General features: G+C 23.5%; 5 protein-coding genes across 5 annotated transcripts in view; 1 reads left to right on the forward strand and 4 right to left on the reverse strand.

Annotated features, from left to right (window-relative positions):
• The window catches only part of LOC145838133 (FAST kinase domain-containing protein 2, mitochondrial-like), a 19903-nt gene extending 7968 nt beyond the window's left edge, over positions 1-11935 (reverse strand). Inside the window, exons 1-10 of the mRNA XM_082945679.1 lie at positions 11818-11935; positions 10279-10361; positions 10071-10158; positions 9891-9965; positions 5957-6265; positions 5413-5514; positions 5252-5314; positions 2695-2885; positions 2430-2622; positions 1802-1955 (exon numbers count right to left, since the gene is read on the reverse strand). Of these exons, the coding sequence (XP_082801805.1) occupies positions 1802-1955; positions 2430-2622; positions 2695-2885; positions 5252-5314; positions 5413-5514; positions 5957-6265; positions 9891-9965; positions 10071-10158; positions 10279-10350 (1247 nt within the window). The 5' untranslated portion in view covers positions 10351-10361; positions 11818-11935. The remainder of the gene's footprint in view (positions 1-1801; positions 1956-2429; positions 2623-2694; positions 2886-5251; positions 5315-5412; positions 5515-5956; positions 6266-9890; positions 9966-10070; positions 10159-10278; positions 10362-11817) is intronic.
• Positions 11936-22527: 10592 nt separating this feature from the next.
• On the forward strand, positions 22528-31412 carry LOC145838465 (uncharacterized). The gene is made up of 5 exons (XM_082946063.1): positions 22528-22651; positions 25273-25445; positions 26404-26499; positions 29161-29379; positions 29911-31412. The coding sequence occupies exons 1-5, from the start codon at positions 22594-22596 to the stop codon at positions 30064-30066; spliced, it is 702 nt and encodes a 233-aa protein (XP_082802189.1). The 5' UTR covers positions 22528-22593; the 3' UTR covers positions 30067-31412.
• Positions 31413-34957: 3545 nt separating this feature from the next.
• On the reverse strand, positions 34958-47545 carry LOC145839583 (elongin-B-like). The gene is made up of 4 exons (XM_082947194.1): positions 47492-47545; positions 42604-42753; positions 42286-42385; positions 34958-35477 (listed from the first exon to the last, which is right to left on the reverse strand). The coding sequence occupies exons 1-4, from the start codon at positions 47504-47506 to the stop codon at positions 35380-35382; spliced, it is 363 nt and encodes a 120-aa protein (XP_082803320.1). The 5' UTR covers positions 47507-47545; the 3' UTR covers positions 34958-35379.
• A 193-nt stretch (positions 47546-47738) lies between these two features.
• Positions 47739-49719, reverse strand: LOC145839582 (choline/ethanolaminephosphotransferase 1-like). Its single transcript, XM_082947193.1, has one exon. The coding sequence runs from the start codon at positions 49693-49695 to the stop codon at positions 48571-48573; it is 1125 nt and encodes a 374-aa protein (XP_082803319.1). The 5' UTR covers positions 49696-49719; the 3' UTR covers positions 47739-48570.
• Positions 49720-64493: 14774 nt separating this feature from the next.
• On the reverse strand, positions 64494-71141 carry LOC145838493 (uncharacterized). Its single transcript, XM_082946095.1, has 5 exons — positions 70990-71141; positions 69974-70044; positions 67576-67820; positions 65789-65901; positions 64494-65245 (listed from the first exon to the last, which is right to left on the reverse strand). The coding sequence occupies exons 1-5, from the start codon at positions 71127-71129 to the stop codon at positions 65068-65070; spliced, it is 747 nt and encodes a 248-aa protein (XP_082802221.1). The 5' UTR covers positions 71130-71141; the 3' UTR covers positions 64494-65067.
• Between the last annotated feature and the right edge of the window lie 948 nt (positions 71142-72089).

Raw genomic sequence — 72089 nt, forward strand, 5'->3', positions numbered from 1 at the left:
TTGTCAATTCAACATTTAAAACCACCTCTAGAGCATCCTCTATATCATTTAAACTATTATACTTTAGTTAACACTTATAAATGCTGCCTTAAATACTATCAGACAAACTGAGATAACTCTTATAAAATGAATTTACTTTGCATTTTAACAGTCTAATGAATTTATAAGGAAATTTGGTGATTTAAATCTCAATTTTACATTGAAAACCTTATAATTTTTAAGTATTATTTTTTTAATGCTTAATATTTTAGAGTTGATCTTTTCCTTTATGTTTTAGGCTATCAAAGACAAGCGCTTTTAAGTAAATAAGTTTTTAATACTTTTTTAGACTATAAAGTTCAAAGTTAAAAATTTTAGTTGGTTTAGTATTTCAGAGAGCAAACAAAAAAAAAAGTAACTTAAAAAAAATATCACCTTCTTCTATAAACAGTATGACCTTATATTGCGTTCTAACTATTCTAATGTATTTTTAAAGGTTTATTGTTAAATTTAAAAGTTTAATTTTTTATTCAAACACATAAAATTTTTCAAAACTTTCAGTCAGTAGTTTAAAAGTAGGAGTTATGTTGTAAACAAACTTGTAAACTTTTAAAAAACTTGCAGCAAAAAATATATTTCTTATACAGAAAACTTTTAAGTAACTTACACATTGTGTAAGTACTCACTTAGCAATGTTAGCTTTTGTAAAATGAAAAAGTTCTTCGATCCTGTTTTCAAAAATAATAGTTGTGGAGACTACTTTGATTTTTTTTTCTTGCTAATACAAAAATCATTCCTTGTTTTTACGTAATATACAGCCTTAACTTTCATCTATTGATATAAAACAGTATAAAGGTTGTTTAAAATGTTTAAGACACTTTTATAGCTAAGCAAGCTGTATGAAAACCTAGTAAAAATCTAACTTTGATGAATTAGGTTTTTTTTTAATTTTCAAGGAGTGTATGGTGAGACACAAATATCAACAGTTTTATTGCATTTGTCCGTTTTTAAAACATAAATTGTAATACATTATATTTGTTTTCATTTTAACTGTTTAGCCTAGGGGTTGGAAATGTACCGAAAATAACATGTGCGAATCAAATAAAATAGAGCTTTTTTATAATAACTTTCTTGAAAACTTTTCTTAAACTATTTTTTAGTACTTAGAAGTGTGTAATTAAATAAATAGTTCTAAATAATATTGCTATTAAAGAATTTTTAAATTGTTATACTACTATTTTTAAGATTACGGGGACAGCTAAAACAATTTTTGACAAGTCTCAACCGTGAAAGACTTTATGTGGGAAAAATGGCCTGTTGACGGAAAAAATTTCTGACCACTAGCTTAGTCTGTTTTGAAGTACAATTTGCAAAATATTGTTTTTGTATTTAAAAGAAAAATAAAACACAATGAAACTGATGGTTCAGTTAATTTTTTATCTGAGATTAAGAAAGAACAATTTTCAAGTTATCTGGTATTGCAAGCTAGTACAAGATAGTATATTTATAACTGCATTTTGCAATTTAGTCAGGAAAGTTTTAAGATAGTGCATCATCAACAGAACAAAAATTGCTTAAAATAACTAACATTATTAGTAGTGACTTATCTGTCTTAAAAACTATAATTTAGTATTTTTAAAATGGTTATATACTTTTTTAGTATTATTTATAACTAACATAACATAAATTACTGATACTCTGTTTTATCTTAAAAATAAATAAATTCAAACTTTTGTTAATGTGTATAAACTATACTGGTTTCAGCTGACTTTTTCAAAGATCAAGGTTCTAAAATGGTAAATAATGAAAGAAGTTAATTAACCTTCCAAAACATTTCATTATGTTCAAAAGTGTGTACAAGTCTTCTATTTGATCAATATACTTGCAAGCTACAGATGCAGATATGTTGTACATGTACTCACAGTTTATCATGGGTATATTAGGAGTGTGCAAACAACTTGCTAACAATCTTAACTCTATAAAAACACAATAGATATTAATCAAATTATTTTTAAAATAAAATTATAACTAAGCAGCAATTAAAAACACTAGTCTACAAAAATATACGTTAATGTTGACTATGAACCAAAAAATCATTATTAATAACTTGTTTCGAGACTAAAACGTATAGACTTAAACGGTATTTATAGGTAACTTATACTAAGTTAATTAAGTTCTTTGTAGAAAACCTATATTTGTCTATAACCTTTTTTAATATTAAGTAAAATTGGATTATGCTAATAAGTAGAGTTTTAGTATTTTTAAAACATTTAAAATTAAAAAAAAACTTCTTGAAAAAAAAAGATATTACTTTTAAATTCGAAATAACTAACTGGATTTTTAGAAAAACTAAATAATAAAAATATGTTGATTTTAAATCAGTTGATTGGTCATAGAAAGATAAGAAAATTATTTTTTAGTCTATACATTACAATAAAAAATTTAAAAACCATCTAAATCCATGGCTTCGTACTCAACAAAGCTAAGTAAAGTCGGGATAGTCGATTGTTTCAAAGTCAACCGTAAGTACAGAAGATCACTAGCAGCTGTAAGTAGTGCAAAATTTCCTAGCTTGCTTGCATTTTCTTGTATCAAATTAACCATACTTCTAAATCTCTGGTGTGTCAAAACTTCCCCACATAGCTGTAGAAATATTTTTTTTTCAATTTAGATTATGCAAAGGTTGCAAGCAGACTGTTGGAATTTTTGCCATACCTTGTTGTAAGCTGGAGAGTTTCTTGTATGCATGTTGAGTGCATTAAGGTAAATTTGATGAATGCAAGTGATAGCAAGGAAAGGTGTTACTGGCCCAATGTACCTGTCGAGGTTAGCTAAAATTTCGCCTGGTTGCTTGCAAGTATTAATTACACTCAATAGCTGTTCTTCCGTAGATATTTGCATGAAAGCTGTAAGTTAAATATAATGATTTTTAATAGTATAAAATTTTTGATAGTTTTTATTAATTTTAAATTGCTAAAAGTAATCTAAACAAAAAATAAACTTAAAGCACTATACATACAACTTATTTTATTTTACAAATTATAACTGTATGTGGAAGAGGTTAAAGTATAATGCTAAAAGAAGTTTTGCTCTTGTTCAGTTGCTTAAAAACTTTACCTTATAAAAAACCATTATTTATTTTTAAAACATAACACTACGATAAATTATATAAAAACAAAACTTGGAAAGCTTATATGTTTAAAGTTTATAACTAAAAACGCTAACATGTTCTATTATATTCAAAAACAAAAGTGTACATAAATAAGTTCTTCTTAGTGACACATTAGGTTTAGATAAAATTTTACTCTTTTTTATTACTCATAACATAGAAATAAAACAATACGAATTTAACTTATTCAAATGTTATGAGTTATTTTTGTAGTAATCTATATTTAAAGGAAAACATATACTTAAGTTAATATAAGCTTAAATAATTAACTATTTAGTTGAAACTACTAAAATGTTTAACTTACTATAACTTATTACGATATTTCAAAAACTATCTAGAAGTTATAGTCATACTCAACATAAAATATTGTTTTTTTTTATAAAGAGAGTGTTTTTAGTGAATTTTATCAAAACTATGAATCTATACTTAAACTTCATAAGCTACTTTCAAAGATTAATTTTTAAATTGAAGTCAAAGTCTTCTAAAACAAAAACAAACTCTAAATTTTCGTTAGTATTAAGCCTATGTTAGCTATAATTAAGTATATATTAGCCATTTTAGAACTATAAACAGAACAAATAGTCTGTTAGCTCAATTTAAAATATTAAAAACTAAGACTTAAAATACTATAGTTTAAATAATCAAATAAAATTTATGTTTTAATAGATATATCTAATTAACTTTAGCTATATTTCCTTTTAACAGAATTTTAATACAGTTTTTTAAATTCTAAGGTTACAAAACAAATACTAATATTAAAATATATTTATTGTAACCAACTATAAACTTATTTTACTTAATAAATCAAAATTTATATTAATATGATATGTATTAGTTAACTTGTCACTTATTGAAATATATATACAAATTACTTCTTTAGTAAAAAAGAAATTAGCTATAAAAAAAATATTAGTAAGTCAATAAACAGGGTTGCCACTGACTTTAGAAAAAAAAATTCCAGGTTTTGAAAGTAAAAGTTTATGGGCCTATTTTTTATCTAAGTTAAATTTAAGGCTAAAAACTGTGTTACAAAGTATAACAACATAGAAAGATACTGTAAAGCTATTTTAATAAGTTTTTTAACAAACAAAAAAATCTTGATAATACAAAAAAACCTTAAATATATGATATACTTTTTGTGTCAAGTCAAAATTTTACTACTTAACATAATCGTTTAAAGTTCCAGATTTTTCTACATTTTTTAGTGATTTTTGTCCAAAATTTCTCAAAGTTCAGTTTTTTTAGCCTAAATTGTCAAATTCTAGGTTTTTCCAGGATTCTAGGTTTTGTGGCAAACCTGCATAAAATAAAAATTTCACATTTAAATTTAGAATAACATTAATAAAAAAACAAAATTTTACTTATTTGCTTAATAACTTTTAATAAAAAATCTTCACTAAGTTTAAACATACTAACTAAAGTTAATATATCAATACAACAGTCAAACACATGAACAATTTATTTTAAAATGGGTAATTTTAATTTTTGTTAAAACACAGTGATTTGTATGGTTTAATTTCAAGTAATTTAAAATGTCAGAATTCAAATTGTCATAAACTGAATTGTTTTAATTTTATTTAATGTAAATATAAGTGTCAGAAATTAAGTTGTCTAAGTTTGAATTATCATAACCAAAAATGTCAGAATTAGTCTTGTTGTAGTTTAAATTCTCATAAACAAAAATATCGAAATTTGAATAATTAGAACTTTAAATTTTGAAAAAAAAATATTAGTTATGTCAAATTAAAATAATATTAGTTTAGAATTTGAAATTTGAATAGTCATTTAAACGTTATTCTATACTTTAGTAGTTTTAGTTAGCTTTAAAAAAATCAGTTGTAGTTTAAGTAATTGGTTGCTTAAGTTTAGAAAAAAAAAACTCAAAATTTAAAAACTGTTTTTAAAAACAATTTTGATGCACATTAATCATTTCAACAATTGCTAGGTTCGTCTAAATTAAACTAATTTAAACTAAAATTATTTAGCACAGTTTCTTGTGTTTATTGATTTTATTCAAAACTAGTAAATGTTTTTTTTTCAATGAGAATAAAACATAAGTATAGGTTTTTACAAACTTAATCCATAAATTCATTATTTGTAAACCTTTTTTTAAAAGTTGATTGATATGATCCATTCCAACAGAATTGTTAGTTGCTTTAACAGACTCTGAAAAAAAAGCATTAATTTTTTTGACACAAATTAGTTTTAAATGAAACAATTCAAAAGTAGCCAATGTAAAAAAAGGAATTATCATGTCAAAATACCTCTTTTGTAAATGGATTCCGAAGTGTTTCGAGTTTTTTCGATTTCTTCAACTTGAGTTTGGCTGATCGATAGGAGTGAGTCGTCATGTTTTACAGTACTTTCTAAAAATACTTTTATGTTACAAAATAGTTTTTTTTGTTATTTATGTTTATATCAGGGTATTCGAAAAAACATATATATCATATATGTGCAGTAAATCATGTTATCAAGCTTTGAATTTTCGTAAATGCTACAGATCAAAAATACTTAAAGTCATACTTTTAAAACTTTAGACTTGCTAACCTAATTTGTTAGCAAAATAATTTTTAGCTTTTATATTGCATTTATAAAAACTAACTAAATAAAAAACTTTTACTTTGATAAATTTATTATGAATTTTCTTTAAAGTCCTTATAAAAATAAGCAATTTTTACATCTTTCATTGTAAAATCATTACTCTATAAATTTAATTATTTCATGCATGTTATCTAACACTACTACTTGTTTTATATTAACTTTATACTAATTTGTTAAACAATTATAAATTACAAAACAGAAACAGACTGCTTTCAAACTCCATTGAGTTTGGCTGTGTTGAAGTCAAACTTGAAATACCACTACTTGAAACGTCTTCATCTTCAAATAAACTACAGTTTTCTGAAACGTCAATTAAATTTGTCTTGGTTTTGTTTTCAGCAACATCAATTAATATTTCTTTATAATTTTCTTTTTCAGGTACGACATTAATCAAAGTCGTATCTTTATTGTCATTTAAACATATTTGTACTTGTTTTGAACTACTACCACAATCTTTTTCTGAAATAGTCAGGGACTTAACCATAAATAATTTCTCATCGTCTTCAAGGCTCTGACCTAATATTATTAAAAATCTAAGATAATAACAAAAATTCTACTGGTAAAATTTTATAATAATAAAAATTAAGTAGAAAAGTTCTATAAGGGCAATTTCATTGAACTATTTTTAATTTAAAAATGTTAATAAACTATTTTATAAACAAGAGATTAACTAATTAAAACTTTATTTTACTTGTTATTAAACTTATAGTTTTATTAGTTTACTAAACATGATGATTAAATTTACGCTCAAAAGTTTGTTTAAAGGATGTAATGCATGGAAAGACCTCTCTGTCACTGAAGTACACAACAATTTCTATTTGAATAGTACTAATTAGATAATATGAGTTATTGTTTAAATTCGGTTTAAAATGTCCTGAAGTTTATGGCTAAAGTAGAGCAACATATACTTATGGTATAAATAAAACAATATATTATATGTTTCTAAAGCTTTATGTTTTAAGTCTTCATCACTTATGTTTACTAATCAGGGTTGCCACTCGTTTTTTCAAAAAATTTTCCAGGATTTCCAAATTTCTTAAGTTCTAAAAGTACACATTTTTGGGTCTATTTTTACTTTAAAGTTAAGTTTAATATAAGAAACTGCGTTAAATAGTATAAAAACATTGAAAAGGTACTGTGAAACTACTTTAAGTATGTTTTTTAATGAAAACAATTTTTGATGATTACAATTTTTATTTATTTATATGACAGATTTTTTGAATTAAATTGAAATTTTACTACTGAACATGAAAAAATTGTTAAAATTCCAGGTTTTTCAAGGTTCTTTTTGCCTAAATTGTCAAATTCCAGGTTTTTCCAGGATTCCAGGTAAAGTGGCAACCCTGATTAATAGACTAGAATCTAAATTAGTGTTCATACAAAAAAAATTGATAACATAATGTAATAGTTTATCAATCTTTTAGCCTAGTTTCAAAACACTGCACTAAATAATATTCAGTTGCTTTTCAAGATAATTTAATAATTCATTTAACTAAAGACTGTTTATTTCAACATGTTCAATAAATAACCAATGTCTTTAATCATTTATAAAGTCATCATAAAAACCGAAAAAATAACAAACTTTTGTATAGGTTAAACTGAATATACTTTTAAAGAAAAATACTAAAACCGAAGACATCATTCACTACCAAAAACAAAAGACACCTAAGCAGACTTATCTTATTAATTATTGAAAAGTCAGATTTATAAATTATAGCACAAAATAGGTCATAATAAACAAAACAAAAACAAAATTTATCTCAAAAAACTGCTGCAAATTATGCACGTTGGAAAAAATAGAGCTTCGAAGTCGACAAATCTAAAGCTCTAAATAAAAAAACAAAAAATAAAACCTATGCATACACTACCAACTATTTTCTTTTTGTACAGAAAGCATTAACATTTAGATCAAAACCATACAGTAAATACAATTTTTATTTTTATTCTGTTAAACTTTAAATTAAAACCTTATCAAGTTTTTTGTTAGATTTTTCTTTAAGATTTTTACCATGTTTTTTCTAAAATTAATTTCAACTTAAACAAATTTTTTCAGCATTTACCAAATAAAAAGTATTTATTTAAATTGATTTATAACAGGGGTCGGCAGCATTTTGTAACTGACCGGCCAATTTTTATAGGAAAAATGGCTCGCCAGCTGCACTTTTTAGAATAAAATTTTCAAGGGCCGTAATTATTTTAAAATAATCATAGTAATTAGTAGAAAATACAATTTTAAACCGTAATATTACAAAATAAGCAGTAAAACAGCATTATTTAAGAGTAACTATTTAATTAAGAGCCTAGCTGTGTTTTTTTTTTATTGAAAATCTTTTTTTTATTTTTTTTAAAAAGTGTGTTTTTAGCTAAAAAGTACCTTGCGGGCCGCAGTTTGCCGATCCATGATTTATAATGTTATCTCAAAAAGCTACGAAATAAAGTTTTGTGTAGTTTTTTTAAATGTTAATTTTTATTTAGTAAATAATAAACATAGTCTGATGTAGATTTAAATCTGAAACAAATTTAACCTGTTGTTTTGTTTATACCCTAATTATAATACTAATTATGAAATAAGATAAAAACAATATTCTACCATAAAGGGATTCAAGTATTTTTAGATAGTAAAAAGTTTATTAAGTAAACAACTTATTATTAGACATATATGTTTTAGATATTGATAGAATATTTCTACAAACAACTTTTAGCTTAAGTCCTCAAGCTATCACTTCATGTTCCTCCAAAATATACACTTTTAATTATTAAAAAAAAAAGTAAATAAACGGCATTTTTTTACAACTTTTCAGCCATAGGCAATGTAAACTGTTGTTTTGGTTAAACTGCAGCAACTTATAAATAAATTTTTAAAAGTAAGAAAAGTACTACTTTTCACATTTTTTTTTTTATTAAATTTCTTTAAGCGTTAACTTTATAAGGTTTCTAATGTTAAAACTTTTCTAAAAGCTATTTGACACCTAAGATGAAACTCTTCAAAACAATATCACATATACTATAAAATCAGCTAAAATTTATTTTAAGCTTCAATTTTTTAAAGGAATTTAATTAACTATAAACATTTATTTTGTAAAGAAACAAGTAGATAGTTAAACCAAACTGTTTAAACTGTAAAACTACCTATGAAAATTTTCAACTCAAAAATGTATTTTTTTAATAAAGTTTTTATTTAGGTTTAAAAAATAGTGATTAAACTTATATAAATAGATAAATTTACTATTTAAAAAATTTATAAATTGAAAAATAAAACTAATTCATTGTCTATAATATCGAAACAATTGATTTCAATTATTTTACTATAATTTGATAAAAAATTAAAGTGTAAGACTAAACTAAAAGTGTTTTTTTTTCAAAATAATTGTGTATTATTATACTACAATTTGTTAGAAAAAAGTTCAACATATTAACGCTAATAATGTTTCTCTGTAATATAAACAGTACAGTTTTGCAGAGTGTTCATCAAATCGTCAGTTTTAATAAGCAGAGTAATTTTTAAATTTTAGTTGTCATTTTCTAAATAGCTGGTTTCGTTTAGATTTTTATTTAGGAAAATCATAAATAACTTCAATTTTATACATTTGTGTACTATTTATGCAGTTGAAAGGTTTTTAAAATGTACAATTTTTTTCACTTAGGTAAAATTCACTTTTAAGTTTTATTGATGTTTTGTTTAAGTAGTATAACTATATTGGATATAATCAAACATTTTCAGTTACACAAATCACTTAACAAATGTTTACAGTTGTAAAAATATAGTAATAGGTGTTATTAATTGTACAAATTAAAAAAAAAAACATTGATAAAATTTCAATAAAAACTACTGTTACAGAAATCAAAACTTAAAGTAAAGTAACTATAAAAAAATTATATATCATTAAAATAAATTAACTTGAAAAATTTATTATTAGAAAATAACTACCAAAAAGTTTAAACTTTATTTACTTTATATAAAAATGTTATATTATCAGTTTTAAAAAAAGTATTACAATAAAAATCATTTTAAGTCATAACTTCTATTTAAAATGTACGTACTTATGTCACAGACATAATTTTTTGTTAAATATAAAACATATTATCACAATAAGATTTTAATAGTTTTTATCTGTATAGTTCATTAGTAGTGGTAACTAACAGACAATATTTTGAGGCTGGTTTTTATTAACATCTACATCCCCAGACCTAGAACATAAAGGTTCATTTTCATCACCTATAAAGTATATTTTATACTATATAATTTTATGTAATTAGTTAGTAAAACTTTTGTTAAATAAAAATTAAATTTATGATACAAAACACAACTAGTTGTTTTTACCATCAAGATCATTGTTTGTAAATGTTGCATAGCTTGATGATGCTCTTGGGTTTAATAACGGGTCAATTCTTGCATGACAACAAAACAACTGTTTTGAAAATTATATAAATCAAAGACATGTATATAATCAATATATTCTATAATAAATTTTTAAAGAATAAAAAATAAGAATTCTTAGCTTTCAATAATTTTAAGTTTTAGTACTAACCGATCCAAAAACTTTCCAATTCTTTGCACTTTCAGTAAAAGAAACTCCTGAGGATTTAAACAGATTGTACATCACGTTTCTTTCTGCCAAAGTCACACAATTAGTTTTTTACCACAAATCCTTCAACTTGGTTTTTACATAAGGTATTTTAATAAAACTAAGTTTAATTTTTATAACAAAATTGTATCCTCTCTAAACATATTTGATTAAAATAGAATACTAATACTAAAATAGATTAACTTTTGTTTTAATCTTATTTATAAAAGGTTTTTACATATTTTATAAATAACTAAGAGATACATGCATGTGTTTAAAACTTGAACACTAGCTTACTCATGCTTTGACTTGATGCTTTATATATGTTTAAAAATATTGTAAAATAAATTTTGAACACACCGTGTGTTACCAATCTGAACTTAAAGATTATTAACTTAAAATACTTAGACTGACCATTAGGGTGCATCTGTTTCCCCGACCTTGGAATTTTGTTTAGTAAATTTTTTTGACGTTGGGAAATCACATTAGTAGACAGCACAAAAAAAATTAGCTTCCTAGCTTTAAGCCTGCTGGATTAAATTAATTTTAAAAATTTTGGTTGACAAAATATATTGGTATACTTAAAAAGGTGTTAAAAGACTATTTACAATAAGTTACACAAGACACACACTTTCCAAAACACTAAATATATTTCAAGCAATTCACTTCAGTACAATACAATGCTAAAAAATAATAATATTTTACACTTTTATATAATAACCAAGTAATCAAGTAATCATAAAGTAATCAAGATAAAAGACAAAAGCAATTAGTAAAAGTTAAAACCAGATAAGTCCATTTTCGTTATAATTGATCAACAGTAAAACTAAACATTTTATGAGAAAATTACCTGAAAAGGTTAGTAAATGTTCCTTGCTGTATTTAGAAAATTCTGTGTAAACAAAATTTATTTTAAAAAATTATTAAAAAAATTAAAAATAAAACTGATTTTTTTTTTGTTATTTTTGCATAAATTTTTTATTTTTATTTCTTAAACTTTGTTTATACAGAATTTTCTAAATATGACAAGGAACATTTCCTAACTGTTTCAGGTAATTATCTCAAAAAACGTAGGAGAAAATAAATTTTTAGTGAAATAGTCTTTTTTCCCCTTTTTAAATATACTGATATAAAGCAAAATTTTCAAAAGTAATTTGCTCCAGCAGGCTTAAAACTAGAAGCCTTTTTTTTGTGCTGTCTATTTATGTGATTTCCCAAGGGCAAAAAAATTTACTAAGCAAAATTCCAAAATTTTCATTTTTGAGAGGCAACAGATGCATCCTACTGAGTGTGTATTTTTTTTAATATCAGATAAAGTTCTAAAATATCTATAGTTTTGATTAAAAAATTGTAAAATTAAACCTAGTATTTAAATTTAAATTCACGAAAATATCAAAATTCCATTTACCATAAGACCTAAATTTTATTTTAGTTTTATGACTTAAAATACATTGTCAAGTTAAAGTTTTAATTATTTATCAGTATTTCGACCATTAAACTAACTATTAACAGTGTGTAGCCTTCAATTCAAATTTCACCAAGCACAACCAATTACCTTTTATTTATTTCTTATTAGATTTATTTGCTGTACTTTTATTTGCTAAGACTACATTAATGCAATCTGTTTTTAGTTAAGTATTTATAATTTTACTTAAAATAAAAAAATATATAAAATAAATTTAATTTAAAAAAACTAACTGTACATTTATAATTTTATCTTGAATAGCTTTTTGTTCTTAAAATAATTAAAATAGTTAAAATTAATTTGAAACAGAATAAAAACAAAAACAATACAAAATGTTTCATCCGCTTAACCCTCATTAGAATCTAATAAATTCTCCTAGTGATTTTATAATGGTTAACTAGAACAAAGTTAAGGCTACACACTTATCTTTACTTTACAAATAATATACTTTTAGCTAATACACACCAATTCAACGACATTTAATTAATCAATAACTTATCAACAACCAGACAATTTAAACATTTATGAAAAAATAATCTTATTGCTAATTTAATACCTTTGCTTAAGGTTCTTATAATTTTAAAATAAAAATACGTTTAAATTTTATATCTATCTATGAATGTTTTCTTAAATTTTCAGTTTTTTTTTTCAAATAATCAAGAAGTGCCTCCATGAAATTTTTGGTAATTCCCTATGACGATGTTGCACCAGTATCAAAGTGAAAATATGTTATATTTGATGTCTTTTTTAAACATATTTTGCGGCTAAAAAATTTTATTTTATAAATATGTAAATAAAATTTAACTTACTTAACATAAATTAAAAAAATTAAATATTTTATTGCTTTTATTTGACTATATAAAGCAATTATATCTATACAACAATTTATATTGATTACAAAATTGTAAAATAAAGTTCATTAAATAATTTATTAAATCATAATTAAATTTATTTGCGCAACATAATCCTAATTACCAAATATTGTTTAATTGTTTTTAATGGTGCACAATGTGTTTTTGTGATAATTGCTACATTTAAAACAACTTTTAGCTAAAAATCTAAGGTTCAATATTTTGGGTCCCATACATCTTGCATTGTGATGAATTTCAAAAAATCCAAAAGGTACTAGCATAAGAGTTTTTTTTTAATTTTTTAAATCCTCTAAAATTTTGCATTTGGTGATTTTGTTATATTTGCCATAAAAAAATAGCTCAAAGCTTATCATTTTTATAAGCACCCTATCCCAATAATCTAAATTATAAGCATTCTTATTTTCATTTCTTTATTTGTTACTATAGACTGCTTTTGTTCAACACACTATTATTTATTTTGAAATAGTAATAGTATTATGCAAAATGTTTAAAATTTGATTAGCAGGTTTAAAGTTTGAACAGTTCAACTTTATTACGCAAAAAGTTGTAGCTGCTCTTTATCTTTAAAAACTAGATATTATTATTAGATAAAATTAAACTCAAAAATAGTATAACAATCTAATCTCTTGAATTAGCATTCCAGAGTAGTGGTTTTTGAAGTTTGATGCATGAACATGAAAGTTTTTTAAATTGTTTTGAAAATAGTTTTATGACTGGGAGTGCCCCAAAACCAGTCTAACAGTATTAAACGAATGAAAATCTGATGACAAAAAAAGATTGTTTTAGTTTAGCGGTTTTATTGTATCTAAGCGTGAATAAATTGAAAAACTTAAGTATGACTAAACTAACTATAATTTAGGTCTAAATTTTTGAGCAACGCTTAAAAAAAAAACTAGGAAAGTCATTTACTTTTACTTGGATTTACAAAATGTTTTGCTTTACTTACAATTGCATCTTTGTGAAATAGCTATTTATAAAAAAGTTATCTGTAAAATTCAAAGTTTTTTTTTTGTTTAGTTCTCGCTTTTATTTTCTAAACTTCATTTTTTGTAATTTTAAGTTTTAAATAAAAATTTCTTATCAAAAGTTAACATTTTTTTCTAAACAATACTTATGAGAAATATATAAAATAAGATCTAAAAATAAGTGTTAAAATTTAATACTAATAAATTTCATTTGTGATAATAATCAAGTTATATATTTAAATAGATATCGTGATATCGTTTAAAATTAATACCGTTTATACACATAAAGTGCGTATGAGGTTTGAAAAAAAGTGCTTAATTTTATTAACTGTTTTATTTTACAGATTGCTTAAACAGTATTTTCAAGTAATCTTTTAAATGATTTATTGTTTTTAATTCAAAAATTTGTAAAATCGTTAGTAAGTAAAAATTTTCAGGTATTAGCCAAACAAATCAACAAAATATGCTACCGTTTGTTTAAAAACATTTAAGCTTTTATCTGTACTCTGTATTTAAACAAATCTGTGTTTAAATTAGGTATAAAGTGTATTTCTCTATTCAAAACCTCAATTACACATTTTAAATATTATTTATTTTAAATTGTTTCAAAAGTTTATCTCTTAACTTTTAAAAGTTTATTTTGCTTGCTTTTATTTGAAATAAACTTTCATTATACCATATTTATTAAAACCCTTTCTAGATAAAGCTTAAGTTTTTTTTTAACTATTAACAAATAAACAGTTTTAAGATAGTTGTGAGTTGTGATGTGACTTTAAGTATTTATCAACTTAACGCAATCAAATATATTATCATGTTATTTTTTCAAGAACCTAAATTGAAAAGAGGGTGATAAATCAGATACGAAAGCGCTTCGATTGCATATTCGATATCAAAAACTGAATAACCTTTCAATATCAAATTAGTTCAACTTTATTTTCTTTAAGTAAATTAGAAACTATATTACTTTACTAAATATTTTAATAAATAAGAAACATTAAAAATTTTTGAAAAATCAAAGAAAAACTACTTTTTTACTTAAAACAAAGATTTGTAAAATTTTATCGAAAAACTTTCGAAAAAAAGTTTTTTAAACAAAAGTTTTGTTTGAATTAACATACTAAATTCGAAAATTTATTAATTTTTTATATCAACAATTTAGTGATTAATCTTAATTTTTTTTGTCAACAACTTAGTATTTATTTTTTAGATTTGTTTTTACTTAAGAATTCCTGATACTAGTATTTAGATTATATTTAGAATTTTATTAGATTGTTATTATATTAAAAAATATAATATTAATCGTAATCTTTTTTATAAACTTTATTGAGAAAGTTATAATCAAAAAATTTTTAAAGTGTTTTCATTAAACTTAAAACTATTAACTGAAAAACTGGTTATCTAAAAAATTTTTATTGTTTTCGTTTACTAATTTCGTTAATTTACTTGAAATTAGGTAAACACAAAATAATCCTTCATAAAAATTTTTTGTACGATATTTCTGTTCTTATATAAATACATTCAAGAGAAAAATTTCCAGAAATATAAATTTCCAGCTCTGAGCATTTAATAAAGGATTGTTTGTTCATCATGCTCTAATAGTTTTATACAGTACAGAGAAAATACTTTCTCATCATTCAAAAATACTGCAAGCTTGTTATTATTTTTTAAAATTAGGGCTTTCCCCTATATAACAACAACTTTTGTTCATTCAAACTCAAAAAACAAGTAAATTGATCTGGCAATAATCTAAACTCTATCAGATGTGAAGAAGTATTCATTAATTTCAGATTCAAATAAAAATTAAGAAATAGTTAATTAAGCTCGGATATTGGTGCGACATCATCCTGGGTAACTACCAAAATCAGTCTAAGAAACAAAAACTAGCTCAAGTCTATAAGAAGTTTTAAAAAATGTCAATATAAGCTTATAAAAAACACTATTTAACAAGATTATATAAATAAAATTATTAAATAATTACACTAGACCCTTATAAAAACACAAAAAAAAGATCTACATTAAAATGAATCTGATTTTTTTTAACCTATGCAAAAAAAAAAAAACTTTACCAAAAAGTCTGAGTTTTTAAAAATAGTTCAAACTAGTCTGATTTAGCCTGATTTTTTCAAAAAAATAAAATTAGTCTGAATTATCCTGAGTAGCCTGAGTGTATAGAAATCCTCTGTTAATGTTTTTAACTTTATTTTCTCAAACTAAAATCTATTAAATTATTTTATATAGCATTTAAAAATAAATATGCAGTTGCTTTTATAATTTCATTGTTTTTATTATGCTTTAATTATTTTTAGGCAGGCAATTTCATGGGGAAGTCTTGAAATTGTTACTTTCTGAAAAAAGTTGGAAACTCTGGAACATAAGTAAAAAAATGTATGCTAAACAAGATGTTAAAAGGTATCCGTGGTGTGTGACTCGATAACCAAAAAGTTTTTTTGTGCACCAGGTCCTAGGACCAATTATTCTGAGCACTTTTTTGTTTTTCATTAAACAATATGTTACTAGACAAAAAAATACCTAGGGTTTTGAACAATTTTTATATTTGAAATAGTTAAATTGATAATATAATAACTGTTATGTAAAATAGCAAATTTATATATTATTTCAATTTTTATATACAAGGTTGCCACACGGTCAGTAGAATCAGTAAAAGTCAGGAAAAAAAAAAGAAAAAAGTCAGGATAAAATGGTGGTTTTTGAAATAAAGTCAGAAAATCTCACAAAAATTGAAAAAATGTAAGATTTTGTCTGTTTAAATTTACAAAATTCCTTTTTTTTCCAAAGTCTTCAAATGGTAAAAAATTGATTAAAAACCCTCAAGTCAAACTACAAGTGCAAAATTTTTCTAGAGATTTACAAAATTACTTATTTACCAATTCCTTTATTTTGTAAAAATTAGTAAAATATCCTTTAAAAAACCTTAAAGTTTTTCTACTAATATGTTGAACAGACACCCTACTTGAACAAGCAAGTTTTGTATGCTTTTTAGTATTGAAGATCTGTGGCAAGGACACTTCCATAGTGAAATATACATTTGGTATATACACAAAAGTTTATCTGGCATAATTTTAGAATCAAATGTCTTTTATTTAAGTAAACAATTTAATTCTTTATAATTTAAGCATTAAATTTAGTATTTTATATAACAAGTTTATGTGCATACTTTACCTCTTTATAGTTTTTTTCAAAGTTGTTTAAATTCGAAAATTGAGTTATATAAGATAGGTATTGTTAAATTTACTTATTTATAATTATTGTAGAATAACTGAAGTTTTAAAATAAATAAAAGTGTATTTATTTGTTACAATTTTTTTACTAATAGCAAGAGGCAATACAAGATTGAAAGCTTTTTATAGTTTCAAGTGTTTGATTATGTATTTTAGAATAAGTTGAGATTAAAAATTTGATTTAGAAAAGTCAGGAAAATTTTAATAAAAAGTCAGGAAATTTTTCTAAGCTTGATTTGTAGCAACCCTTTATATAATAAACACATTTAGAGTGGCATTTGGTATATAATTATTATTGTTATATGTTAATAAAAACAATAAAATTAAATATTACACTAAAAAGAAACCAGAAAGATGTATTAAAAAAAAAATTGAAAAACAAGAATATAAAATAAAGTTTTTAAAATGTTTATTTTTATTGATTTAAATTTTACTTCTGTTTTTTTCTCACTCCTAATGCCTATCTTATAGCGTTATATTTATAGTTGTATAAAAGTTAAATATTTTTATCATTAAAAATTTTTCTTGTACAATTATTACAATCTTAGTTTATAGTATAAAAAGCTTAAGTCATAAAACAACCATAATAAAGACCATACATTACTAAATAATTGTTTTTAAAATTAGTTTTATCATTGTAACTTACTACAGCAATGGCATTCATTTGAACTAGTTAAGCTAGTTTAAACTGAAATTAAAAAAGTATTCAAGATTTTTTTTACCTCAAATTAAATTACTTGAAGTAAATTTCTTTTTGTAATATAACTGTAATTTAAAATTCTACTACTGATTTTCTGTTTTGTATCATGATTAAGGTTTAATAAACAGTAAAATTTTCCTCTTTTTATCCTTCTTAGATAAGATTATTTTTTTGAAACTAACGGATATTTTTATCAGCTTTTAAATTTAACTATAGACTTGGGTATTTAGTTTCTAAAAACTCCAGGGTTGTCAAACACTTTGGCTACTCAGGAAAACTCAGGCTAATTCAAAATTTTTGAATAACTAAGGTCAATACAAGCTTTTTGATTTTTGTATTTACAAACTGTTGGTTAGTTTAAATATTTTTCATAAATTTTAGGCTAGTTTTATGACTTGAAACTATTTGATCCTACAAGTTTTGTTTTGGGTTTTTAGGTAATTATGATGTTTTAAGCTGATAACATTATTATTTTACAATTTTTATAAACTCAGGCTTACTCGTGCTAGCTTTATATAACTCAGACTGATTTTAGGTCACTCAGCCTGTTTTTTTTCCTCAAAGAGTGGCAGTCCTTAACTCAGATTTGGTTTTTGCTTAAGAGAGTTGTATCTGTGAAAAGTTGTTTTTTTGCTCATTTTAGTTATAATGTTGACTTTATGTCCACTTTTTGCAATAATTTTTAAGCTTTTGCCTACTAAGTTTTTGAAAAAAAAAAGTATAAATTTTACATTGACATTATTTTAGATGCAGTGTGAAATACAAAACATACTTGTTGAAAAAAAAAGTTACAAACTTAATAAAAAATCTTTTTTTTGTATCAAAATAGCTGCCAGTACTGCATAATACCATGAAATTAAATAATTTAAACTAAAATTACATGTTAAGTATAACAACAAAATCTTGTTAGTTAATTTCAGTGAATTAAACCCCTAAAGTCTTTATAACTAAAAATTAGTCTTATAAATTGGTAGGAACACTACTAATTTATTTATAAATAAAAAGAAACCTTTGAAAAATGTAAAAGTAAAAAGTGGCCACCATAAGTTAATTTTTATAAAAGATAATGTTTTTTTATATATCTAAAATTATAAAGAATAGTTTTAATTTATTTTATAATTTTAATTATCGGAAAATTGTTTTACTTCAAGACTATCAATTCTAAGTACTTAGTTTTTTGTTATCAAAATTTACAAGTGTATAGATGTAACAAACTCAAATGACACAAGTTAAAACTTACAGCTATTAATTTAGATCAAAACTATGATTTTTAGCTTCATACTAATATTAAAGCTTTCATTTAGATAACTTTTAACAGATGTTAGAGTTAATTTCTGAAAGACTGTGCAATAAAAAGTTTACTTAAGGTAAATACATACTTCTAACATTTTTTCAAATACTTAATTAATAGTTTTGAAAGTGCACCCTATCGAAATTTAGAAAACCAGTGTGGTTTATAAAAGTACTAGCATATTCTTTAGAAATAACAAAGAAAGTTTAACAAAAATAACAAAAACTAATTAAAAAAGTGCAATGATGGTTTTTTATTTGAGTGTTTATTTGAATTATATTGTTTTTGAAAAACAATTTTTTTGTTGTTTAACCTAAAAATTTAATTTTAAACTGTTTTTTAATAAAATAATGTACAGAAATTTATTGTTATTTTTTTAGATGTTTATTTGAATTGAAATGTTTCTTAAAAATTAGATGATGTGTTTAAATTGATATTATATTAATGTTGTATTTTAATGTTTTTAAAAAATGTAATATTTTTTTTAAGGTCAGGTTTAGAAATTTAAATATGTTTCATTAATTGTTTAAAAAAAGTAGATATTTTAAATTTATGTCTACCATATGTTTTAAAAAACTACTTATCCTGTTTTATTCTAGTAAACAGTTGTATTTAAAAGTTATATAAATACCACTAAAGGGTAAAAGTGTTTTTCTTTTTAAAATTGTAAATAAAAACTGTTGTGAAGATTTTTTAAAGGATCAAGTCATTTATTTTTACTAATATATTGTATCATTGTTTGATTAATTTTTTAGATAATTCAACTATTATATATGATGGGTATATAGGGTTCAATGCATTATCAAAAAAATCTTAGCTTTATGCATGAACTATAATTTTTTATAAGATAAAAAGTTCTTCTAACTTTTGAGATGTATTATGTTTGTAAAAAGCTTCTATTTTAAATGTATGAACAGCAAGTTTTTTATTGTTTAATTTATTGGAAATTTTAAGCTTGGAAAAATTTGTCTTTTTTTTTTCAGCTAGATACCCTTTTTAAGAAACATTTCTTAGTTACTTTAATTTCTTAGCACTTTTTTTAGTTTGTGCCTTCGATAAAAGTCTTTTAAATTCACTATATGACTAAATACCTTATACTTCAAACATTACTTTTAAAAACTGTCTGATAACTGTAATGAAATTCTACAAATTAAGTTGAATGTTTAAAAAAATCTTTGTGAATTTGATTATTTTCAAGTTGTTGTTTTTTTTTTTAGTCTTAAGCTTTGGGATGTTGTTAGTATTTAATACTCATCTTCATTTATTTAAACTTTATATTTTTTGTGGGGCGGCCTTCCTATAGCCTTAAATTATACAATTTTTACACTATAAAAGCCTACACAAACTCACTATAGTTCATATTATGAATCTGAATAGTATGTTTTTTATAAGCCCTTTTTGTAGTAATAATTTCAAGTTTTCCACTCACTCAGGGTACTTAAACTATATTAAAGTTGTAATAAAATTTGGACTAGCTAAAAATCACTCAGAATAGTTTAAAACTTGAGATAAAAACCAACTTAGGCTGAATTAAAATATCACACTGAATATTTTCCAAAACTTAAGCTTGTTTTTGTGTAAACATTAAGCTTATTTTTGTAATAAAAATTAGTTTTAGTCAACTACTCATAAACAATATATTTGTTTAATAAATTCGATTTATAAAACTCAGTATTTCTTTATTGTTTAGTATAACAGCTAGATTATACAGATTATTTTTAACAGTACTTAAATAATTTTATTTTATTTTAACTTTGTCATATTTCCAACTGCATTGCTACACAGTTTAACTTTTTTTGAATTTCTGGCTGACTCATGCCAGCTCAGGCTAGTTTTTTTTAAAACTGAAGCTGACTCAAGTTAGTTTGATTCGTTTTGAGAAATCAGGCTAGTTTTAAGATGTTTTGAATAGCTAGACTTATTATAATATGTTTAAGTTGATTGCGTTTTACAAAGTTAAATACTTTATTTTAAGAGTATGCTGTACTCTTTCATTTTTGTTAAGTTATATGGAATGCTTCAATTATTTGACAAAGTTTCTAGCCTTGCGACTAGCTCTTTTAAAGTATAATAAAGATATTTTTTAAGTCTTTTATAAAAATAAAGTATAATAGAATTTATATTTACAATCCTGCATTTAGTGATTTAAAAATAAATTAAGTGTGAGTTTATAGCATCTAAAAAATAAAACTTTGCACAATGATACACTAAAAATAATTTGCACTTTAGTTCCATCTTTCTTAATAATGTTTATAATTTTTTCTTAATTTGTCTTTATAATTGCTGGACGTTTTAACGTTAGTCAGTGATTATTAAAAAATTGGTTGAAAAGTAGAAGAGATTGATTCTGCATGTTTATTTAAGTTTTTCTTACTTAGGTTTACTTTATACAGTAAAATATATTGTCATCACATTAAAATTTACAATACATACTGAATTATAAATAATTGCCCGAAAGATGCAGAAATTTGTACAAGGTTTTAAATGAACTCGAATTTAATCAGACTATATTTTTTTTGCTTAAAAGAGAGGAAACCCTGCAATTAAATAAAACACATTTAATTGGTTTACATACTTATTCATCTAGTTTTTTCAGTTCTAACATTTTAGATAAATTTTAAAATCTTTGAAATAATTAAAACCTATTTAGGTAAAATAGAACAAAAATGCACAGCATTGCTTTTATAAAAGATTAGAAATTAAGTTTTTCAACTTTAAATAGTTTAAGAAATTTATAAATAATTTTTTTTTAGTAAAAAGGAAAATAAAAAATTTCAACAAATTTTGTAAAAATTTACAACTTTGCAACTAGTTTTTTTAAAGTTTAATTTATTAAAAAGTAAGATATTTACTGTTTATTAATTTAATTGTTAATTTTAGTTTTTACTTCTGAACTAATGAAATACAAATTTCATCTTTATCTATAAAAGTTAAGATAGTATTAATAATAAGTAAGATCATTGTTTTCAAAACAATATAAATGTCTGTTTAGTTTCTTTATATTAGTATCGTTCATCAGACTTGATACTTTTCAATTATGATATTTGTAATCTAAATTCAAATTTTAGTGCACACTGTTTGCATTTTAAAGAACTTTTTAATTTTTATATAACTATGAATAACAATCTATAACAGTTTTTATTGGGTGTTTAATTATTACCTAAACTTATAACTAGTATTGTAATTACTTAACTAAAGTATTGAAAAGTTAAAAGTTATTGTTTACAAGGTATTTCTATTTTAGAACTATTTAAAATATTTTTTTGAGTTAATGTAGTTAAAATTTTGTTGATTGTATTTTACTACAAAAACAGTCTTAAAAATTGAAGAGTACTAATTCTTAAAATATATATATATTTGTTTATTTATACTGTTGTTCAATAAGTTTGGCATCATCTCTCTGATAATGTTTTACAAAAATGTTTATTAGAAGGAGATTTTATATATAAGACTATTTTTTAAACTAAACTAGTAAAGAGGTAAATAGTTGGTTAAACTTATAATAATTTGATGATCGTTTTCAATTGATAATGAATAGTTTTTAATACTTCAAAGGTTTATTCTTATAAGTTATAATTTTTAAATAGTCACTTAGTCAACTAAATATTATATTAAAAACCTTATAGATTATTACTTAAGTAATTTGTGAAATTTGAATTTACATCATTTACCTTGTTTACAGGTAGAATCATTATAGTAAAAAAAACTAAATAGTTTTAAACAAATAGAAAAGAAACCAGTATTGTTATGGATTCACTTGGATATCAAAGTAGTGATGGCTACGAAACTTTTGACACCAGTAGTGGTAACTTATAGTTTAATATGTGTAACAATTTTCTGTTTTGAACATATTAAAGAAATGATTAAAGTTTTTTATTAAAAAATCTTAAAGTATCTGTGCCTAACAAAGAGTTTACATTATGGCTATCACTATAGATATTTACTGCATGACATAAACTTAGTACTCCTTACAAAAAAATTGTTATGTTATCAAAGGTAAATTGTAAAATAGACATTAAAGTTATGATTTTTTTTAAATACACTACCATATTTTAAAAAATAAGGTACAAAAAGTTATAAGTTAGTGTAACTTATTTTTCTTTAATAATTGTAGTCTATAAAATTCTTGAAACATTTTATACAACAAACTTGTACAACACTGTCTACGAAATACATTTTGGTAAAAAAAAAGTTGTTATACTTGATAATAATGAATGTATAACTTATTTATTAAATGAAACTTATATAAACTTAAAACTAATTAACTTGTTTAAAATAAAAATTATAAGATGTTATGATATATTGTTTAACAATTGAATTTTTTAAATGAGGGGTTTTAAAAATGGACACTATTGCCCCCTTTTGAGATATTTCAACAGCTCTCAGTAAGCTATAAATATTAAATGGGCAAAGTGGGGAAGTTAAAATCTAATATTTTGTTTTACCTTTTTTATGAAATAAAAGCTCACAACTAGACATTTGCATCAATAAATAGTGTATTTCAAAAAAAAAAAAGAATCTCGTTCTAGTATAACTAACAAATGATTTAGTCAATAAGTTGAATTTGTAGGCATCATATATATATTTTTTGCTTCAATACTTCATATTATTTTCCATTATAAAAAGTAAATAATCTAATAGTAATTTAACATGCTTTGAACAGGGTTGTCATACTTAGGTTGGTTTAATTTTTTAAATTCAGGTTGTTTTTCTTTTTGGAAACTCAGACTAGTTTTTAGATATATTGAAAACATAAGACTGACTTTTTGTTAGATATTAAATAAGTTTAAGTTGATAGATAAATATTTTGATAATTTATAGTAAACTTATTTTCTACTATTTATATTTTGTTTTTTCATAGCATTGAATTTAATTTTTGGTTAATTTTTTTCTGAGCAACAAGCTTTATTTTAAAATCCCTCATTAAAAATCAAATTATTAGTTTTAACAACCTTTTTTATTATACTTCATCAATACAGTACTACAGAATTATAAATTATTACATCCTTAAACAAACTTAAATTTCAATTGGTATTTTTCTTTTTTAAATAAAACTATAAACTTTATACTAATAGCGTTTTCAAGTATTTAATTTATTGATGTTACAATTTTTGGTTTAAAAAGTTTAATAGTACAGCTATATGGAATTATATATTTATATTAATTGGAACTCAAGTTTGTTTCAAGAATTAATAAGTTATAACTCTGTAAAACTTGATTGACAAATTAATGCAACCAAACATTGCAAGTTTAATAAATTGAGTATTTGAAAAGACTTTTGTGTAGAATACAAGGATAGCAATTGAAAATCAAATTTTTTCAGGTGATAAAAATTTATAACTTTGTAGAACTGTATTGATAAAGTAACACAAAAATGTAAACAATATTAAAGTAACTTTATTTAAACTTCTATAGCACATTTATATTTATATAGTTTATTTTATCTAAATATTGTTCTAACAGTTTTTGTTAAAAAAAAGTTTTTCTATGAAATATTGTTGAATTTACTTAGTATAATATGTGAGTCAGCGTTTGTATACTTATTTTTTATATTTAAAAAATAATAAGTAAGCTGCACCGTTTTATTTGAAAGTATATTTTATTATATACTATAATGGTAATAAACATTTACTATAGCATTAATTTCTTTCAAAAACGAACATTTTAATATCACTATAGTTCAATTTAAAAAAACTTACTTAATGTTTAAAGCTTTTTGAATTTTACTCAATTCTTTGTCAAAGTTTAAATAAAATATTAAACTTTTTGGATGAATTTTTTTATGATCATACAAGCTGTTTAAATTGGATTTAAGAAGAATGAAAGTAAGCCAAATCATTATGAATACTGCTATCTTTCCATAAGAAGCTACTTAAGTGATAACTCAAGTTTTTCTTTTTTGATTAGCATAGATTGTATGTTATAAAGCTCACCTTGAGCACATCTCTTTATAAATTTAAATTATATTTGTATTCATGAAAGTGATCGAAAATACCATAATGATTGTCTTTTCTCTTATAATCAAAATATCTTCTTTGATTAGCATCTTTCTTAAATCTTCAAAACATTTGACATGATGTCTTTCCTATGTAGGAGATGCTCTGGTATATTTTTATATGACATTTACATTAAATATTTCCGAACACTTGCTATTTTTGCTTAATATTCTATCTTTTAACTATCAGAAACTTTTTTGGTAATTTGTGCTGGTATTTTTTACATTGTGTTTTTCAAAAACAATTCTCATTTGTTTTCAAGATGTTTTCAATGCGTATTAATGAATTAATCAAAATTAAAACATAATGATTTTAAGTTGGGAATGTGTTTTCAATAGAACAAAATCCATTCCAACAATGTAATTAATTTGTTAGTGTGTATAGTTTTGACTAGTTAAAAACCAACCTAAAAACTTTTTTTCTTGACCAGAAACTGAAGACGAAAATACTGGTGATTTTGCTCATGAAATGTACTTTGTCAAAATTAAAGAAATAAAATCTCAGCACTGGCAAGACATGGAATCTAAAATTAAATCGCTTGATAGAAACTATGAACAACAAAACAAAATAATAGAAGAAAACTATAAATACAGAGTTGAACGAGTTTGTTTTTACCTATCAACCAGTTATTTTTTTCCAAAATAGTTAATTTTTTCTTAACCTTATATAGCCATACAACTTAGTTGTACTTTTTTCTTCTTGTAAGCCTTCTAGTACCAATATTTTTTGCTATTGTCAGCAAAGCAGAAATTCTTTCAACATTATACTGTTTTAACAAGTACTAAACTGCACTGTACAACTATCAACAACAATCTATGCGAAATTTTTCGGCCTGGTTTTGTCATGATTAGGATTTGTCATGTCATGGTATGTCTTAAAAAACTACTTGATTCAGGAAAACATGTCACAATGTCACTAAGTCACAATGAACTGCTGATTAAGGCCAGCCAAGCAGGATTTAGTACATTAGCACTGACTAACTGTTTGTTTTATAGTCAAAAGGGAAGGCAAGAAAATTGTTTACAACATGATATCCAAGTAGTGATGTTGTTACAATGTGAGATTATAATTGACGTTCGTTTGATTGGCTAACTAGTAGCAGTTTTTTTGTTTGAAAAAAATTAGTTACACTAAATTCTTGATTTACCTACAAAAAGATACTTATGTACTAAAAGCTGTCTTTATTAGACTTAAGCAGTAGTTCATTGTGACTAAGTCTAGCTAATGAGGATGAAACCAGGCCTCAGAATGCTGCATGGGTTGTTGTTAGTTTTTTAATGAATTCTGGTAACCATTCTTATAAATTTATTTAATGATTTTTTGCATATTCTTAATTTACTCAATATGTTTTGTTACAAACAACAAAGTTTTAAAATTTAGTTAATAAAAATGTCAATATAATCATACTTGTTTTTTATTACTCCACTGTATGTTTTTTGTAAAAAGTTACACGAGCAGATTTTTTTTGTTGATTTAATTTTACGATAAGAGTCATTTAGTAGAGATAAAACTAATGCAAGCTTTTACTTTCTAATTTTACTAACTAATTAATCATTTTTAGCATGAAAAACAGCAGAAAGCTAAGTTGGCTGAACTAGGAGCAGAATTTGAAACGGATAAAATAGAATATAAGCAAAATGTTTTAGAAGATTTAAAAGTTTGTTTAATATACTCAGTTTACAAAGTATTTAAAAAATCTGTTTTTTTATTTATTTATCTAATACTATAAATCATGTTCATTAAAAACGATTCCTTTGTGCTAAAATATGTCTAAACATTATTGATATGATGGTTTTTTACGTAATATTTAGCACCTCAGTTTAAATTTTTAAATTTAGGTTTTACTTAAAATATTTTTATCATTATTGCTGTACATTTTGTAATGTTGGACTTGGCATCAGAACCCGAGCAACTTAAACAAAAGACACTCAACTAGTAAAAAACACAATGTTTAGAAACAAATTTGCACCTTGTATTTTAGATTATAAATGTAAATTAATAATAGAAATATATTTAAATAAGAAACTCAAAAAAAAAAATTGCTCACTAAAGGTAGGTTATAATTTCATTTTTAATGAAACGAAAACTTAGTATTCAAAAAACAGCATAACACGTTAAAGCAAGTAGATATTTATAGAAAAATAAAAAAATATAACACAATTAATCAAAACAAACTTCCTCGTAAACAAGTAAAAAGATTCGGAGTATTTGTGTTTAAAATATTTGTTTAAGAAAATTGATTTAACGATTAAATGTTTTTAGATGAAAAATATAGAGAAATTAAAATTTTAAATATTTTGTTTAGAATTAATTTTTACTAGCTTTTAAAAAATAATGTTTGCATGTTATTTTCTTATTGTTTCCCTTAAATACATAGTTAACGTTCGATCTTGACAAAATTTAAAAAATAATTATATAAAAAACTTCTTGTGTACTATTTACAGTTTTTAAAAGAATTTTAAAGTCGAATTTACATATTTTATATTCAAGAGACAAATTTAGTAAATACTTTTTGATATGATATTTAAACGGTTACATGTTAAGCGTCTGAAATTTCGTTGTATTGTTTAGATTTTGTTATTTTTTTTAGTACAAAGATTAAACTGGAGTGTTGAACTACAGCTTAGGACAAATGTATATAATGAATACTTTTTTAGATTAGTATTTCTATCAAATTTATAACTTTTTAATATTAGGTTGAAAGATATTAATACAACTTTGTGTGCATAACTAATTTGGTTGCCTAATTATAAATTTTAGATATATAAATTCCTAAGTCTTAAATACTGTAGTTAAAGGTAGTTAAGTGTTATTATTTAAAAGTCTATAGATTTTTTTTATAAATGTTTTTTTTAAACTTATAATTCATATAATAGAATTATATGAACAAGTCATATAGCTATATCTAGTAGTCCTTATTAATAACCATAAAGGGAGAGATTTGATATTTTTTACAGAATATAATATTGCTCTAAAATAAAAGCCTGAATTATGAATTAGAAGTCAGTTTTTATTGTTTAAAAATGAAAACTAATTATTAAATTAAGATGATATTTTTATAAAAATATCCAGTACAAACCTATAAACTACATTTTTTTTCATCAACAATAGTCCTAGTAGTTTAAAATGTACTAAAATCCAAATACTTTATATATTTTTTAAACTCACTTTGTTAGAATTTTTTTTTGCAATATTTAGAAAATTCTTCGGATAAATGTTATTTAAAAAGAGTTATGGCTTTAAATAAGTTTCTTACTTAGTTTGTCTAATAAATTGATTAAAATTTGATTAAAATTAATCTTTTTTTTTTCACTGATGTATTGAAAACTTTATAAACATAAGATTGATAAATTATTGATAACAGTTGCTTAAAAAATTTATCAAAAATCTTTTTGTTAGAGTAATCTTTAGTTTATTTTTAGTTAGTGTATTCCTTAAGGGTGTATGAAAATTCAAATTTTTATAATTTTTAACTATTGTGAATTATCTTGTTATTAAACATTTCTTTCATTTTTTTTAATGTTATTTTATTAATTAGAGCTACATGAACATTTTTTTAAAATAACTTTTTCTTTTGTTGTTGAGCTTTGTCTAAAAGAAGTATAAAAGTTTATTAAAGTATGGCAATTCGATAACTATAAATTTTTTCTTTGGTTACATTACTTTTTAAAGTTTATTAATTTTCGTAATCTTATTGATAACATTTTACATGATTTTTTTTTAATTTAAATTATTTTATGAGATGTAGCTCCTTAGTTTTTTTTATAAGAGTTTGAATTAACATGTGCATTTTTAAATTGGATCTATGAAACTATTAAAGTTTGATCGCTTATTTCTCAAAAACTACTAAGTGGAAATAAAATGTAAAAAAACAACTGTTTACAATTTTTTTATTTAAGAATAAAAATAAGAGTACAACCACCTTCATACTTGAACTTAATTGTATAAGCAAGTTTAATGTTAATGGATCTTTATATGGGTAATTTATTAGTTATAAAAAACTGCTTCATTCAATAACAAAAACTGAAAACCAAAAGTTGGTTTTTAAACAATAAAAAAAGTTAAATGAGCGTACGAGATGTAGTCAGCTCTGTAAACTTTAATTTGAAGTATTTTCGGAGATGTTTTGTTCCTCTTTTGCTCAGAAATTTATAAATTATTTTAAACATACATTGTACTACATTTATGAATTTATACTTTAAACAATTTATACTTTTCAGTTTAATAAACAAATTAATTTTTATTAATCAATAATGTATTATTTTCAAATGTAATAAACTTTACTGTATACATAACAAATAAATGAAAAAAATTGTAGGAAAAGCTGGTTAAACTTGACGAAGATTGTATTCCTTTTTGTAAAGTTAAGCAATTTCTCATGCCTGGAAAAAATAAAGGGAGTCAGTTACCAATAAGGAGAAAAAACCAAAGGAGAAGGCGATTAAAAAATGGCATTAAAAAAGTTGAAATTGAAATTTCTAAACATATAAAAGAAAATTTTAAATGTACTCCTGAAGAAGCAAATGCAGATGTAGAAGTTTGTTTTTCTACTAACTGAAATTGTTTTTTCTTAGTTTTAAGTATATAATTTATAATATGGAGTTGTTTTTTAATGGTAAAGCGAAAACGTTTAGGCATTTTATCTTAAGACATTAAGTAAACCAACAGTAGCTAACGGTATTAACCAGCCGATTTATCTGGTAAGATAGAATTGGTTTACTAATTTTTTATGGTTTTTGATTGATGAAAGCTAAAATCTTTTATTGCACTTTATATTAATATTTATTTTAAATTTTATTATAAGTTGAACACTATGAGTTGGTTTTAATAGAACAGAAAATAATCACAAAATCGTACTAGTTTCTAATATTTTGACAAGGTTTAAACTAGCAACTAGCTTAAAAATCATAATAAGATTTTGTGCAAGGATATTTAAATAAAAAACAAAAACAAAAATGCTTATCAATCAAAAGTTTATAGTAGATAAATTTACAAAAAGCTAGAATTACAACAAGTTGCTTTAAACAAACATAAGGAAAGTGTTTATCTCCATAAAAAATATTACCAGGCAATACGCGCTGATGTAGAAGAGTCAAAAAAGATAAGAAGGCAGCAAGAAGAGGAAAAAGCTTTGAATCAGCCGAGAAGGAGTAGAAGTTCCAATGGTTCCATGTCGTCGCGACCAAAGAGAAATAATTTCAGAAGCCGCTATAGTAAAATATAAATTTTCTTGTCGCTCCTTTTTTATTACTATTTAAGAAGCCTTAATTTATTCTCAAAATATCAGTTCTGAAACGATATAAGTTTTTTTTAATAAGTTTTCTTTAGTTTTTTAAACAAAGAAAATATAAAGTATAATAAATTATCCGTTAAGAATTAGATAGATATTCTAATGTACTAAAATTTTATAGTAATCTGGTTTAAAAAGTTTAAGTTTTAAATTTATTCCTCAAACCAAAAAAAAAAAAGAAGTAGTCTGTTTTTTAATTTATTTACAGTTTAAGTTGTTTAATTGACAAACGTAAACTGTAAAAAAGGAAAAAAATATCAATTAAAAAATTATTTATTATTTCAACTATAAAGTATTACTACCAAAGGTATTCAATTATTCCCAGACAAATTTTCTTACAAAAAAGTTATATATTGTAAGGTAAAGCTCAAGTAAGCTTTGTCAATGTTATACTTGTAACGTGTAGTTTTCTTAAGTCAGTTCTTGTGAAATCAAAATTTACGTTTTCCTTAAGAATCTTTATGCCGAAGATCTTTGACTTTAGAATTTCAATCATTTATTCCTATATGATTTTCTGACGTAGTTTGTTTTTATGAGATTTTATCTCTTATTTATATATATAAGTATCCAAAAATTATTTGAAGTTGGTGGTTAAGTTGCACATTTTAATAGTTAAGAAAGCTTTAAGATAAAATAAAATGTTTCGATAATTTTTTTTTTCTGTTATTACCGCCAAGTTTATTTTATATATTTAGTGATAAAAAGTTTTTTCTTTTTTTCTAATATTAAAAATTATAAATTCCCTATATATCATTGTTAAAATACTCAATGCTTATATCCTTGATTTACTTGATTTTACTACCTATATATTTTTTTGTGATGTTCTTCTTGCAGCTATAAACTTATTTTAATGGTTAATAAATCAAGTAAAATAGAGTACACTAATTAAATAATTTGTTATCTTTTCAGGGTTGCCAAAAAACTTGGAAACCTGGAAAAATCTGGAATTTGACAATTTAGGCTAAAAAAACCTGGAATTTTAGAAATAAAAAAAAAACCTGTTAAAACCTGGAATTTTAAACAATTTTTACATGTAATGTAGAAAAAATTTTCTCATCATCAAATTTTTTAAATATTAGTAAACACATTTGAAATAACTTTACAGTATCTTTTTAATGTTTTAATAAACACAGTTTTTTACCTTGAAACTAAAAACAGACCCAAAAATGTGTACTTTTAAAAACCTAGAGAAAATTTTCCAAAAACTTTTTGCAACCCTGTCTTTTTGACATAGAATAGGTTGCTAAAACTGAATATTTTTCATTCATACTTATTGTACTTTAAACTCTATGCTTATTTATTTTCTTTTATCACATATTTTTTGATTTCGAATATTAAGATGCAAATAAATAATAATTAGCATATAAAATTTTTTTTTTTTTTAGTTATAAGTTATTAGCATAGTTTTTCCTATAATTGTATTATATTAAAGCATTTTTCACGTAAATCAGCAAGTAAGTATTAAGATAATTAATGAATCAATGTTAGTTATTTTATTAGTATGAAATAAGTTTTCTTAGTAATTTTTATTTTAACAACCGTTCTAGTAAAGATACTTACATAGTTATGTAAATCATGAAAAATATATTGGACAAATTTTTGAAAAGCCTAATATAAACTATCTGAAAAACTTAACTTATTTAATATAGCTAAACTATCACATAAAAAAACTTACTATTGTTAATTTACATTAGCTACTACAATTATTAATGCCATGAAATTAACGTTTTTAGTTGTTACATAAACTAGATAGTAGCATATAATAGTCTGTTAACAGGAAGAATGTGATTGTATTATCTTATGTATGGTTGTTAAAAAAGAAACTACTTTATTAAGTAAAAACATATTTTTTATTATTATTAACTACATACTATCCAATATTAGAACTTATCCAATATTAGAACTTTTACTTAATTGTTATAGAACTTATATTTAGCTATGTTTTAGTCTGATTTCTTTTCGACCGTTACATTTGTAGTCAAAAATATTTTTTTTAACTTTGGTCGTAAACTTTTTGAAATTCGCATAAAAGGTTATTGTAGTTCTTTAAAGTTTTGAGCAGTATTTTTTCCATAAATTTTAAGAAAGGTTAAACTTCGTTGCATGAACTTTTTTTTATAGTTATGCATAAGTATAAAAACCTATGGTATGATTATATGGGAAGCCGATCACTTCTAACCCGATCATTTCTAACCCGATCGCTTCTAACCCGATCATTTCTAACCAGGTCACTTCTAACCCGATTTCAACAAGATCATTTTTAACCCGATTAAACCCAATAATTTCTAACTCGATCACTTCTAGCCTGATCGTTTCTAACCCATTATACTTGTTTACTTTATTTTTAGTTTTTTATCCGGATTTCATTCAAAAAAAAAACTAGTCTTAATAAAGTTATTAAAATAATAATAATAAATTTAAGTTTTTAGTTACTTTAAAACATAATGATTTTAATGTGTTACGTAATTTTTTTTTTTAGTATTAACTTAGTATAATTTTAATTCATTTTATTACCTCATTTTTTGATTTTTCATCCTACACATAGTTTCAATTTTTTTAAATTTTCTTGTTTTTTTAATCTACTTTAACAGACGTTTTTAGTTAATCATATACAATTTACTAAATTGTTTATTTACAATATTTTGAACTTGTAGAATTTAAAAGTAAGCAGTTATAACTATATTTCAGTCGGATGTTATTGTAATTCACCTGACTATAATAATTTTAACATAAACAAATATTAAAATCAGTAAGAATATTATAGTTTTAAGTATCTCAAATATAATTTTAAAATCCGAATAGATCTAAATAAAGTATGTTTGACCTAGCCTTTACCTACCAGTTGGACAAACCTACGACAAAAGTTTATACAGCTTATTGATAATTATTCTAAAACTATGAAATACCAAATAAACAAGTATATAAACGTGAACTTTTTACACCTATATTAAAATACATATTTAACAACACACAATGAAAACTACGTGTCCATATAACAAAAGTGTTTCACTAAGACCTTTTTTTGTAGTTTTTATGTCTTTTCGGTAAACTTTATTTTTTGAAAATTCAAGATGTGCCTCTATGAAACTTTTTAAAATTTTTCTAGTACAAGGTGTTTTTGTGTAATTGCCACATGTAGAAAAAAAAGCTTAAAACTTCAGGAACTTATTTTTTATACAGTTTACAATGTTGCCAGAAAATTAAGATGAGCTTTTGTAAAACTTTCTTTAAATCAACTAAAATTTTGCACCAGGTCTTATTGTTATACTTCAAAAGTATAAAATTCATAAAAGCTTTATATACGAAAGTCACATTTCATATCAGCACCCTACTGTATAGCTATTGATAAAATCAGACTATTTGTACATGATAATGACATCAAAACTAACAACAGTAACAAAATTTTAAAAACTTTAATAATGAAAAAAAGATGTTTGTTATGGCATAAGCCAGAGCATAATTTTTAAAACTTAAAGTTGAAATAAATTTGTTTTATGTTTAACAGTAGAAAATCTAGAAATATAATATTATTTAGTTTTTATCAACCAACTTCTGAGAAATTTTTTTTTAAACTTAGGATTTTGTTATAGCTGTTTATTGCACTATAAGCATAATTAATTTTTATCTTGTATTCTAAAAAGTTTAAACTTTGTATAAACTAGTTAAGTCTTTTTTTTATTAAGCAGCTAAAAACTGTCAGGTTAAATTTCCACATGTTTAACTTAATAACGAATTCTTAAAAATAAAATATACCTTAGTTTGTTGAAAAGGATTAGTAATTAAAAAAAATTGTTTTTGTTTTACTTTTAGTCTAGCAAGACTTGAATTTTTTTTATATCTTTAGTTTTGACATAACTAAATTTTTCAAAGGCTGTAAGTAACCGACTGCCTTATTAAGCGAAAAACTGTCTTAAATTAATCCTTAAAATAAATATATTTGTAAACTTATACTATATTTTTTTTAATTATGTCATCAGTGGTGTACGACTCGATAACCGAAAGGTTTTTTTGTACACCAGGTCCTTAGACCAAACTTTTTGAGCACTTTTTTTTATTGTTTAATAAACAATATACACTATATTTAGCTTTTTTAAAATTGAAATATTGATTGACGAGCATATTTAAACTCAAGCTTCAAAATATGTTAATAGGTCACTGCTAATTAGCTGTAAAAAAAGATTACATATAACACTTAACATAAACCTCGAATTTTACATAAGTTTAAGGACAATGCTAGTTAGCTTTTATTTTAAATTTACTTTGCTGATGAAATAGATATATCTTTAAGTTTGCAAAGTATGTTTTCTTAAAAACTAAGTAATTATTATAATTTTTTAATGCACTCTTTCAATAAAAAATTATCCATTTGAAAACTGCTGGTTTTTAGCTTTTCAAATGTTAAATCTTAAACATTTGTAAAATTGTTATAGTCTTAAACTAAACTTTTAATTAAAAAATAAACTTATTTTTATTATCTGTTATATTAGTACTAATATATAACTTTAATAAAATTGATTATAAAGGTTGTAATTAATATCTTTTGAATTTAAAATAAGTAAAAACGAAGCACCATAAATTACTAAATTAATAGTAATATTTTAACATAAACAATATGTTAACGCTTTAAAAAACTACCTTTTAGGATGAAAAGTACAAGGCAAGCAGCATTTAGCTCGCAGTTTGCGGACCCCTGTACTAGAAAAAGTTTTAATTCTTACTTTATTTTTAGCTTTTTACAAGTTAGATTTTGTTAAATATATAACTTAATATGCTTTATTTTTGTACTTAGTTGTTTTTAACTAGTTATAAAAAGTTTGTTCAAGTATTTACGTTTTATTTTATACTTAAGAAATTTGTTTAACTTTAAGCAATTTGTAATTAATATTTAGATGTTATGTTGGTTTCTTAACAGTTTTTTAGTTAATAACTATCAAAAATAAGAATAAGAAAACTTCAGACGATAAGTGTAGTATTTGCTGAGTTTATACTATCGAATGTTTATTTAGAATAAGTCACAATAAACACAATAAATTAATTCTGTTGTAAACTTGAAGTCTCAGTTTAGAGAGCGTACGTTACCAAAGGGATCAATGTCCAACTAAAATACTTTGCAAAATATTCAGTAAAACATGTTGTACTATCGTAAAAAATACTCTATTCAGTTCTAATTTGTCAAAATGTGTATAAAAGTTGTGCACGAATCGTAGGGAGAAAAATAAAACACAGTGAAAAATATTCATCTACTCATCACTGCTGTTCGACCTCCCCTCCCTGCATTGGTTTCATGGCATCCGGTAAATCTGGCGGTGTGGAATATTCCTGAACATCAGCTTGTTCTAACACGTCTTTATAAAAAATTTCATGTTATGATACCGTATGTATCTAAAAATATAAAACAAACTTGCTACAGTTTTGTTTTTATTTGTAAAACCGTAATCTCAAAGAAAATTCAGTACTCAATAAAGTTTATACAGTTTTTTTCCGGTGCATAACTTATTTAAAATATATAACAAAACACATTTAACTTTATCTTAAACTTATTTTAGTACTTTTGTAGTAAGGCTTATCAAAAATTGTATCTTACTAAATTTAACTGAATTAAAGTTGAAAAAAAATTATACTGTAGTTTAAACTTTCAAAATATAAAATAAAGTAATATTCGAATGTAAAATTAACTAAATACTTATACTGTAGACTTTGATGTACTAATAAAACTTGTTAAATTAAAATCTAAATAAAATAAACTTCTTTAAGGCCCCGTTTATGTAAGCAGAAAAAGTTTGTATACCAAACTAGACTTTTTAAATCCTTATATTAAGTAATTTTAGAGAATAATTAGTTTCTCGTAAAGTTTTTTAAAAATGTTGTTTTCATTCCATTTTTATCGTTGGTTTATTTTAGTCTGATTATAATCTAAAAAGTTTTATTAGTACAGCAAAGTTCTACAGAATAATCATTTAGTTAATTTTACATTCGAATATTATTTCATTTTATACTTTAAAACTTTAAACTAAAGTACAATTTTATTACAATTTCAATTCAGTTTAATTTAGTAAGATACAATTTTTGATAAGCCTTACTCCGAAGGTACTCAAAAAAAATTAAAGAAAAAACAAATTGTGTTTTGTTATATTTATTAAATAAAGTTTATACAGATAAGAAACAACTAGTTTAAAAAATTTAAAATAATTTTTCTCACAAAATGTTCTATACAGATTAGATAAAATATATTAAAAAAGACATAAATTAATATCGATAAAAAAAAGTAAGTGAAGTATTTAAAAAAACTAAATAAAATTAACTCAGATCAAATTATTTTTTAAATCATAAATCAATGCCGTAATATTTTATTAATTAAGTGAAAACTAAACTTTTAAAAGATTTACTTATTTAAAATTTAATGCGATCGTAAAAACAACATTTTTTGTTTAAAAACTCAAAGTTATGTATACAAACATTTTCATTTTTAATTGTTTGAAGAGCATCAAGCTGCGAACATGTAGTAATTATTTTAAAAAAAACAAAAATACTTCAAACAAACAAATTTTGTGAAATTTAAAACGCAGACCAAAGTCCGATAAACTTGATTATTTAAGTTACAAACACATTAAAATAGCGTTTACCTTTTAATTTTTTAGTTTAAGAAATATCTAATAATTAAAGTAAACTTTAACTACTTTTTAAGTTAGTTTATGATCTACAATAAACTTGCATTATGAGCAACCGTAAGTTCAAACACTTTTCAGTTTACCACTCAGTAACTTTTTAGATATATAATAGAATTTATTTATCTAATTACATAAGACTATAATTTATACAGCTGTTTCACACATGAAGTGTAAAATTTCATGTGATCCTCAGTAAGTTACAGTTTATTATAATGGTAAACAGAAATTTATATTTTAAAATTTTTATAATAATTGTGAAGTAGTAATGGTACAGTTTATTATACGATTAGCTGAACTAAAATGATACGCTGTAATTGTTAATTTATGCTTTTTAGGAAAGTTTGGAAAGGTTATTTTGGAAAAAAGTTTTAAGCTATTAGACAATTTTTTTTTAGACTGTTGGAAAAATGTTATAAAATACTCGTGTTTGCCTCTTCAATTTTATTTTGTTTTAATATTTAGTTGGTTTCAATTTTGTTAAATGTACCATTACTACGTCACAATTATTATAAAAATTTTAAAATTTAAATTTATGTTTACCATTATTATAAACTGTAACTTACTGAGGATCACATGAAATTTTACATTTCATGTGTGAAACAGCTGTACAAATTACAGTTTTTATATAATTAGATAAATATTTAGCTCCAATTTATTTTTCGAGCACTATCGACCAGAACTTTTTATAAAACCTTTAATATAATAGAATTTATGTACTTACTCTAAAAGCCTACATATTATATGTTGATTATAAAGAAATTTTGTAATATTTTTACGTAAAATTGTTTTTTTGATAAAATTTTATTTCTTTACAATTAAGCATACTCATTCTATATTGAAATATTAACTTAAAAAAACTCAAGAAATAGTCAAAAGTAAAATAAAAAAAAGTTGTTCAAGTATATGATTATAAATTTTTCAAAAAGGTTATGGAAAAATATCTAAAAAATGTTATAGTTTTAAGTGTGTAAATTACAGTTTATATCAATAATTTTAAATTTTTGAACACAGCTGGAAGTTTTATGAAATGTCTTTAAGAATTTGTTTTATACTGACTTGGAGTACTTTATTTCAAGAAAGTTTATACAAAAAATCATTTTTAATAATCAATTGTTTGGTATCTATTAACTTCAATAAAAAATCAAGTTGTACTTTTTACTTTGTAACTATTTCACTATATAAAGTTTAAACATTTTTTTGTTATAAAAATAAATACTTTTATTTCACTTTACAATTAAATAGTTACTTATAATATACAGTAACCTCTCGCATCTTTACGCACTAGTGACGTTACGCACTAGTGACGTTACGCACTCTCGTTTTGTTACGCGTTTTAGAATTCTAAAAAACTAAAAAAGTAAAAATTTTATTTCAATTCCTCAAAATTCTAATGGCATGAAATTTAATTCCTACTCAAAAAATCCCTTAATATATCTTTAACACAATGCAAGAAAAGTTTATTCTTATGTGGGCAAAGGTCAAATTAACATAAACAATTTTATTAAACATTTTTTTATATTTTATATAATTTTTTTCAAAAAAAGAGATCCATTACAGCACCAAATGCATATTTTTGTTAAAGGCTATAGAAACTAACTTTAATATAGAAACCACACCATTTCTTAATTGTAAACAAATGCTTAAATATAAATTGAATTTGCTAAGTAGAATAGAATATAAATGTTAAATATCAAATAAGTCACATATAAATTAAGTTAAAGATAAAATCTAATTATTTTTAAAGTTAGTAAAATTTTACTAAAAGTATTATTATTTTATAAAAATTTAAATCCTCTATTTTTAATAGATGTATAGTTTTATCTTTTGTTTACGCATAAGTATACTTGGTACCTCTCGTATCTTTACGCATTTTTTCTGTGGACACAATGTGCGTAAATAAGCGAGAGGTTACTGTAGTAGTAATTTACAAGCTATTAATTAGCTTACAATTAAATGTTAAATACACTAAATAATTTATTTGAGTTAAAGAATGTACAATAACTATATCGCAATAACTAGAAAAGTATCTAAAACAATCTTACAATTTTCATTATAAACACTGATTTCAAACTATAAAAATTATACAAACTATAAAGAACTATTTAAATTAAGGCCATAGGGAGGTTAGCCATGTTTTTTTAACAAGTTGATCTTATTTTATAGAGTCGAGTTTTTCTAAGCTTCAAGATGCTTTTTATCGCTTTAAAAAATTCGAATGATTTTTTGAAATATGACCAGTCAAAGTCGGGCCGCATAATAAGTCCCCTATGGCAAGGGAAAACTAAAACAGCGAAAAAAGACTATTTTATTTAAAATCTATCTCCTCCTACATTTTTTAAGCAATCTCCTTCAAACTTTCACAGTCTAATCCTTATACATTAACAAAAAAACGTTACCTTGGACTTGAAAAATTTTTAAGTAAAAATATATAAAAAAAAAACATGACTTTTGGTTTTTTGTCATAAAACTTCAATTTTTGGAAATCATTAAAATTCATAAGTAACGATTTTTTTTCTTTTAATATAAGGAACATTTCCTGAAAATTGAAGAAAAATGCTTTAAAATAAAAGAGGAGATAGATTTTTAGTATTATTTAAAACTTCCGAGAAACTTGACCTCCATAAAATTTGCGGTTCATACGTTTGTATCGGAAACTTTTTACAAAAAATAAAATATCTCAAAAGTTAAATGACATTTTTGAATTACTGGCTTGTAGTTTGTACTTGAAGCTTTCATATATATGCCAAAATTAATTTTTGTAAAAAAAAATACTTATTAATTTTATTAACAAACATTTTATACAAATCAAACTTTTTTAACTTTATCGAAACTCTTTAACTTTTTTGCAATAAAATAATTCATTTGGAAGTTTTTCCATATTTCAATTGACCGATAAAAAAAAGAATTATGCCAAGCCTCATTATTGAAATGATGTTTGCATGTAAATTGTTTGCTATTTCCTCTCAGTAATTAATTAGTTTAAAAATTGTTTGTATATTAACTGTAGTTTCACCGTAAACTAGTTTAAAAAGTAAAGAGGTCAAATTCAAGTCTTTTGTATTCTATTGATTTAATGTTAAGTTATGTTAGTCTACCAAGGTAAGACGTATAAGAAATATTGCAGCAGTTGAAGATTAGTCTGTTATATTTTCTTTGAACATATTCTATATAGTTAATACCTTTTTTTAAGTATGGAGACCAGATGGTTGTGTTACATTCAAACTTAGGACGAATGTATATGAGAAACAATTTTTTAAGAATGTTTATATCCGTAGACTTAAAGATCTTCAAAACTTAAAAAGATGTAGTTGATGCAATTCGGGAAAAGTAATTAATATGGTGATTCCATTTTTAACTTTTAGCAATAAAATTTCTAAGATCTTTAAACACTTTAGTTGAAGATAAGATTATATTGTTTATTTTTAAGTCAAAAGTAGAGATAGTAGTGTTTTTTGAGTATTTAGAACTTGACATTTACTAGGGTTTAAGTTTAATTTTCTTTCCTTTAGTCAATTGTGAATTTTATTTAATAAATTCTGTAAAGTTGTGTTCGATTAGCAAAAAGTTTTTGTGTCATTTGCGGGGAAGTTAATGTTGCTGCTAACATCAATTTCTGAAGCTATATTATTTATGTAAATAATAAATAATAATGGGCCAATAAACCCTCCTAGAGGGACTCCACTAAAAATAGGTAAAGATTCTGAAAATGTGTTATTAATTACTACTTTTTGAGTTCTATCGTTTAGAAACTCTTTGAACCAACTTACTAGACTGTTATGAAATTTGTATGGCGATAATGTTTTAATTAATTACATTGAGAGACAGAGTCAAAAGCTTTTTTGACATCTGTATAGATTACTTTAGTAGACTTATTGCTTAAAAAAGACACCAACCAAGAGCGTAAACAATAAAATAATTGAAAACAGGATGTTTGGTTAGAAGAAAACCAAATTGTTTAGGTGAAATAAGGTTATTTGAAAAAAGATAGTCAAGTATTTTTATAAAAATTATATTTTCAAAGATTTTGCAAAAACTACTATAATTAGGCATACTCATTCTATATCAAAATATTAACACAAAAAAACTCAAGAAATAGTCAAAAGTAAAATACAAAAAAATTGTTTAAGTATATGATTATAAATTTTTCAAAAAGGTTATGGCAAAATATCTAAAAAATGTTATAGTTTTAAGAGTGTAAATTACAGTTTATATCAATAATTTTAAATTTTTGAACGCACCTGGAAATTTTATAAAATGTCTTTAATAACTTGTTTTATACTGACTTGGTGTATTTTAATTCAAAAAAGTCTCTTTGTTTGCAAATTGATTTTTACAATTTAAAACTTTATAAATAGCGTGTTTTTTAGTATTAATTTTTTCGTTTTATGTCTTATTTTGTAATGTGCTTTTTATTTAATTTAGTTTCAGGAAAAAAAACTTCTATCATCTTAAATTTTTTTGTTTTAGCAATTTTGTCTTATAAATTACTTCAAATCAGCAAGTATTACTCAATTCTAGTTTAAACCTTTCAAACAGACTTTTATACTATATGACGTAAATATTTTTACTAGACATTTCAAAATTATTGTTTATAACTAAATTTACACAATAATATTATCAGTTTTTAGCAAGATTATTCTGAGTATGCGCTAAACGAAATTAATTAATAAACCTTTTTTAAATGAGTGACTAATGTTTAAATTTTTTAACCTTAATTTAGTATGGCAACTTTTATCAATAAAAAATTATCGCTTTTTTTTCTCCCATAATTTTCATTAATTGAACCTTTTAGTGAACTTTTATATTTTTAAATTTAAAAATAGTTTTTATGATTTAGCTTTTTGAAAATCTAGATTTTAAACTGTTATTTACACTAGATTAAAATATTGTTAGAGTTTATTTTTCTTATGAATTATTTTGTCTATTACAGCAACCATTTATATAATAAGTTTAAAACAAAAAACTAATTTTAATTCTCCATTTCTTTTTATCAGCAGTGACAAAAACTCTAAGTTTAATATATTTTGCAAAGTAAAATCATATCAACTAGTAACTTTTAAGTGGTGTGTAAATTATGAGTAATAAAACTATCATTGTATTGTATTAACTTACATAAAAAATACTTAAGAGAAATTATGTAATTTGTAAGAACTTTTGTTTTTAAGCTTCTCTAGATAAATAAGTAAAGTATCAAATGTAATAAAAAGCTGTATCCACCTACATTTTGCTTCGTAGTTGATCATAAAGGAATTTAGAGGAATTTGTAATTTTTGAACTTGATTCAGGTTTTTAATACAATATTTAAGTTTTTAAGAATTTGAAAAAGTTAATCAAAAACGAAATAAGTAGTAAAAACTTTCTTATATTTATACTGTATAAGCTTTAAAAGTTTACTTGTTAAGCTACTAAAAATAATTTTACTAAGTAACACTGGCTTGTTAATGTTTTTTTTTAGATATCACTTAAAATGACGAAATACACAAACCTCCTTCTTTGTAAACAAGGCGAACAGTGGCAGGATTTTGTGCTGTTGCATTTACATGATTCAGTCCACAGTCTTCTATGCTAAGAAGGTCATCCAATATCTGTAATTTAAGAATATAAAGATAATTTTCAATTTACATTTTCAAAAATTTAACTTGTTAACACACAGAAACATGTTTTAGTGTAATAAAGAAAGAGTACTGTTTAAATTTGTTATTATTATATATTCCAGTGAACTTGTTTCGCTAGGATCTTTATTAGCAAACCGTTAAATTTAAATTTATTAATAGTTAAAATTTAAAACATAAATTTGAAGTACTTTGTTGCTTTCTTGAAGTACAAGAACGAAATCATCGACACCAACTTTAATGATTCCCTCCACCATCTTCTTAATCTTTTCAACTACTGTGTCAGGAGAGACGTCTAAAAATATTGTTCTTTTCTTTCGTCTAATGACCATGAAGAAGTTCTGCTTAAATAAATTAAACTGTAAAATATCAAAACATATAACAAGTTAAACTTTCTAAAAAATTATGGTATGAGTTTAAATTCTTTTATAAGTTTTACTTGAAATAGTTTAATAGTAGTTGTACGTATAACAAGAAACATTATTAAACTAAATAAAAAACTAATATATAAAAACCAGTAAATTTAACAATTAAAGATGTTGAGTAGTAAAACTTTGATTTGACACAATGAAATCTGACATATAGATATTTTCTTTTAGCATCATCACATTTATCATATGAAAAAACAATTTTAAAGGAGTTTTATAGTATGTTTTGAATGTTTGCATACAATTTAACACAGTCTTTAACCTCAAAATAAACTTTAAACTAAAAATAGACCCAAAAATAGGTACTTTCGAAAACTTGGAGGAATTTTAGAAAATTTGTCAAAAAAATAACAACCCTGTCTCTAGCAATAATTGGAGACCTTTATTTGTTATGTATCTTTAAAGACAAGAGCTTTAAATAAATGATTTGGCTAATTTTTTACTTTTTTTTAGTGCAGAAGTATAGTTTATAAATACCATATATGTTTGAATAATTTGTTTGTTATCTTTTATTAATTATAGCAATCAAAGGTTGCCAAACACTCAGAGAAACATAGGGTGTTCTAAAAGTTTAGAAAATCTCTTTGAGGTTCTGAGAAACTCAAAGTAGTACTTAATTTTTAATAATAACATCAGGGTAGTTTTTAGACTTTCAAAATTTTAGGCTAGTATTCATATATTGAATGCGATTTAGTTGACTTATTTTCATTACTTTGTTTTATAATCATTTTTGTTAAAAACTTGATTTTTATTGATGGCAAAAATATGTTAATTTATTTCTAAGGATTTTTAAAATCTCAAGGACTGACTCAGGACAGTTTAAGGTAACTCAGGGAAGATTTTTTGACTTAAAAAGTGACACCCCTGAATAATGTAAATGATATTCGTAGTTTGTTTATGATAAGTATATTTGTCATATATTCTCACAACTTTATAAAGCTTATTTTGTTAATTTATCCATTTTGGAGATTCGGTTGATAGATTTTAGAAATGTTTACTTATATTTAAAGTCTTTTACTCAATGTTAAACATTTATGCCAAGAAAAATAAATAAATAAATTATTAAAATAAGTAAAAAAAATAATAATATTGAAGTAGATTTTCGCAAATTTTTAGCTCCATATTATTATGCTTATATTTAATTATTTTTATTTTTATTCTGTTAGGATTGTAAATACATACAAATGCTAAAATACAATGTAATTTAATTGTTAATTTCATGAAATTAGTTTGACTCACTAGGTCAATATGAATAAAGCTTGAGCATTTTAATAACTTAAGCTTCATAATTATTTGAAGATATATTGTTTTTTTATTTTATAGTTTCATGTTTTGCATAGTAGTTTAAAATACATTTTTTTGTATCCATTAAATGTTTTATTTAAATGAAAACATAATTTCAGAACTAAACTATTACGGCCTATATTAACAGCTTATGCAAAATATAGTTTACACAACATAGATATTAAATTACTTATTAGAATTAAGATGTAGTACATTTTAATTTTAAAGTACTATCATATTACTATTCTATAGTTATTTTTGTGTTTCAGTATTAGTGATGTCTTCAAAAGTCTGGCAATATTTAATACAAGAAAGAAAAATAACTCCATCGCAGTATGCAATATCAAAGGAGCTAAGATAAAAAGAGGAAGTAGCAAGTCTAAGTTCTATACTACCTCTTCCATGCACGAGCATTTGAAAACTCAACACAGCGAGAGTTACAAAAAGTTTCAAAAAGAATCTTTAGACAAAAATAGAAGTTGTACTGCAACTGAACCTCCGAAGAAAAGAAAGCTTGAAGCTATCAGGCAAACTAGCCTTGATGATTATAAATCTATGAAACTCTGGGACATTAAGAAATCAAAAGCAATTAAAGTTTATAGAATAATATTAAAATATTTGGACTCGGATTCGGTCGAATCCAAATTTCAAAACTGAGATTCGGATTCAGACTGGATCGAATCCTAATTTGAAAATAAGATTCGGATTCGGCCGAATCCGAAATTTTTGGACTCGGTAGATCACTACTATTTATATTAAAAATCTAAATGTTTGATAAATCATTATGATACCAGATTTACATAGAGTATTTACTACAAAACATTGCATAAATGATAGAATTTATTTAACAGTACTTTCAATTAAACCACGTATAAAGTATACTTAAATAAATAATAAATATAATAAGTTTACAAAAAGATATTTTAATTCTTTCAAACAATATAAATAAGACTAAATTTTTCAGAACAAAATATATTTCATGCTTCTTTCGTCAGTTGTATACTAAGCAATAAAAATAAAATTTCAAATCTAACTTATATAGTGAAAATGCAATCAACGTAATTAATAATAATAAAGCAAATACAAAAGTAATTCTAATTACAATGCAACTAAAAAAAAAAATAAAAACAGAGCAACAACTTATAAAACAATTTAAGAAAACAACGAAACAGTATAATCAAAATCTTTATGTTTACACAACTTAGGTTTTCTTAACAAAATACAAATAGCCTCAAGTTTAGTTAAATCAGAAATGTGAAAACAATTTTTAACAATTTTAAATCTTTTTTAATTATAATTACTAGCACAATCAAGGTTATTTACTAAGTGTTCAGCAATAGCAGATCTTTTTGAAGCATTTATTACTCTAATAGATTTAGTTTTCTTATTACTCTTACAAAATTCATCAATACTTTTTGGAATAAGTTCCTTTATTCTTTTGCCAAATTGTCTTGAGGTCATCCCGACATAACTAGCTTCCCAGAAGCAGTTAAACTTATAAACTACCATACTTTGTTTAAACTCTGTTATCGGATCTTTTCCTCCAGGTCTGAACATTGGTTTGAATACGAAAATAACAATCGGGTTTGCCGAATGATAAGTCCTACTTACTAATTGACAAATCTCTCTTTCTAAAACTCCTGAATTCTTATTGACATAAGGCAAAACTAACGGAATTAATTTTTGCTCTGTCTTTATTATTTTTTAGTTGCATTGTAATTAGAAGTACTTTTGTATTGTTAATTACTCTTTGCTTTATTATTATAAATTACGTTGATTGCATTTTCACTATATAAGTTAGATTTGAAATATTATTTTTATTGCTTAGTATACAACTGACGAAAGAAGCATGTAATATATTGTGTTCTGAAAAACTGAGTTTTATTTATATTGTTTGAAAGAATTTATTTTAGTGTCAAATGATATTTTAAGTGTTGAAATTTCGTTTTGACAATTTTAATTTTACTAAGAATTTTTAAAACATTACTACTAACTGTTTAAAAGTACTAGAGTCTGTTCATACTAAACCAAATTCATAATTAATACTAAAAAGCAACTTAATATAAATATTTTACATTTAAATTCTGACTTAAAAAAATTTCTTTTTACATATACTTGGCTTTTAAAGCTTTTAGAATATGTAGCTAGAGAGAATTTTCAGCTCATATGAAAAAAAAATCATTTCAAAGTTACTTGCATACTAATGGTTGTTATAAGTTTTGGCTGATCACAAAAAAATATTAGGTTTTTCAGACATAACCTAAATATAACCTTTAAAAATTTCTGGCACATGCTGATCAAATTGTAAGTGGAACCTTTGCGAAATTATTACAATGTAATCACTACAGTGATACACTACGTTTTAAATCTTTATAGAAAATTTTTATATCAAGTTGCATTTTGTAATAATTGATTTATTTTATCTAAATATTATAATTACACAGCTTAGTTAAAGGTACTCTGAAATAATTTAGTTCTGCAATTTGTTGTATTAAATGATGAATAGAAGAAATTAGGTGGATAAAAGTCATTCATTAATAAAATTTTTTTTTAAGAAAAGCAATAAGTTATAAAACAGATCAATTGTTTTAATGTTATAAAAGTTTTACTAGTTCTTATTATTATTAAAAAAATCTAGTTTGAAAATAACTAGTTTATACCAAGTTTATAAAACATGTAAATACTATTTTGTGTTATATTTATAACTATAAGCCTAGAAAAATTTTAAAGAACTATTATGTATTGCTACTTTAAAGTTACTTCTTAAATATAAAGCATGGTAATAAAGGTACTCCTATATTTTATTACTATTATCCGTAAAATAAAAACTATCAAAAATGAATAAAAACTTCTAAGCCCATTAAGTAAAAATAACGAAGTTAGCGGAGCTAATGATAATATGCAAAAAAGTAGAATTGTTTTAAATTTAACTCCAGACTTTAAATCTTGCAAGAATATATTACAAGTCAAATATATAAATTAGCATACTGATTAGAAATAACTTTTAGGCAGAATAATTTATTTAATAAAGTAATAATAATATTGTATTACACATAATAATAAAAATAATAAAATTAACTCGTTCTTTTTAGGTTTAAAACTAGCTAGAGTCTTTCTAATATTTTTGAATCAGCTAAAAACATCCATAGTTACTAAGTTAGCCTGATTGAATATGATTTATCAAATTATAATAAAAAGAAATGTTAAAACAAAACTAAAATAGTATAATTTAAAGTAAAAAAAAAATAACTTACTCAAAATCATGATTTAAATACTTAACAACTAATATAGAAAAATGCCGAATCTTTAATAACCTTGTTTTATAAATTAAGATATAAGTTTTTTTTTTTTAACCAATAAAACCAACCTCTGTAGAAGGCATGTTTCAAAAATATAATTAAATTTTTTTATTCAAAAACCTGTTGAATTTCAATTCTAGATAAGTAATATTCCAAACTACTAAACGTAATTAAGTATAAACTAACATATGCTTTGTTTTTAGCTAATAAAGAGCAACATTAATAAAACTGTTTGTTATAACATCTTTTAATAACACTAAAACTAATATAATATTACAACTCAAATATTAGTATATGACAAAACCAAACAAACAATTAAAATTATAATTGCTATTGATAAAAACTTCTTTAAGTAAACAACACATATACAAATTTTTAAAATAATGTTGTAAAAAAAATATAAAATTTAAAACCAAGCTATCTGTTATTATACAAACTCATTATCATTTTTTATTACTAAATTTTCAAATCCAGTTTGACCTTACAAATATTTTAAGTAAATTTTAGTTGAGAGAACTTTAAATATAAATAACTATTAACTGTCATAAAAATTGCACTTTAAATACACATTTTATAAAACATTTCACATACTGTTTTCCTGTATACATAATGTATTCCTTTTTATAATAACTTTTTAATTACAGTCGTAGTATACTTACACAAAATGTTACAATGTTTTCGTTAAAATACTTCAACAGAAGTTAAAGTCCATAGTTTCTTGTAAAAGCATTAAACTAATATCAACCTCTTATTAACATAGAATATAATTCGAATCAGTATTTTGAAAACTATTATACTTGTGAAAAAAAACTTAGTTTTGCATAAATTTATCATAATAAATGACCAAAAACAAGTTTTAATTTTGTACTTAACAAACTAAAAGGACGAAAAGTAAATTAATATATACAAGGGCAGCAAAAAGTAAGCAAATTACTATGCTTAATTACACTTCAGTCTTAAATTTGTGTAATCTAACATTCAAAACTCAAATTTTATCAACCATATATAATATTTTTAACTTTCATTTTAACTATCACAATAAACTGAGTAATATAACAATACTATTAAAATATATACTTATAATTATTTTTATGAGAAAATTATGGATAAGCAAAATAAAGAGTGTTATTGCTATAAACTAATGTTATTATGAAATCTTCTTTCTTGGGGCAAGTGAAAATACATAAATACCATAAGAATCTGCAATCTGATTATATGTTTTTATCATGTAATCTATCAAATCCCATAAATTGTAAATACAGCACACTATAAACATCCACCTTTCATTGATTAGTGTGTACATGTATTGGTTGAAAATTATAAAAAACGGACCCCACTGGGACCTATCTAAATAAGGCAATTCACTACGACACATATGTGCAACAATAATACGGTTAGTCACTTTAGCAGAATTAATTCCTATAAAAACTAAGAAAAGTACAGGATCCTTTTCTAATATTCCATACTCTGATCTGTAAGCTGTACAGCATGCAAAGAAAATAACAAGAAATATATTAATTCCGGGTGAAAGTACACCAGTGTCAGCAATTGTAGATCCATTTCTTCCACAGCCACCTTTGAACAAAAGTTTAGTAAATCTGAAATAAGAGTAAATACATCCAAAAAAAACACATGTAAGTAATACATGTTGTAATGTAAAGTCAAACATCAAAACTTTAGAACTCCAGAACTCTGGTCCAGTAATTGAAGTAATAAAAAAACAAAGGATAGTACTAATTTGAAGTTCGGTCACATCAATCAAGCCAAATTGAAGTGTGCCAGTCACATAAGAACACCAGTGACTGTAATAAAATGTAGAGTAAGAGGACAAACACATAAAAAACATCCACCATGGCAATTTGCCAAGCTTCAGAGTAATAGAAAAAGCTTGAGCTACTAAAACTGTTGAAATCGAATCCATTCCGTGGTCAAAAAGTTCACCAAGAGGGGTTGAAGATCCAGTTCTCCTAGCTTGTTTTCCATCGATTGCATCTAGAGATTGGTAAATAAAAAGTCCAAGACCATTGACAAAATACACCCAATTAGGTGCAGCTTCTGTAGCAGTAGAACAATAAAATATAAGAAGTGATGATGTTACAAAATTAACAATCAGACCTAAAAAGGTAATGGCATTTGGTGCAACCCATAATGGAAAAAACTCAATTAGCCATTTCCAATATACTTGAAAATATGGTTCAACTAATGATGTTCCTGTTGAACTATACTTATGTTGTTTTAGTTTTTCTAACTCATCTTTTGAAAGTTGCCCCATATCACTTTTTTACAAAAAATTAAAATTTCTAAAAAAAATACGGTTTAATCTACAGAATAATATAAACTTAGTTAATATAAATGGCATAAAAGCTAACAAAATCATTTACTTTGTGTAACAGAATTCATTTTATATTTAAAACAAATAACTGTGTATTTAATTTATTTTCAATACTGAAACTTTAAAAATGTTGCTTGAATTTACTTATTATGAACAGCCTTAGACTCACTAATTTACTTTTAGTTAATTTAGTATAAAAAAAACCATTATAACCAAAATAAATTATATTTACTTAAACTAGCTAAACCTGGTATTATAAAAAAATTGTATTCAAAACAAGTGTGTATTACAAAACTCTCTGAATAGTAATAAAAACTCATCTTTGATATCAAAAAAGTTTATTGTATTTATTCATTTTATATCCGAATCTCTTAAACTAAAAATATTAGTACTAATAATTAAAAAAAGCTTAAACTCACTAAAAGGAAACTATAGACTGACTTTAAACTAGTGATGTACCGGACTCACTATCAGGGTCCGGGTCCGGCCGGATATTACCATTTTTGTCTGATATCCGGATCTGGCCTGATTTTAATTTGAAAAAAAAGTCCGGATCCGGTTCCGGCCGGATTCTAATTTGAAAAAAAAAGTCAGAATCCGGGTCCGGCCGGATCCTAACAGAGATCCGGCCGGACTGGGATCTAGTTAGTAAAAAAGAGCATACTGAAAACTATTTTTTCAAAAACAAACCCTGTGTAAATTGTTAAGAGTCATTTTGTCAGTTAAAATTATACACCTACCGTGATTGGCTCATTTTGTACACGTGACTAATTTACATCTGTTTACATTTAAACTATGAAATAAACATTTCAGAAATGCAACTCTTTACATATGTTGTGAAATTGAAAACTTTGTAATGAATACTTGCATTATTTATTGTTTAAAGTTGAGTTCAGAGAATATTTAGAGTTAATACGGTTGAATGTACGAGTCAATGAGAATCATATGACAAAATGTTTCAAACTAAATACTGATACAACAAAACATCAGAACATGACAGGCAGTTTATATGTAAGCAGTTAGTTAGTTTGGTGTGCATCTTGAACTTTTTTGTTAATGCTTATTGTAAGTAGTGTTTTGTTTTAAAAGTGAATATTTCAACTGGTGTCTGAGTCCGGCCGGATATTGCCATTTTTGTCTGATTTCCGGATCCGGCAGGATTCTAATTTGAAAAAAAAAGTCCGGATCTGGGTCCGGTACATCACTACTTTAAACCAATCAAAATTGAATATAGAAACAAAAATATATAAAAACAATTTTTTAATTTATCAAATAGTTTTAATTTTAATAGCAGCATTTCAAATTTAAACAGGACATTCTAGAACTAGAAATTAATTTATTTATGAAGTAATTTGTGCAGTTTTATTTTATATATGTTTAATGTTTTTTATGCAATGTAACTACTTAAGGACATAGTCCACCTTGATTTTTACAAGTTGATCTTATTTTATAGTTTTATCTGAGCTATCAGACATTTTAATCGCTTGAAAAAATCAAAGTAATTTTTTGAGATATGAGCATCAAAGTTGGTGACCTCAAGAGGTTCCTAAACTAAAAAAGCAAAAAAAGACCACTTCTCTGAAAATCTATCTCCTCCTTCATTTTTTAAGCAATCTTTTTCAATTTTTCACAGAAAGTATATTACAAAAGTTTTTAAATATGGAATGCAAGACTTTTTTTAATTTTGAAAAATAAAATTTATATAAAAAAAAAAACACTTTTTTTTTCTATCTAAAAGTTTTATTTTTTAGTATTTTTTAAACTGCAACATTCAAAGTCTTTAAAATTATAAAAGGAATGTTTCCTGAAAGTTTAAGGTCTCTAGCTCAAAAAACAAAAGAGAAGATATATTTTTAGTGATTTTTGAAATTTACAAGAAAATTGACCCCAAAAAATTTTGGTCCATACGTTTGTATCGGAAACTTTTTTTTAAATTACAATACCTCAAAAGTTAATTAAGATTCTTTTATTTTATAAAAATGACCTGTAGTTTGTACTTCAAGCTATCATATAAGATCCAATACTATTTTTAGTAACAAGATGTCTGAGCCTCCCCTATGGCCTTAATAGACTGACTGTGTGAAAAAAAGGATTTTGGTACTTAATTTAAAACTTATGGTAAAGAGAAATAAACTTATGTAACATAAAAATAATATCTAGCTGAAAAAAAAAATGTTAGTTATAGAAAGTATAGTAAACCTATAAAAATATGATGATTGAGTGTCACAGGGTTCAGTCTTTATACTCTTGTTAGTTTTAAAATGTATTCAATAATTGCAAAATAGTAATAGTTTAAGGACTCTAAATTTGACAAAAAAAAAAAAAATTAAATTAACAAAAACACATATATACAAGAAAAGGCCAACCTTAATATAACATTTTATACTATTTAAGAATGGCTTACAATAACAGGGTTGTCTATCTTTCTAACCTGAATTTACGATTTAAAAAAATTAAGTAGAAAAAGTTTGTTAAAGTTTTTTAATCTAGAAATTTAATTTTATGATAACAGTTGTATGCTTTTTGTTTATTTTTACTTTATATAATTCAGTTGTTGAAAAACATGTACACAAAAAAAGTAATTAATTCATAAAAAAAAATGCTTTTTGTCAATTAAGCTTGGATACTCAAGAAATCAAAATACTTATAAAAGGAATTAAAACTTATATAAAAAAATTAAGTTTATTAAAAAAAATATTTGATTTTGAAGTCATAAAAACTAGCTGAAAATTAATAAAAATATCAAAACCAGCCTGAGTTTAAAAAACTTCAAACAAGTCAAAGTCAAGCAGAATTTTTTGTATGGTAGCCCTGTTATAAACAAACAAATGTTAATTTATTTTTTGATAAGGCTAGATGCATGCTCTATGTACTATTAAGATAATTTCTAATAGTATTTTTGTCATAACATATACAATAAATATTAAAATATTTTAAAGTTATTTAGGGTTTCAAAACTGATGGTATTCTAAATTTGTTAGGACATATACAAAACTTAAGATAGAAAATAATAAAAATTATCAATGTTTTTAAAAAACCTTTTTCTAGGTGTTTTGACTTTCTTCTAATTTTTAAACTACAAGTTTTCTTGTCCATTTTTGTTTAAAACTAATTTTACATAAAAATTTAGGTTTATAAGTATAAAACTATTAACAGATACAATAAAGCTAGTTCATATGTTTTGAAAAAGTATAAAAATTCTAATATTAAACAACTTTGTCATTTTATTTTTTACTTACTTCTTACCAAGTCTAAATTAAATTATTTTACACATTAAAATTGTTAAAAATAATTAACTTAAACAAAATACACTTCAATTCTAAAATTCTGCAAGATAAACTTTTGTGTATATATAACAATTTCACTACGGAAGTGTTCTTGCCACAGATTATCAGTACTAAAAGGCATACAAAATAGTTTGTAAAGTAGGGTAGTTGTTCAATATATTAAAAGAACAATTTTGCAGTTTTATAATACCTTATTAATTTTTACCAGATAAAAGCATTGGAAGTTAAATTTCTAGGAAAATTTTGCAATTTTATTCTGACTTTAAAGGATTCTAATTAATTTTCTACCATTTAAAGGCTTTAATAATAAAGATTTTTGTAAATTTGAACTGATGAAATCTGACGTTTTTTCAAATTTTGTCTAATTTCCTAACTATTCTAAAAAAAAACATATTTCCCTGGAATTTGAAATTTTTTTTTAGTTTTTCCTGACTTTTCCTTATTCTCCTGACCTTGTGACAGTTCAGGATTTTTCATGTAAAACATCCACTATGTTTGTGTTAATTTTAGAACTAGGTATAATCTAGATAGAAAAACATATATATTTAACTTGTACTAGAACTTTACTTATGTAAATAACACTAGATTAAGATTTATTTTAAATTAAGAGTTAGCTAAATTCAATTTATTTTAAAACAAGGAGCAGCTGATTCTGATAAGTGAAATTTTTTTAATACTTAACACTAAATTAGAGTCAGAATATAATTTAGTTTAACTGCTCAAAAATATAGGTTTAATTGTTTGCTAACAAAAGATCCTAGTGAAGTAACTTCACTGGAATAAAAATAAATTGTACAGTAATCTTCCTTTATTGTACCAACATATGTTTCTGTGTGTTAACAAATCAACACACTTCAACTTAATTATAATAACAACACACTTATTAATAATCACAAATATTATATAGTTTCATCACAGTCAGATTTAATATTAAAAATTTTACCTATTATTTGTAGAAAATATTTTATTTTATGAAAACATGTATACACCTACTTTAGTCTATACTTCTATTATTTTATTACAGTAATTTTTTTTACAGAATCCAGTTGAAATGTGTTGATTTGTTAACACACAGAAACATATGTTGGTACAATAAAGGAAGATTACTGTACAATTTGTTTTTATTTTTATAATTTAGTTTACCGTTTTATTGTTCTATCTTAAAGTAATAAAACCTTTGCAAATAATCCAAAAAAGTGCATTTTGTAAACTTTGGTTGTTCTTTTTGTTAAAAGATGGTCAATAAATCATAAGATTATTAAAATTGTTTACTGTTAAATTTCCAATAAAAACAAATATTCTAATTAACATTATTAGGCATATAAGATATTTTAAAATTCCAAGACTTTGTTAAATTTATATTTTCATAAAGTCTCTATCTCTAAAACAAGGTTTCCAAATGAGGGACATTACAGAAGTATATTTTGCCATAAGAAGCAAAGGGGGCATGAATAGTAAAGGGGCCACAGAGGGCCATAATTTGAAACTTACACTAGATATTCTGGAGTAGATGATGAAGAGCAAAAATAAGGCTTTGGCATATTCAAGGCTAAGTATAAAACTTATACTAGATATAATGGAAAATTTCAGATTTTTAGGGGGCTATGACCTGTAAACGGGGGAGCCACAAGGCCGTGATTTGAAACTTATACTAGATATTCTGGAATGGTTGATAAGATGCAAAAAAAGTCTTAGGCGCATTTAAGAACAGTTTTTTGAGAAATCTTGTCTGGGGGGCCACAGCATTTTTTATTTCTTCAAAAGGGGCCTTATGAAAAAAAGTTTGGAAACTCTGCTCTAAAAGCTACCTATTTGGTTTAGTAATTTTATTAAGGATATAGGGTGTTAAACCACCTTTTTAACATTTTGATCTTATTTTATAGCGTTTTAACTAAGCTAAAAGATGCTTTTTACAAATTAAAAAATTAAAAATTATTTTTGAGGAATAGCCTGTCAAAGTCAGAGCCAACAATAGGTTCCTTATGGGAAACACAAACTTAAACTGCAAAAAAAAACTATTTAACTAAAAATCTATCTTCTCTTATGTTTTTTGAGATAAATACCTCAAAATTTCAGGAAATGTTCCTTGCAATATTTAGAAAATTGTTTTTAAATTATTTAAAAAAAAATTTAAAATAAATAAAAAATAAAATTTTATAGGAAAAGAAAACAAAACAAAACTTATTTTTTGTTTTTGTTTATTATTCAAAAATTCCTTGCAACATATTTTTTTAAATATTGCAAGGAACATTTCCTGAAAGTTTGAGGTATTTATCTCAAAAAACGTAGGAGAAGATAGATTTTTAGTAAAATAGTCTTTTTTTGAAGTTTTAGTTTGTGCTTCCCATAAGGAACCTATTGTTGGCTCTGACTTTGACCTGCTATATCTCAAAAAAATTTTTGAATTTTCAAAATCTGTAAAAAGCACATCATAGCTTAGTTTAAGCTCTATAAAATAAAATAAAATTGTGAAAAAGGTTTATTATTTATGCTCCATCATTAATATAAAAAATTAATAAAAACTTTTACTTCTAGTTATTTTAATTTAGTTGATCCACTTGGTAATTAAATTCTCATAACAAAAATTCCTTTTCAGTTACATACCTCTTACTACACATATAGCAATCGATAACCTTTGTTTTATAATGTAAAAATTTCTAGTCAACTAGAAATTTACTAAAGGATTTTTTTTCTAATTAATAATATAATTAATAATAAGTAGCCACTTATTTTCTAAAAAATTATGTAAGGTTTTCTAGAGTATAATTTTACTATCCATCTTTAGTTAACAAAAGGGTTGATCATGCCAATTCGATCATCATATCACATCAGAGACATCTTGTGGTCTGATGATCGAATTGGCATGATTAACCCTTTTGTTAAACTTGAGCTTGTCTCACGGCAAACAAAAGTCCGGACTTCTGTTCTGCAGACTTTCACTGATGTTTTTTGTTTATCATCTTTAGTTAAAGATAAAATTTGTTTTAAATACAGAGTTACCAAATATTTTTGAAGCATTCAGAAATTCTATTAGGCTTTTAAAAGTACAAGTTTGTTTCTTCATTTTTAGTATGTAACTAAATTTATAAAGTAGAAAGCTATTTTAATAGGAAAAAAATACTGTAAAAATACTGTAAATGTGTTTTATATTAAATAAAATTATACAAAAAAAAAAAATTTTATGATAGATTTCTGATATAATATATAAAAATCATTTTTAATATTTATTATTCTTAATGTAAAAATTGCTTAAACTTCTAGGTATTTTAATGATTTTTGTTCAAAATATTTCATATTTTCAAAATCCAGTTTTTTTCAGGATTACAAGTTTTTTAGCAACCCTGTAAATATAGAATAAATGTATTAAAAATATACTGCAATGCTACTCTAAACAGATTTTATAAAAAAAAATTAAATAATACAAAAAAAAACATTGCTTAGATAATAATGCTTGTTTCTAATAATGACAAATTATACAGTATCCTTCTTTTATTACACTGACATATGTTTCTGTGTGTTAATCTATTAATAGGATTTCAAGGACTTGATGGCCATCCTATAATAAGTGAAATAATAAAAGTATTCAATAGTACATATACAACTTTTTAGAATGTGTTCAGTAAATTGCTAAAAATAAGGTTTTAGTTTTTGACCAGAACTTATGTTGAAAAGAACTGTAATTGTTAAAGAAGATTGTTATTTTTTTATAATATTTATTAATATAAAAACATTAAAATAGCTCATTCTGTTGGCTGGTCAAATAGAAACTGATAATTTATTCTGCAAACATAACAAAGTATTAACTTCTGATGTGTTTACTTATAAAATTAAAACTTACAAAATAAATTTACTTAGAAATATTATCTATTGACAGCATCCACGGTGAAACCTAAATATGACTACAACTATTAGCAATGAATTAAAAAATGGTTGACTAATTGTGTAATTTAACATTTAATTTGTGTGTTTACTATAAACCAGGTATATGTGGAGTTTTAAAAACTTTTATTAAATAATTTCTTAAGAGCTCTGAAACAGGTGGTAAATAAACAAGCAGTAAGTGTAATACTATTGGTCTTTTTCAGCACAAAAAAAGAAAGACTTAATTTGAGTCAGTAATAAATGTATAAATTTAACAAATTACAATGGTAAAGATCTAATTTTAGTACATAATAAAAAGATAGCGACCAAAGAGACAAATTAAAGTAAAGAAATAATAATATAATATTATCATAATATTATTAACATTTTAATTTTAAGCATGATCTATCTTTAAAAAGGATTGTAGTTTAAGTTCAGTTAATATTACTAAAGCAGTTGTATTTATTTATTTAAGAAAAAGATCAACTAGTGTAGGGAGTTTTATTTATGGGAAGAAGAAAATGAAACAAAGTAGGACTTGCTTGAGATAAAAATAGTTAATAAAGTTATGAATTTTACTTACATAGTTATAATAAACTAAATTCTTTAGCTCGAGGAAAAACATGTTTTTTAATAATAATACCATATTACTCATAAGTGTTTTTATATAATTTGATACATAAGTCAACACTAATAGTAACAAAGTTTATTGAACTATGAAAAAAATGCGCTCAAAATATTCGATCCTAGGACCTGGTGCACAAATAACATTTCGGTTATCGAGTCGAGTTTCCAAACATTGATAAATTACAATATCAAAGATCATAAACACTAAACCTATAATAATGAATAAATTATTTTTTAGCTCATCTCAAAATATAACTAACTTTTAGTTTTAATTTAAGTAACCTTTTATTTTTTTTTTTTATGGTAAAAAAACATCAGTCTCAAACTCTACCCCTTGCAACGATAAACGTTTTCTGGGGAAAAGTGAGTGTGTTACATCATATGTAATTTTACCTGCCCCATTAATATTTAACTTTAACTATCCGAAAATAAAATAAACAAAAAACTATCTTTTAGACAAATAAAAAAAAAAACCTTGGTGACACGCCATTTGGAGTACACTCACAAGGCTAAAATCTCAACACTAACAACCACAAAGTGTGGGAAAATCATGAAGCTCAAATCCCCAAGTAAGTGTTCACCGGCGCTACAACAAAAAATCACACCAACAATCCAATCATGTGATCACCGCCACCATATTAATTATTAAAATAATAATTATTTGAAATTTATGATGAAACTTAGTGACTCTCAAAACTATATAAAACACCATGTAAAATTTCTCAAAAATCATTTATAGTAGTCAAATGTTTTTTTTTTTCTTTTTACTTTTCTTTACTTATGACTTCAAAATTTTAATAATAATTTTTTTATGAAAACTTGTTTTAAGAAAACGCTTCGTGCACAACTTAACAAGATTATGTTTTAACTTTTCATCATCCGGCACATAATCCGAGTTAAAAGAATATGGATTTTTTATTAATTTTTTAAAAGTTTCCAGTTCTCCTAATCCAAAATAGCCATCAATAACTTGTATGTATGTACTTCCAAATGATTCATAGTTTCTTCAAGCATACCAGTAAAAGACTCATCTTCGTCAGTCACTTCTTCGAGTGTTGGAAAACTTGCTACATTGTCTCTTTTAACTTTTCAACACCGGAGATGTAACTTTTTTGAAAGCATTTTACATTTTACAAAATTTGAAAAATCTATCAATAATTTATATTATAAGATATCAATAACAACGATCAAATTAATTGTTAGATCTAAAAGTCGATAGTTATATTTTGTTTATTAAAGAAAATTTTGGCCTCCGTTCGCCCAAACTAAGTAAATCTCCTTGATTATTAAACAAAATTGATAAGCCATCTTGACCCCCTGGAGTGCTGCCTCGCACCTACAAGGAGGGCGAGCATCCCTGATTGGGAAACCCTGCTGTATATGTTAATTGAACGACAAAATAGCACTCAAAATAGTTGATATTAGGCCTAATATACAAAAAAACCGTTTGGTTATCGAGTCGGGTAATACTAAGGTATATTTCAAACTTTTATTTTTAACAGCTACATAGCATCAATAATCTTAAGTATTTATTTGTATAATAAGATTTTAAACTTGATGTCTACATTAATAGTTGTTTTATAGCTTTCATAATTAAATTATAATTTAAAATCTATAATAAAGCAATTTTTAGCAATTCGTACCGTATAAACAAAGCATAAACTATGTAAACAAAAATGATTATACTGTTTCTTTGTCTAATATGTATCATTTATTTATGCAATTATTTTTAGCTCAGTTTGAACTTTCGTTACTTGGTTTTTATTTTTCAACTTTGTTTAAAACAGATTAAATTGTTAAATTAAGTTTGTCTTAAACTTAAAAACGATTATTTTTTTAAATTAAGCTTCAGTGATTGTTTATATTTTTTACAAATATATTAATTTAAAGAGTTTCTTTATAGAGCAATGGTTGTTGTTAGATGTTGTAAACTTTAATTAGATTCTGAAAATTAAAACAATTATAAATGCAAACAACAAGCATAAATTTTTTTTATTAATATAACTTAAAAGCTAAAGAACAATCACTTAACCATAATTTCGAAAAATAATCATTTATAAATTTTAGACAAATATAATGTTGATAAATAAAACTATTTTAAACAAAGTTAAAAAGTGAAAACAAAAAATTTCAAAGTGTGTAATAAAAAATAAATTCATAAATAAATGATACATATTAGACAAGGAAACAGTATATCTATTTTTGTCCGCATAGTAAAGTTTTTTTATACGGTATGAAGTTCATACCGTATAAAAAAACTTTACTATGCGGACAAAAATAGATATACTGTTTCCTTGTCTAATATGTATCATTTATTTATGAATAATACTATCATACTATGAACTACTTTAAGTTTGACTTAATCAAAAATATTACTTAAAGTTTTTATTACCGTAAGTCTTTCTAAACTAGATAAACAATTATGCAGACAATATAACTTGACTATGTTATTTACTTATTTGAATTATACGTTGTATTTTTTTTGTAGTGTAGTATGTATGTTTTCTACTTATCTATTTTTATTTTAATCAATTAGTTTAATAAAATAGTGTTAGATATATATTTTTCTTGAAAATAACTTTTATTGGTTATTACAATGTTGTTTTAAAAGGGTAAATTTAATTATTCTATTTGCTGTGTAACTGTTTAAAATAATATATCAAAGTATAATCAGTATTCAATTTGAGTGTTCTTTTTATACTCTTAAGCTAATTGTGCTCTGGTTCAAATGTTTAAGATATATATATATAAAACTAATTTGACTTAAGTTTTATTTTATTTTTAAATGCTTATGGTTTTAATTTTTCTATACAGGTACTTTATTGTGATCTTGCAAGCCACAACTTAATTTTTAAGTGAACTGATTTATATCAAAAAGTTAGTTGTTTTTGTATTTTTAATTGTTTTATTATCCTAAAATTTAAGGTGCTTTTAAAGCAATTTAAGGGTATATAAGGATTTTGTTGGTCAAAACTTCTAAATGTTTTTTCAGGTAAACTTTAAAAAAATATTTTTTTTTAACCTTTTAAATTTTTAATTAGTTCAGTTCATATTTATTATTTTATTACCAACAGTTTTATGTAACAAATTTTGCACTTAATTAAATTTAGTTGTGTTCTAAATGTTCACAAAATGTTGTTCTTGTGTTTTTTGAAGATATAGAACTAATAGTTTCAAAACAACTTAAGTAATTATATAAACTACTTCTTTTTTAATTAAAGTGTGTTCAAAAAAATCTTTTTTTGTATTATTAGATCTTTTAAATTTATTTAGTTTTTAACAAAAAAATAAATTTTTGGTTATTATTTATAGTCATGTTTATTAAAAGATCAAACATTTTAAAAGTTGTATACTGTAGCAGTTAACTTTTTAAAGTGATGTATGTTAAAAGATTAATAGTTTCAATAAAAAATTCCTCCTTGTATGGTTTTTTTACATTTTGGTGTTATTTTTTAGACAAAAAAATTAATTAAGTGGCTTAAAAATAAAAAACAGTTACTGTTTAAAGCAATTTTTTTTAATTGCTTTGGAGTTTCTTTATGTTTTAAGCCAACTTTACAATCTACAATGTTATTACTGATGTTTTTTCTACTTATTTTTTATTAGTTAAGAGTTTATTTAGTTTTAGTCTATTTAAACTATTTTTTACATTAAATGTAAAATTTTACTAACTTAGTATACAAACTTTTTTTAAAATTTTAGAAATAGTAAACAGTTTTTTATTCAGTGTTTCAACTTATGAATTGTTGGTTTTGTTAAAACTTATTTGTCTTGTTGTTTTCTGATTTACTAGTTTTTTAGAAATGCTTAAACAAATCAGTTGTATAAACCAAGCTTATGTAACATTTTAGAATATTTTTAAATTCATATTGTATTTTTATTAAACCTCTATTTTCGTTCAGATGTTTAAAATAATTGAATGTTTAAAACTAAGTTAAATTTTTACCTCGTACCTTGGAAGTTTTGTTTTTAATAGAATATTTTGATATTTAGTAGTTTTGATCTTAAAATGCTTTTTAAGCTGTATCTTTCTATCAATTTTCTTCATACTAAATTTAAAGTTATTCATAATTTTTTTATCATAAAAGTTTTTATAGAAATGAAACTTTGAAACTACAAATGTAAGCTCTACTTTTTATGTGAAAACTACCTTTTAGAAAAAATAGTGTAGAAATTTTTTTAAATCTGTTTGATTAGTCTTTTTAATTTCACAGTAGATTATTTGATGTCTTTTGACCTTTTTCTTATTAATTTTTCAAATAAATACCTAAAATAATGACATAAAACATTTAGTTATGAAGCTTAAATAGTATTACCTATTATTTCTATGGTTTAGTTTTAAGGAGTACCAATAGAAGCAATTTAATTCTAATAGCTTTAATCCGTTTGTTTTTCATTATTACGATGAACAAAAAATATTAAAAGACTAGCTAAAAATTTAAAATAAATTCTTCTAGGTGTTTTATATTGTAAAATAAGTTTTACTGTTTATAAGATGTGATTTTTAGTTATGTAAATAGTTTTGCAGGATTTTAGACAGTGAACTATTACAATTTCTGCAATTAATATTTCTGCAATTACTTTGATTTGTTTTTATTATTTGTATTTTTTATATGTTAACTATGATAAAGCTTTAGTTTTTAATATAATTTTTTTAGCTAGTTTATTGCAAATTTTTTCAACAAGTTACTTAATATATTTCAAGTATTGAAAAAAAATACTTAAATTAGCTACAAAAATTAAACTAGCTACTTTAAGCTAATGAATTTTTTACATCTAAAAGTTTTCTGTATCCTAATGGTAAATGTACTGAATTTGTATACGTCCAATAATTAGAAAAGATATCTTTTTTTTTAAGTTTATCCAAAAATTCTGTTCACTGTAGGAATATATACAAACTAAATAAATAAAGATTTTTTTGTTAATAAAATTTATTATAAAACTGATAAATAACCTTTTCATTAAGTACACTTGCTAAATTTCACTTTGTATTCAAAATAAAAGTCTAAAAGTATATAAATATTACAGTTCGATAATAAATTAATGTATTTTTTAAAATACTCTACTAATAATAAGAAAAAAAACTTTTATCCACTATTATTGTTAAAATTTAAACCAAAATTTATTACAGAAAGGTTACATATTTTGAAGTTACTGTAAATTATAAAAAAATCATTGTCTAAACATTAAGTACCATTTCATTTACATATTTTTAAAAGAATCGTTTTTTAATAAAAATATAAAAACAGTCTTATAATTTGCTTTTTTTTAATATATATTTAAAATTTTACAGAAATATATAATTAAAGTTTTTAATCAAGAAAAGATTTCTTTGATTAGAACATTTAAAAATTTTTTGTTTTGTTTTTCTTTAATTTTTAATGTTTTTATACATTTATTTAAATAAATTAGAAAAAAAAAACTCATTTAATAATAATATTTTGAAGCAAATATTAAACTTAAATTAACTTAACTTAAAATTGAAAAAGTTACATACTAAGCAATTTTTTTAAATTCTAAATCCAAAATTAAACAGCAGTGCGAACTCAATATTTGCAAATTTAACCGACTGTGCGAACTCAAAAAACGCGAACCTAACTTATAGACTTCTGCATTTGAAAATATTTTTAAGTATGAGCAAAAAACTGTAAGCAACTTTTTAATATCGGAATTTGTACTTTTAGTTTGCAAGAATTATTCTTTTAGTATGTTAGTCTAAAGAAGTTAATTTCAGTAAACTGAAAGTTAATAAGAATAGCACTATAGTATAGTGTTTTATTTGTAGACTAATTCATTTACTGAAATTCAAAGAAAGCCAAACTTAGCTCTTGGGCGATACTTAACGGTTAAAAATTTATATATGTCAATTTTCCTATAGAAGTTGAATGAGGGCAAAAATAGCAGAAAAATTCTGGCAACTATGGTCAAAAGTTTCGTAGTAAATATTGCTTTTTTATAAGGTATTTTAAACGTAAGATACGAAAGTTTAAAAGTAAATTTATAGACTATAGTGTCATTAATACCAAATTAAAAAAGGTTTATAAAAGCAATATTTTAAATGTCAATTACGTTTTAATTTGAACAAAAAAGCTGCTAAAATAGTTAAATATCCTACTTTTATAAATAGTATAAAGTGTTTTTATATTGTAGTTATAATTAAGTATTTAGTTATATTTGTCGAACTTTTACAAGACATTTTTTAAGAAAACTCCATTGATATTCGAGTATAAATTCAACTTAAAAACAGCAAAAAATGGTTGAAATTGCTTGTACAATTTCTAAAATACTCAAAGCAGAAAGGAACAAATCTAGTATTGAAAACAAAAATTATTCTCTTTTCATTAATGTATAAAACTTTGGCTTGAATTCCTAGTCATCAAAGAAGTCAACTGCCGCCTGACCAACCTTTTTAGCCCACTGTGTAATTGTAGGTAAATGTTTGCATATATTTTTTTTGTGTGAAATGTTTAGCATATGCTCCGGTAGTTATACTAATTTTATATTTTTTTGACAATTATACGACATTTAAAAATTTAGTTTATTAAAAAAAAAGGTGTACTGTGTCAGTTTTTTATGGGATGAAAATTCTCCAAAATAACAAAAAAGTATGAAAAATTATCACTAGATTATAAAATAATTCTAAACAGTTTATACAAAAAACTTAAATTAGTTATGTATATTGTACTTTTTCACTAAATTATGAAGCCTTTTAAAAATAAAATTTTTAAGATCTTAAAATATATAATTTGATCTTATAATTTTTTTTATTGAAATTTATGTATATGTTTTGTAAACTGTTATAAAACCAACTATTTTTTTAAAGTTTGTATTCTTTTTTAATAAACTTTATCGCCAAGTAGAAAGAAACCATATTTAGTGTATATCTTGATAAAAACTACGCTAGAAATTGAGGTAGAAATAAATTTGCACTAGATTTTGTAAATGAAGAGAGTTTTATATTTTAATTTTTATATAGCGAAAATTTTACGTACAATTCTAAATAACGATCTTTTTCAATCAAATTTAGCATTACAAAATTATGTAGGAGGAAATATTTTACTTGCTTAATACTTTTACTAAAATGTTGGATTATCATAATAACTTAAACTTTTCGGTATTTTTTAATCTTGTGTCCTTTCATTACATAACATTAGTTTTTTGTACAATGTATAAGTTTTGCGTAAGCAATTATAAAACAAATTTGACAACTATAACACTTTCAAGCAGCATAGGAAAGTAGGATACAAAAGAGAAACTAATTATCTTAGTATAAGTATAAAATGTCAAGGCTATGAAAAAAATAATAGTAATATTTAAAAATGTAAACGGAGATATAGTAAAACAATTTTTTCAACTACGTTTTTATATTTAAATTGTTAATAAACTTTTATTAATACATGAGTTTTATAAATACATAAAAAAACTATAAAAAACTGCGAAAATTTTAAGACTGTTTAAAAATTATCTAAAATATAATTTAAGCACTTTCGTATCACAGTATTTTGCAAAAGAAAAACTATATAAAATAACTGTTGTTTTAATCATTGTTTATATTGTTTAATTTTTCTATTTGCTTCAGCATGTGCATCCTTTCTTTTGCATCATTTATTCTTGCACTTAAAATTGTTAAACAAATTGTAAATATCAGTAAAACAAACAATAAATCAGATCTTTCACTAAGTTTGTGTTCCACTTTTGGCTTCTTAAAGTTGTCACTGAAAAGTGTCTACAGTAAGTATTTTCAAAAAATTTCAACAGTTTAAAGATAGTTATAGTTTTTTTAATACTTAGTATGCAACTGATAGATATTTAAAAAAAATTATCAAATAAAATAAAAACTTAATTAGTCTTATTTTGTAATCAGGAGTTTAGGGTCTGGGTTAGAGTCAGAGCTAGAGTTAGGGTCAGAGTTATGGTTAGGACGATTACGTGCAAAATGACGCGGTGCAAAAGTGAAGTCTTGCAAAAGTATCTATGTGGAAAAGTATCCTAGCAGTTAAGCCTACCCGTATAAAACTTATTGTTAGTTAATAAATATTTTTAATATTAATAATTTAGGTAACTTTTTTAAAGTTCTTTATATTTTAGAAACTAAATCTACTAAAGATTTGAAATAAAATGTTAAAACAAGTTTTAATAAACTTTGCTAAGGGAAAATCTAAACAAAATAAGTTCGTTGGAATAGTACAACAATAATTAAAAAAAAAATTAGATTTATTATAACTAACAAAGTTTCTCTGTGCTATAATTTAGTTTACCTGTATACGTAATCCCAGTAATCGTTTAATGTGTCATTACGACTTTGACTCATAGTAGCATCTTGTTTTTCGTACTTTTTGCGCATGTGTTCTTTGTAGATTCTATGGTTTTCCTGGTCAAAGAATTAAAACCGTTGAAGATTTTTTTTCAATCAAAAAAAATAGCACTTGGTTCATCAATAGTTACATGCTGAAATTCTCTAGATAAATTTTGACTATGAAAAAAGCTTAAATTTAAAACGAGTTAAAGTTCTGCTAACCTGTCGTATAAAGTATAAACTAATTTCATGGGTTGTTGTATTATTTAATCGTTTTGAGCTTAAAAGTGCGAACTATTCATCCAAAAAATATTTAAAATTTATTTTAATAGTGGTTTATTAAAAGTTTCTTTACCATAGATTTTGTGTTTGTTTTTATTGTAATTGTATCGTTTACAAATAAAATTTTATACACATTTTGTATTTAGGCGTTGTATTATTTATAACTTAAAGTAAGAGTCTACTTTATTTCTAATTGAAAGTGTTTATACTTGGTTTAGCAGCAGAGTTAATATAGATCATTATAAAAGGTATCTAGATCTAACAAATGCTTCTAAAAAATAATTAAAACAGAATGCCATTATCTTCTACAGAAAAAAAAATCACTACCAGCATTGCTAGCTACTTTATATAGCAAGGACTGTTAATTATCACAGTTAAAATTTCTCATTAACATTCATGAAACTATGATTAATCTAAATTAAAAAAAAAATTAAACTAAAAAACATTTGTAAAAAACACTAAAAGTAAAGTTATACTAACATTTAAAATATGTAAGTTTATTAATGAATCAAAATATGTACAAAACAAATTTTTCCAAAACATCAAAACTTTTTTAATATTTGAAAGCAAAACATCTAAGATTTACCAAAAAATATAAAATCTTAAAAGCCACGATAACAAAACTTTTATATAAATCTTATACGCTTATTTAACTTTAATACACCAAATAGTTTCTAAAAATAAAATTGTGATTCTTATCTGTCAGATAAACACATGATAATAAAACTAACCACAACACTATTTTGTGTAGACATTAATATTCTAAAATACTTTACTCTTTCTGTACAGCAAAAAAGAAAATTAAAGAAACAGTAATTACTAAAATTACACTTAACAGGTAAAAACTAGATAAATAAAACAAAACTTTGTCTAACTTTTATTACACTTATAAAAAACCATGACCAGAAAAAAAACCTTTTATTAAGAACATCTAAGTTTTCCGACTTTTGCAGACTAAGTGGCAACCATTCATTAAAAAACTAATAAACTACCTTATTTTAAACAATAATAGTACTTAATTGTTTTTTAGAACAAAACATTTTATTAGTAAAATGTTTTTTCAAAAATTATCTTTCTTTAATTGTTGTGTCGATTCTACACTAATGCAAATGACTGTACTAAGTTTAAAACAAATTTAATATTATAATCATTCTAAGTAAATAATTTAGAAAAAAGTTTTTTCGAGTTTACAAACATTCAGCTGATTATATTAGTAACTATTACTTAATTCCAAATGTATAATTTATAATGGCTCATGACTACAATATTTATTTCAACAGTTCTACCGTCACAAAGATTTAGTTATATGGGTCATTGTTTAAGCATATTTAGCTAAACTCTAAATAAAATATAATTATCCAAATCATTACAAAAATTATGACTACATGTTATCAACTAGACAACGAAATATAGAGAATTCAAAATAAGAGTAGGCCTTATTTCTTTATATTAAGGCTAAAAACTTACTTGTTGTTCTCTTATCACGTCATCCCAAGTAGCAGTCCTTCTACCATATTTCTGGTAGTAGTTGGAATTATTGTAAAAGTTGTATGGTTCTTGTCTTCTGTTAGGTTGTTTAGGAATGGTACTTCCTGGTTGGTAATCTTTAAGCGCATCATAAGCTTGTTTGATTTTGACAAACTTGTCATGCATTACTTTATTGCCAGGGTGTTTGTCAGGGTGATATAACTTACATTTTTCCAGATATGCTTCTGTAAAGCATGGATAAATAAAAACAAAAGTTTTATATTCAACGGTCTTACAGCTTTAAATTAACATTAAATCAACTTATTACACATACTTTTTTAATGATAATAAAAATATAAGATAGCTTAAATTTAATATTTATATTTTTTAAGCAAATACTTTTTATCCTTATAATGATTGTAAAAATCATTACCATTTTAAACAAAGTTTAGAACGGGTAAAAAATAAAATAAATAAAGCTATTTAATTAAACTAGTAGTGATTTACTTGATCCAGGATCCAGATCCAGCCAAATCTCAATTTAAAAAAAATCTGAATCCGTATGGATATTAATCTCATACTTGGATCAAAATATATTTATTTCAAAATAGGCAAACAACATTTTTTGTTGAGAAATTATCTTTATTAAAAGAAAGAATCACACTAAGTTTATAACAAAATGTTCCTAAAAACACAAATGTAAACTGTCGAGCATAAACAAATTCACAGTATCACTACTTTTACAAATTGTAATTGATTTATACTGCAGGTTTTAAATTTTTTGTTTGTGCTTTCTTGAAAAGGTCTTAGGCGTATGTGGGCCATAGGGAGGTCCAACACTTTTTTTTACAAAAAATAACATTATACGTTATATGGAAATTATACCCATTATACTCTTATATTATTATTAATAATATACTATAGGATATTTTTCACAAAATCAAAAATATTAAGTAACTTAAAAATATTTTCAATTGTGTAAATAGTTTTTTATACAAATGGATGGAGGAATTTTTTTTCAAATAAACTAAAAAATTATCTTCTCCTTCATTTTTAGGTTAATTAATCTCAAACTTTCAGGACATGTTTCCTTGAATTAATAGAAAAATCTTTAATAACAATTAAAAAAAAATTAACAAAAATTCTATTATCAGAAAAAAATACTTTAACCTTTTATTAAAAAAGAATTTTAACTAGAAAAAAATCCTATAATATAAATTTCTGCTAAGAGGTAAGTTTTTTATCAGAAAAGTACATTTCTGGTAAGGAAGGTATAACATCTACTTAAACAAAAAATAAATTCTAAAGTTACTGACATTTTGCCATTACTGCATTAATTTTAGTAAAATTAAGACTACAAAAGGAAAATAAATGCTTGTTTAAAAAGAAATTCAAAATTTACTCAAAAATAAAATTTCTCAAGTTTTCAAGCATTTCAACTGACAACAACTAACATTTTGTCAATTTTCTTAAAAAGAAACTTATTTAACCTGACGAGTATGAACCCTAATCATAAGAGTATGAATTGTCCGAACTTGAACTGTCATGTAATTGGTACAGACAGGAACAGGTCAAATATGCACAAAGGGACAGTTTTGCATGAAGACTTTTTTGCACCAAGACACTTCTGCACGAAGGATTACTTTTTCACAAGAGGTCATTTTTTAACGAGAGTAAAACAAATAAACAAATTAAAACTAAAAAATATAAAAAACAAGAATATAAAAACAAAAAGATAAATAAGTAAAAAAAGCAAAAAACAAAGAAAGTTACCGACTGAGGGTAAGGGGTAACAGTGAAAAAAAAAACCTAATAAAAATTATTGATCAAAAAAATATAACAAGAAAATGAAAAAACTAATAAAAAGTAAATTATAAGGTTAGGGGTATAAATGGTAGTAAAAAAATTATCAAAAATTCAAGTTAATAATTTTTTTTTAACTCATGCAAAAGTGACCCCTCATGCATATTTGACTCTTCGTGCAAAAGTGTTCCTTTGTGCATATTAGACTCCTACCTGGTACAGATATATAAAACTTTCATAGTGTTATCTCACTCAATCTTAAACTCTTTAAATAAATTTAATTACAAATACACTAATAGTCTTATTTTATTATAGTCTTCTCTCATTGATAATTATAATCACCCTTTACAAATATACCCTGAATGCATCAATGGAAAGTTAAAAATTTACAAACTCCTTTTTTTTTTGCATATAAAAACCAAAAATATTCACAATTTATTTATCAATTCAAGAAAAAATTTTTAATTATATTTTATTAATTCTGAAATTTTCAAGCATTTGAACTGACGAAACTGAAATTTTACCAACTTTTCCAAAGAACTAATTTAGCCTGTTAATTTTATTAAAAAAACTATTTTAGCAACTTAATAAATACCTTTAACTTGTTTTTTTGAGGCTGAAGTAGTAATTCCTAACACCTTATAGTGTTCTCTCAATGATCCAGAACTGAAAATTTAAGGTATATTTATTAGTTTTTCTGTTGAAAACTTTTAAAATTTTAAATACCAAAATACAAACATAATAATAGTAGTAAAAATTCATAAGTGTTAATCTAGCCAAATTACTGGACATGTTAACTTTAAAATATTATACATGGGTTTTTTAACAAAACAGGATATTTTGGTAAATAAATATTATCTTTTTTTGATAAATAATAACTCTTAATTCTTGTTTGTTTTAGTTTACTCTAAATGTCATACAATCTTTTAACAAAATATATAAAAATAACATACAATGAGCTGAAATGAGCTTGTTTAACTCTAAATTTATAATTAGAGAGTTATGACAAACAATATATTTTTCTTTTTAAAAGAATTTTTTTTAATTCTTTATCTTTGTTAGTTGGAGTCAGTGTCAACATATATTCATATAAATTTATAACATCTTTTTAATTTCAACTACATCTAAATAATATGTCACAAAAAAAAGGAAAAACTAAAAATAAAAACCACAGTTTTGGTCAACTTAGTATTTATTTTTGTTTTGATTGACAAATTAATTGATTGATTAATTCCAGCAAAGATTGAAAAAAAGAAATGTGGAAAAAGTAGTAGTATATATTTTTAAAAGTTTTTTCAAGACTTATTAGTTTTTTTAAATGCAAACCTTTGCTTATTCAAGTAGTTAAACAATTTAAACTAAATTAGTTTTTTTTATAAAATATTTTGTAAGTTTTAAAATAAGTGCTCTGCTTTATTTATTAAGTATTGAGTACTTTAAACAAAGTTTAAACTAAAATCATATTATATAAAACACATTTTTTATAGACTAATGAGAACAATATCATTTAAATTTAAAAAATAATAAAAACGGTGCTTAAAACATTATATTATTGATCATAAATTCTTAAAGCAATTTAGAGACTAACTGATATTGTTTATAAATAATTACCTGTGACCAAATAAACATAACTGCTGTACTACATTTTGATTTCTTTCTAAAACTTTTTTGTAAATAGAACCTTGATAAAGGTTACGTACAGACTTTTTGAACTTTCGCACTCCATATGATTTCAAATGTAAAAAGGGCATAACTTTTACATATTAACTGCAAAATTCATATAAAATAATTTTCTTATTTCCACAAAAATTGATACGAGCTACAAAGTATGAAATATAGAACGTACTCTATTGTTATTTTTAGTTAAAATTTCAACAGTTTACTGTTTTAAACTGTATTTGAATAGAAAAACTTACAAAATGTTTAACCAAAATAAAGTTCAATGTCAAAAAAAACAGTTTTGCTGATTCCTCTTTTCAGATTCATAATGTAAATAACCTGGGTAAACTAACTTATTTTAGTTTTAAAGTTTTATAACAATACCTAAGCTTTAAAAAAAAAACAATATAATTGTATTGATAATACTTTCTAAAAAAAAACCTATAAAAAAAATTCAAAATTTAAACGATTATACAAAAAAATAGTTGTCCGAAGTATAAGTTTATAGAAACAGGTTACAAATTAAAAATTTGATTAACAAATTGTGAATTAAAACAAGGAATAAAAAATAATTGCACATGAGAAATGAACTTTTAATAAATATTTAAAAAACTTAAGTGATAGCTTTACTGAAAATCAATATTCTCAAATCATAATTTATTTCGACTTAAAACAAAATTTTTCATTAAAACATTTTAATTGTAATAAATATACAATTTACATAATAAAGTAATAGACTTGAAGCTGTTAAAGTATATACAACTCTATTGAGAAAAAATATTAATTTACATACTTCAATACTACTTTATAAAATACTATTTGCCTTGTAAAAATTTATCTGATGTTTTATATGAAAGAAATATAGCAAAAGTATGGATTTTTTGTAAGGAAATTTAAAGGCTTTTATTTAAAGTACTTAAAAGTAAACTATATTGAAATGATCAAATTAAACGTTTAATTTAAGTTAATACCTTAAAAAACAAACTGAGATTTTATATTTTTTAAATTTCTATTGACTTAACACTATGCTTAAACTCAAACATCTAAACTTT

This window comes from Thalia democratica, chromosome 6 (assembly GCF_965202585.1).
Source record: "Thalia democratica chromosome 6, ktThaDemo2.hap1.1, whole genome shotgun sequence".
Classification (NCBI taxonomy): domain Eukaryota; kingdom Metazoa; phylum Chordata; class Thaliacea; order Salpida; family Salpidae; genus Thalia; species Thalia democratica.

Excerpts from the sequence above, each read along its gene's own strand:
- LOC145838465 (XM_082946063.1), top strand. The coding sequence starts at position 22,594 with ATGGATTCACTTGGATATCAAAGTAGTGATGGCTACGAAACTTTTGAC. Across the intron at positions 26,500-29,160 it reads ATGTTTTAGAAGATTTAAAA|GAAAAGCTGGTTAAACTTGA; the intron begins GTTTGTTTAATA and ends AAAAAATTGTAG. Across the intron at positions 29,380-29,910 it reads AAGCAAATGCAGATGTAGAA|GCAATACGCGCTGATGTAGA; the intron begins GTTTGTTTTTCT and ends AAATATTACCAG.
- LOC145839583 (XM_082947194.1), bottom strand. Across the intron at positions 42,386-42,603 it reads TACTTCAAGAAAGCAACAAA|ATATTGGATGACCTTCTTAG; the intron begins GTACTTCAAATT and ends CTTAAATTACAG. Across the intron at positions 35,478-42,285 it reads CCTTGTTTACAAAGAAGGAG|ACGTGTTAGAACAAGCTGAT; the intron begins GTTTGTGTATTT and ends TTTTTTATAAAG.
- LOC145839582 (XM_082947193.1), bottom strand. The coding sequence starts at position 49,695 with ATGGGGCAACTTTCAAAAGATGAGTTAGAAAAACTAAAACAACATAAG.
- LOC145838493 (XM_082946095.1), bottom strand. The coding sequence starts at position 71,129 with ATGCCCTTTTTACATTTGAAATCATATGGAGTGCGAAAGTTCAAAAAG. Across the intron at positions 70,045-70,989 it reads TTATGTTTATTTGGTCACAG|TTCTGGATCATTGAGAGAAC; the intron begins GTAATTATTTAT and ends TTAAATTTTCAG. Across the intron at positions 67,821-69,973 it reads CTCAAAAAAACAAGTTAAAG|AAGCATATCTGGAAAAATGT; the intron begins GTATTTATTAAG and ends CATGCTTTACAG.